Source organism: Eleutherodactylus coqui, chromosome 5 (assembly GCF_035609145.1).
Source record: "Eleutherodactylus coqui strain aEleCoq1 chromosome 5, aEleCoq1.hap1, whole genome shotgun sequence".
In the NCBI taxonomy this organism is placed as follows: domain Eukaryota; kingdom Metazoa; phylum Chordata; class Amphibia; order Anura; family Eleutherodactylidae; genus Eleutherodactylus; species Eleutherodactylus coqui.
The window spans coordinates 183,601,775-183,673,863 of NC_089841.1; the positions used below are offsets into that span (position 1 = coordinate 183,601,775).

Genomic DNA, 72,089 nt, shown 5'->3' on the forward strand with positions numbered 1-72,089 from the left:
ACCCTTTCCAATCCAACTTGTATCCTGGGTTTTCCTAGGGAACGTACTCTTTTTCTGCCATTATACAATGGCGCTATATGCTGGCTAAAGCAAGTACTGCATGAGGTGACACGTTGGATAGGCTCAGACAGCAGAGAGGCTGGAAATATACAGTAAGAGAACCCTGACGGATGTCTACCAACATCGGAGCTGTACACCCTTAAATCATAATGTCTTCAGATGTCAGACAGTGGATTGGAATGGGTTAAAGGGATGCAGTAGCAACACTTCCTAACGAAAAGACGCCTGGGTTGGCTGGTCTTCCAAAAGCGTTCAGGCATATGATATGGCTAGGATATGCTTTTGCCACATTTATTGACAGTGTTTAACGAATCATTGCATAAAAGGCATACTTCCACCACCAATGAGAGATGAGGGTTGTTTTAATTCTCCAAACAGGGAAAGGATTTGTCTCTTACCAATTCCTATTGTCCAATTAGAGATGAGCGAGTATACTCACTAAGGCACATTACTCGAGCAAGTAGTTTCACCTTCGGAGTTCCTGTAGACGCTCGCCACCAGCAGATGTCTTAAGACATTTGACGGGAATGAATACATATTTTCAAACGCCAACCCTTCCCACTTTAGGGCGGGCTGTTCACACCAAGTGAGTTATTTCCTGTTAGAGAACTTTAAAGATTAAAAACTCCTTTCTTGGACCACTGCCTTTATTTTAAACTAGCTGATATACCCGGCTTCGCCCGAGTTAATTTGGTACTGGTGTTTATCTGGTGTTCACACGGAAAATCTTATGAAGTCATGGTTACTTTACAGATGCCGAGGAAAAAAATATGTTCACCATTTTGCATGGTTCTTTGCGTTACCCAGGAAACCCCACGTGGAGGCAACCATGCGACATTTCCTTTATATAAAATGACATCGGGAAGTGAGAGAATTAGATTACTTACATCAAATTTGGACACTAATTCTTTTGCGCTTAGAATTGAATAATCGGGTTGGGACCCATTAACTTTTCCTACTTATGACATAATCAATGCTTGTGCCAAATTTCAAGTTTCTATGACATCGGAAAGGGAGAGAATTAGATTCCGTACGTAAAATTTGGACGCTAATTCTTTTGCGCTAGAATTGAATAATAGAGTTGGGACCTCTTTACTTTTCCTATTTCGGACATAATCTATGTGTGTGCCAAATTTCATGTTTCTACAACATTGGGAAGTTGGAGAATTAGTGGCGAGTCAGTCAGTCAGTGGTGAGTGAGTCAGTGAGGGCTTTCGTCTTTATATATATATAGATTTCACAAAATATTGGTGAAGGTATTTGTGAATAGATTATTTAGAAATTCCTCATTTAATACAGGAGAATCAGTATCATGCCAAAATAATCAACTGCTATTACATTTTTAAAAGGAGGTTACACCTGAATCTTCAGGCAGATCATAGAGTTTGTGGGATCTGGGCTGTTTTTTTAACCTGACGCTGCCAAAGCTTTTAACAGTGTTAAGTGAAATTATTTGTGGGCTGTTTATCATAGGATGGGTTAAACTGCTCTATTCAATGCCAAGAGTAACGGTAAGTGGTCTTATTTTGGGATAAATGGTGTTGGACAGGGAAACAAGACAGAGGTGCCCCTTGTGCCCTCCTCTTGGTCTTAGCATCCAAGCCTTGTCTGGTTTGATAGGGCAATCCCCCAATATAGTTGGGATGCAATATGGGAAGTTTGAGGAATGTATCTCATTATATGCAGATGACTTGCTGTTGTATACAGGGGATGCAAGTAGACCAATGAGTCCTGTTATGTCAATTTTTGATATCACAGGTCCTAAAACATTCAGAGCCTGACAGCAGCCCTGTGCTTACAAAAGCTGTGATGATGTCACAGTCATCTGTCTGAGGACGTGGTGATGGCAAAAAGCGATAGAAGAGTTTAAGCGGGGACTAGACATCTTTTTAGAGTGTTATGATATTACAGGATATAGATCGGGGGGTTGTTGTTCCAGGTCTTGGAGTCAGGTAGGAACTCAAATGTTGATGCAGGGATTATTCTGACTGCCATTTAGAGTTGGGAAGGAATTTTATTTCCTCCAAATCAGCTCAATTGGCTCGTTGTTTTTTTTTTTTGCTTCCTCTGGACCAACGGGGTGAAGTTGAAAGAGGCTGAAGTAGATGGACATGGTCTTCATTCAGCCTAACACACTATGTTACTACGTGATCAGTCACGTGTGTGATGTGCATGTAGCAGAGCTGTGTGTGTGTGACGCGCATGTAGCAGAGCCATGTGACGTGCTATTAGTAAGTGGCGTAAGAAAGACTGGTACTAGTATATACAATAGAGACATCAGCAAATGTTTATAACATGATAGTCTCCAATGCAGAGGCTCAGTTCTAATATACCTCGAGCAGTAAAATCTGTATGTAATCGTCAGATGCCAGCCCACTGATAGTGATTACAGTGCAGTTACCTACTACAGTGATGGTCACTCTCAATTTTCATCTCTATCTGTCCCAGACCGCCATTAGGCTTTTTTTCAACCACCATTCCTTTCTGCAGAATTCGAAACACACAGACATCTTTGGGTACGTGCTTTCCCTACACAGTCACACACTATTAACAATTTCCTCATTCTGCTGCCTTCTTTAACCCCCTAAGGACAAGGCCTATTTTGGTCATAAGGACGCAACAATTTTGGGGGGATTCTCATCTCTGCTTTGCAGGAGCAAAAACTTTTATTTTTCTATCGGCCTGGTTGTACGAGGGCTTGTTTTTTGCGTGTTAAACTGTAGCTTTTATTGGTATTTTTTGTGTGTACACATAATGTATTTTTTTATATTTACATAAATTACATGATATATTTTTTTCTGCGGATCAGTACAATTATGACGATACCAAACTTTATTTTTGGTTTTTGCGCTTTTGCACAATAAAAACTCCTTTTTGAAAACTATTATTTCGCCTCTGTTTTTTATAGGGAGACGTTTTTACCGTGCAGGATAAATAGCGCGTTCAATTTATTGTATAGGTCGTTACAGATATGATGATATCAAATATGTGGGATTTTTTTTTAATGGTTTAATCTTTTTTCTACAAATAAAATCATAACCGCGCCGATCGAACTTTTGCACAGTGCCTTATTTACAATAGCGATCATAGGCAATGACAAGCCAGGACAGCAGTATTTGGTGTTCAGTTGCCATGGCAATCCTCAACCCTCTGTGATTACATCTGTGAACCCTTTACATGCCGTGATCTAGCCAAGTGAGACGGCGGAGCTAGCAGGATCCACCCGCTAGCCCCACCCTCTCACTTGGCTAGAAAGGGATCACTATAACCCCTGTAGCCCCCCACCCACCTGTGGGAAAACACGCTGTATTCTATGTATATTATGCTTATGTATGTATAAATGTATAGAAATTTTAAAAATGATCTGCTTTAGAAAAAAAAAAACGGCAATGATTTGGCACTTCATTAAAACAGTTTATTATAATGAAATCTGAATGAAAACTTGGAATGCAATGGATCATATATTAAAACTTTAAATAGAGATTTGAAGAATACAGTTTAACACTTATGTAAAAACCATCCCCGCTGTCACTGTGTTCTCCTTTGTTTTCAAGCACTTGGAACAAAATGATATAGACTATTACAATGTACCAGTCAAACTATTTATTGCAGCCACTCCTTCATTTCACTGGTTGGTGTGATGGAGTAAAAGCATCTGTTGTGTGTGGGAGGACGCTTTGTCTCATCAGTCCAGCAGACTGGCAAGTCAGGTGCTCAATGTGGCTAAAACACAAGCCGCCTGTGGCTCATTATAAAATACTGGCTCCATGTTCAGTAACAAATAAAAGATCCGAAGATCACAGTAAAGTCAGATCAGCTACGCAAGTCCATGTTTACCAACAAATCTGAAAGGTTGTAGCGTACAAACAAGTGCAAATACATTCGCTCTAGACAGTCACAGTTTGGCAATAATTGGCAAGCAATATGCTTGGATATCGTGATTCCTTCAATATCAGGATCTCTCTATTGTGTCTTGATGAGAAGTTCAACCTCAAAGCCTGAAAACAAAGGAAGAAAATAAATGAATGCAAATTCCAGAACTTCTTTTTTTCTTCTTCTTAGCTACTTTGACCTTCAAATTTATATATTGTAGTGTGTAGAAACCTCATTCACTATCCGAATGCATAAAACAATAGTCAACCGGTTGGGTTGCTCTGGTTAAAAAACCCATCTTCAAATACCCAATGAATGCTGCCTGTCCACAGGCGTTGCGATATCCCAGCGGATTGCCGCCGCCCGGGAGCAGGAGTTAGCTGACGGATCTCCACGGTAAGCCTATCTGACAGATAGCCTCACCACAAAGAATCGCAGTAATTCGCAGCATGCTGCGATTAGCCGACCTCAAGCGGGGGAACCGCTATGATTCTCCGCTCGTGGACAGGGGGTTTGGGCTTTACATAGCAATGCTATGGAAAGCATTCACTTTGTTCCCCGCAGCCGGATTATCGCCGCGAGGAATGCAATGAAAATTCGCACGTGGACAGGAAACTCTTAGGCTGGATTCACACAAATTCAGTGTATTTGCAGAATTGGTGTTGCGTATTTGCACACACAAATGTGTTTAACCTCTTAATGACACAGCCTTTTTATTCCCCCCCACAACCATTTAAATTTTCTTTTCCTCCCCTTTTTAAAAAAATATAACCCCCTTATTTATCCAGCGATGTAGCTCTATGTTTTTTGCGAGACAAGTTGTATTTTTCAAATGGTACTATTTAATGTACCATGAAAAAAAAAAAATTTTAATTCTAAGGAGTAAAATGAGAAGGAAAAAAAAAACCCACGAACTTCTGCCATCTTTCGGTGTTTCTTGTTTCTACGACGCACGAACTGCGCCAATAATGACATGATGGGTCAGTAAGATTACTACGATACCAAACTTATAAAAAAATGTGGTACAGCAAAAAAAAAAAAAAAGAAAAAAAAATGTCAGTAGTATATACTTATACTTTTTTTCTTGTGCATGCAAGATTTGCTTGTGAGAATGTACCCATCACATCTGGCTATAGACCTGCCCTGTAGACCATGCGGATATTAGTAGCAGGTCATTTAGAGCAGTAATAGCGTGTATTGAGGCCCACCGTCAGTACTGGCATGGCACAGAGTGGACGCTCATCGTATGAGGCACATAAGGCTTACCCACAACGCTGCTGTCACCAGTGCGAGGAGTTATTCTGATGAATCTGGAAGAAAGCAAACATGTAAGACGTGCTGGAAATGTCCCCGAAAAGTCCTAAAGTTTGTAAGATCAGTCATAGCACCGCAGTGTCCGAAAAATGGGTTTACCAAAAAGGGACCTAAAAGACCAATAAAGTTTGACTCCTTTTGCTTCTGTTTATTTTGTTCATTTCTTCCTACACTTCCCCTTATTCATACACATTAACCCTTTTATGGACACGACAAGTGTTTTCCGAAAAGGAGTCAAGTCACAAGAAATTGTTTGATTGAAAACCTACGCTACAATCTGCGGACGGGACTTCTTGTGTTAGAAGAGTTGTTAGAGAATAGGAAAAAAATCACTTTGCTAAATATTGCTGTGCAGGACTGTACACTCCTGGGGGATGTAAGCAATGCGCCTGTCACTTTAATAAATGGTAATTTAATGTTGGTCAACCACACTTTACGCACGGGTTGGTGGAGTGGAGTTAGTGTAAGGCTGGCTGCACACGGTCGGATTTGGATTGCGGAATCCGCGATAGTCATCTGCATGCACGATATATGGCTTTCCACATCCATTAGCAAGAATAGAACATTCGCATGTCCGCTCACACACAAGCGGACAGCAATTGCGGTTTCTGCACAAGAAAGAAAAAAAAAAAAAAAAATCACAGTATGTTCTATTTTTGTGAGGACGTCTTCCATTGAAGTCAATGAAAGTAGTCTAACCGGCAGCCCTTCTGCAATTGACATTGCAGAAAGGTCGCAGATTCCGCGTCATCGCCTAGGATTTAAAGTAAAAAATCTGTACTGTACATGTCAGACGGCAAGCTGTCCAGACCAACCACGTACAGATTAAATACAGGTACACGCGGACGCATGCAGAATCCGACCCGTTCGTCTGCAGGCGGCCTAAGAGAATAAGAGTTAAAAGGGGTTGTCCCGCGGCAGCAAGTGGGGTTATACACTTCTGTATGGCCATATTAATGCACTTTGTAATGTACATCGTGCATTAAATATGAGCCATACAGAAGTTATTCACTTACCCCCTCTGTTGCTGGCGTCCTCGTCTCCATGGTGCCGTCTAATTTCTGTGTCTTCTGGCTGCTTTAGACGCGCTTGCGCTGTGCGATCTTCTGCCTGGTGAATGGGGCCGCTCCGGCGCGCTCGCGCCGGAGAGCTGGTCTGCACGTCGTCATCGTAGCTCCGCCTCCGTCACGTGGTGCCGGTCAGCCAATGAGGTGGCTGTATCGGCAGTGGAACGCAAGACAGGAGAAGAAAATCCACAGTGCACCATGGGAGAAGACCCGCGGTGCACCGTGGGAGAAGACCATTGGCGCCATCTTTAAAAGAAGCTGCAGAACGCTGATGCAGGTAAGCGAAATGTTATTTTTAAAAACTAATAAATGCTTTCTTTTTAACAGGGCATAATGCAGGGGTCTATCGAAAAAACATTTTTTCGATTTCGCCGCGGGACAACCCCTTTAAGTAGGAGAGAGGGAGTATCAGTGAGGAGGAGATTGAGGAGCAAGGAAGGAGGAAGTTTGCTAGACAGAGCTCCAGAGAAAGGAAAAGCTACTAACCAGTGTGGTGGAATGGACAGAAAGTGCGAGCACCCAAAAGTTCTAGAATTCAGACTAAGAAGTGTGTGAAGAGAAGAAATAGATAAGACTTCAGCAAGAATCTAAAGAAACCTTAAGACCTGAAAGGATAGAAGAGTCTCAGCCAAAGACTAAAGTAATTGTAATGTTCTCCAAGAAAGGAGACTCAGAACTCAAGAGAATAGCAGCAACTAAAGAGGGAAGAACAGGAGGGCAAAGCATAGAGGAAGAAATCCCATGCTTAATTACTGTCAAGGAGCCTGTTTGTTATCCAGATAGGAAGTCTGAGCTTCACGCCTGCACTTGTGCTAATTGTACCGCTACTACCTCTAAGTAATGTCAAGTCAATTGTGAACTGCACTTTAAAGAAACGTAACTTTGAATTGTACGGAAAATGCACAGTAATTCTCCAATTGCACTAAAGAAAGCTGAAGGTACTTTGTATTTTGAAGGAATAAACTGTTCAATGATTTCATTGGTAATTCTGCCTTCTGGAGTCCCTTCCCACCATTCACCATTGCCACTGAGGTACCACACTACACTTCAGAGGAAAGAGCGGTTTTGTTTTTCTCATTTTTCTATTATTTTGTCTGGCACAGGCCTTGGCTTGTATACAAACTGGCGTCACGAACTTGACAATTGCCTTTATCAGCTGTAGAAAGCCGCACCAGAAGCACGCTTTTCGCAGTGGAAAGGAGCAGCGGTGGCACTGTGACAAACGGCCACTTCACCGCTGCTCTCCCACAAAGTCTGGTTTGGCCTACCGCATCGCCTTTTAGGCATGTAAACAGAAGTGAAAAGGGTCATATTGTATCAGGAGGCGCAAAATCTTTAAAAATGGACTTCAATTCGTTTTGAAAAAACACTCCTCATATGTAATACATAATGACTTTAAAAGTTTTGACTAAAGATTAGAACTTTTGTATCTTCCTAAAAACACTGTTAATTTTTTTTTTTAAGACTGCAACCAGATGTCAGTTGTGATACAATATGCAAATCTGTTTTTTGTGGAATTTTTGGGGTTAGGGGTGTGTTTGTTTTAGTTTTTTTTTGCTCCTCTGAAAATGCAGCATGCTCTAGGTATGGCTTTATTATCTGGGCATTCATTTTTTATCTGGGAGTCTCGATTACAAAAAAAAAAAAAAAAAGAAAACGAAAGGAACCCCCCCCCCCCCAAAAAAAAAAACACAAAACAACCATAACAATACAATTTTTAAATAATTTTTTTTTAAAACACAAATGAAAAGCGCATGAAAATTACAAGTGACGGCAAAAAAAAGAAAGCGTCTGTGAAGGAAGCCTGAAGGCCAGAAGCCTAGCTTTGAAATTCTAGGATCAAAGCTTGCTGCAGTATTCAGGCACGGCACTCGCTTGAAGTTGTGGAGCAGGATAAAGAAAAAAAATTACTGTGAAGGAGAGGTGGGAGGGGAGGAAAATATATCACAGCCTGATATGATTATCGACCTCCCCACCCACCGCCCTTCCATCCAGCCTCCTTACTGGAATATTATTACTCTTATATCTACAAGAACTCGCAACACATACAGTATATAAAAGGGGTCTGACCTGAATAGATCCTTTCAGGCTGCTCGGTGTTTTGAAGTCACCCTTTAAGACCTGGAAGATATTATCAAACATTGGGGTAACTGATACGGCTACAAGTGTAACAAGAAGACATAATAAGGATTACTATAGTTTTACAATCCAGTATAGTATAGCATATAACTAGAGATGAGCGAGCATACTCGCTAAGGGCAATTGCTCGATCGAGCATTGCCCTTAGCGAGTATCTGCCCGGTCGGGAGCAAAGATTCGGCTGCCGGCGGCGGGGGTGGGGTGGGGTGGGGGAGATATCACTCTCTTACCCCTGCTCATGGTCGCAAATCACCTGTCACCCACGCCAGCAGCCGAACCTTCTCTGCCGAGCGGGGAGATACCCGCTAAGGACAATGCTCGATCGAGCAATTGTCCTTAGCGAGTATGCTCGCTCATCTCTACATATAACGTTACAAGGTGAGAAATGTATTCTATAGTAAGGCCGCATGCACACGGGCGGGTCGCATCCGCACATAGCTGTATTTTCTTCTTTTCTGTACTGCCGATGTTTCGCACGGCTCGCCATCAGACATGCGCAGTACAGTTTGTTTTTTTTTCTCTCAAACTCTGTTTTCCCGCGGAATCTGCGGCCTGTCCGCAGTCTCAATTACAGGCGGGCTGCGGGTCGGACGGCTTTCATTAACTTCAATGGAAGCTGTTCGTGTGGAATCCACAGGAAAATTGAGCATGCTGCGATTTTTCATCTGTGAGCAGAATCTCGCGCGCAATCAAAATCTTTTTTGCACTGTGTGCTATGGGCAGAATTTGCTGCGGTATCCGGAGGCAGTCGCCCGCTCCGAACGCTGCAGTTCAAATCCGCCCGTGTGCATGCACCCTTAAATGGTCACTTTGTTGGGATTTGTTAGCAGAAAGATATAAATTTTAGCTAAATAAAGTGCTGGCTACTAGGGGTCTTCCCTCTTTCCGATTTGCTGTCCACTGCCTGTTATGTGAAATCCACTCCTAGTAATAGAGATAGAGAGGGATAAAAAGAAGTGGAGGAAGGCGATGACTCGTGCTGCTCACAAAAGTCTAAAGAGGAAGAACAGAGAAGCAGAGACACTCACATAGGTGTACTGCTACAGCTAGTAGTGAGTGGTTTACACTGTTCTGTACTGCTGTATAGTGCTCTCCGTGATGCTGTTACTTATGAGAGTGTGCTATAGAGTGAGAAGAGGCTATCCTGCTCTTCTTTGTGTACAGTGTATGGGAGCCATGAAAGCAGCTAGCCTCCCCCCACCAGCTCAAGGGAAATTGAAAATTAGAAAGATAGCATGTATAGGGAAAAACTGTTAAAGGATACCATATCAAAAAGTCATATAAATGGCCAGAAATGGTGTTCTTCCTCATGTGCACACATAGCAGCTGAAAAGTCACCTAGAAATTCAGGATGCATTAACATTTAAATGCAACACTTTTCAATAGCAATGCTTTTATATTCCAAGTATCCAGTGGATTTTACAGACACCTCTTCATGTCATACATATACTCACTCTGTGGGTGTTGTTGACCACTAGTGCATCTGGATTACCATATTTTGGCGGATTTGCAGAGGGATCATACCCTAGTCGAGCAAGCATTGGAGCGACACGAGCCATGTCCTCTACTATATCTGTTGGAAGCTTGCCAACCCATTTAGTCAAGGCCTCAAGATTCACAGGTTTCATTACTTGGTCTGTTGACTTTTCAGTCCTGAAAAATAAGAGGAAATACGTGTTCAGACAGGCAGATAATCAAAAATCTGGACAAACTTTAAACAATAATTACAGTTTATGAAACACTTGGGCAATAAGGTGTGAAGCTTCCTTCAGAGAACACCGCAAATATGTCTGGTAGCCTGGTGGACTAGTAACAAACACCTGTAGGGCAAAAAAGATGCTCTGGGATGTTCAGTAAATCTGGGATATGGAGGAGGGATTATATCATCTGACAGGAATCACGATGGATATAATTACTGGCTTTGGAGTACAGCCCCATTTACATGCAACGATTATCGCTTAAAATTCGTTCAAACGATGGCTTTTGAGTGATAATTGTTGTGTATAAACGATTCCATCCTTCACTCTTTGGCTGAACGATGATTTTTACGTGAGCATAAAATCCATCGTTCAGCTGGAGAGAGATAGCAGCGACCGCATGTTGTGTTACCCAAGTGAGCAGGTGATTACATTGTATTCAGCTGGCAGCCCTTGGGAAGACAATGCGGCTGAGTGCAAAGTCGAGGCCACATGCTGAGATTTGCAAACAGCTGCTCGAGGCATATTTACATGCAAATGAAGCGGATAAAGCGCTAATGGGCATTAGTGCCCATTAGTACTTTGCGTAAAATGATCGCTAGAACTGTCAATCGTATGAAAGATTGTCTTTGCGTGTAAATGAGCTTTAAGGTCTTCTTCACCCCTCTGCCAGATAGCTCAGTTAAGGGATGTAAATTTACCATCAAAATGATATTAGGTCACACTGGGAATGTAAGTAAAGTATTCTAAAAAAAGTTTCTTATGGAAAAACTTTCCCCCCATAGTTGTCAAGTCACCCAGATTTCCCAGAAGACACCTGGGTTTAGGTCCCTTTCTCCTATTTCCTAGCCTACCACCCAGTCACTTAAAAAATAAATAAATGAATTATTATTTACGCTACATGTATTATACTACACTTGCCTCTTTCAGTCTTCCCAGCTGCTACAGTCACTGTTCCCGCTGGTCTCCGTCACTTGCGGTCACATAATATAATCATATGCCCACGGGCACATCATGTAATTGTCTGCCAGGATGACAGCAGAGACTGGCAGGATGGTGACAGAAGCAGCTTAGATGGTGGAGCAGAGTGGAGAGTATAGTAATTTTTGTATTTTACTGCAGTGGCGCCTGAAGGGGGGGGTGGGTGGGTGGGTGACGCCTCATTATTGGGGTGGGGGGCGCATGAGGAAGAGGGTAGATTTAAGTGTGGAGCCACAAAGAGGGCATGGGGCACTGTAGGTGGCAGCAGGATGGGCACAATGTGTAGGCATGAGCTGTAGTTGAAAGAAGTCTTCATTACAGTCCTGGCCTGGATAGAGAAGCAAACATTAGTGGGGGCACTGCGTGTAGTGTACCTTATTGTGGGGAGTGCAGTGTATACTATAATATACTACAACAGGAAGGGGGCACCGTACAGCATCTATGTACCCCAGAGATAAAATATAAACTGTGCCCCCAGAAATAAATATTTCTGAAGGCACAGTATGCAGCACTATTTTAGGTGAGTCAATGTGTGATGCTATTATTTTCATAGAAGCAAAAGACGTCTGGACCGCAAACCTCACAAAGAAGAATTAGCTGGAGAAGTCAAGAAGGTTTGGAGCAGATGGAGAAAAAAAGGAAGAAGTGCAGAGGATGTCACCTGAGAGTCCCTCTGTGTCATCGTGTATTCGGACACATCAGTACTGTGCTCATATATAAGGTCCGATGCATCTCAGCAGGTCATTACCATGTTAAGGTCACACTGGGTATAAACTAAGATGGCACGCAATGGGTTGCGAATAATGTTTGGTTCACTAAGTACACCAAAGCATTATTGGCAACCGAAGTATACAACAAAACTAGACCGCAAGGTCCTTCTCCCGTATTCCATCTCCTGCTCCAGGTTAGCCATGTCCTCAGAAGGCCAATCCCATCATCCCAGGTTGAGGTCTGTCTCCCCCTAGTGGTATCCTGATGGTTTAGTGGTGGTAAATATATGTGGTTTTTAGAAAGAACAGCCGGGTGAATAATGGTCATCGATTTCATGGTGCTGAGGAATGGAGACAATAAAGTTTTGCTTTGGGGCTCTGGGATTATTAATTTCACCCTCGTTCCTCTATTAGCCAAAAAGGCTAAAATATTATGCTTAACTAAAAAGGAGCCATGGAAGAATACAACAGTTACGAGGGATGTACTCCCCAATCCCCTATGACCGGGAGACTGCCATAGAATGCAGCCCGTTGGTCATCGCAGAGAGGGGAGGGCGGAACGTTCCTCACAAGTACTGATGTCCATAACCACGAGTCCCCTGCATTGTCTGATTTCCATTACCCAAACTGCATAATATCTGCAGATGACAGATCACAATAAGGCTTCTTATAGAGGCCGTGAAAATAAATCTGCCCCAAATCCACAGGACCTGAAACTGCACAGAACTTTCTTCCTCCTTCTGGAGCGTGTTCAGAACCCCATTCACGTGTACTGTGCTTCTAATTGTTTTCGTGCTTCCTGTCTGGAATCTGCCGTGTCTGACATTATTAGTCCAGGTCTGAACGTAATCCGTGACCGTCAGAGGAAAATGGTCCTTTATTGGAGTCAGAATTCGGCTTTTTCTAGACAAAGCTTGAAAACAGAAAGGTGTACCGACTCCGATGGGCAGTGATAAGAAACAAGGCCATTATTTTGGTTTTGACAGCCCTTCTGTGTGGGCATGACCAGTGATCCCCCAACCCTCCCACACACATTTTTTGTTTTTTCCTCCCCCCTTTTAAAAAAATAAAATAAAAAAATCATCATTTCTTTATTTATCCATTGGCGTCGCTGTCTGACAGCTTGTTTTTTGCGGGACGAGTTGTATTTTTCAATGGTGCTATTTAATGCACCATATAATGTTATAAAAAAACTTTAAAAAAAATTCTAAGTGAAATGGAAAAAAATATGAAACCTTTGCCGTCTTTGTGTGCGTCTTGTTTCTACGGCATAGAGGCTGCAACAAAAATGACATGAAAACTTGTCTATGGGTCAGTACGATTACTACAATGCCAAATTTATATACCGTATATACTGGCGTATAAGACGACTTTTGAACCCTGAAAAATCTGCTCTGAAGTCGGGGGTCGTCTTATACGCCAGTAATACAAAAAAAAGAAAGTGTCAAAAAAAAATAAAAAATCATTACTCACCTCCCCCGGCGTTCTGCGGCACTGCTGCAGGCTGTCGCTCCCTCCTGGTCCCTGGCAGAACATTGCTTTCTGGACGCAGGGCTTGAAATCCCCGCCTCCAGAAAGCTAATACTGTGATTAGCTAACACACGCCGTCAGCCAATCACAGCCATTCAATGACATCATTGAATGGCTGTGATTGGCTGAAGGCACGTGTGTTTTCTGGAGGCGGGGATTTCAAGCCCTGCGTCCAGAAAGCAATGCTCTGCCGGGGACCAGGAGGGAGCGACATCCTGCAGCAGCGCCGCAGAACGCCGGGGGAGGTGAGCAATGATTTTTATTCTTTGCTCCGCTGTATTCCCGGCGTATAAGGTGACAGTTGGGGGGTCGTCTTATACGCCCCGTCGCCTTATACGCCGGTATATACGGTAGTTTTTTTGTTGTACTACTTTTTTTTCCCCCCAAAGATATTTAAATTGTTCCAAAAAGTTAGAAGATGGCAGCAGAAAATAATAACTTTATAGATATAATGTATTTTTTTAGTAACTTACCTTTTCTTCCCAGCTCTTTACCCTAGCTGCCTGTATGAATCAGTCGCCTTCCTCAGTAGGCTGACAAAAGAATGAAGGAGCCAGGGACAGGGCAGCATAGGGAGTTTGGTTTCAACGCAGACTTTATATTTATTACCATATTCCGCTTTCATGGTGATAACATGTCCAACAGACATTGCTGTGTCATTTATCACTTAGCAGATGCCGGGGGCGAGGTCACCATCAGGATCGCACTGATCCTCTGCAGTTCTGAAGTAGGACCTTGGATTTACTACTTGCACTGAAGTCTGATTAAATTTAAATATATATATATATATATATATGCCCGTTTTCAAACTGACCACAAGAGGTCAGTACAACCTACATGAGCAACTGCATCCCGCTTTACAGCTTTGTTGTTAAAAGTGTATACTTAAGAAGAATCATGATAAAAATAAAAATACGCTCCCTCCCAACACTCCCATATGGCCCCCGTTTCCAATGGTAGTACTTACTTAGAAAGGGATACACCTCCTGGTTTTCCAATCATTTCCTCATGATGGAGCACAGCATCGTTCCATGGGATACCAAGAAACTCAATAATGGCGTGCATGGTTTGCTTAGGATGCAAAACTAGCTGTTCGTAATAAACCGGAAGGCACTTGTGCTCCCCGATCTCCAAGCACTGGGCGTACATGATCTCTATCGCCTTGTTCCATTTGGTCAGGCAGTCTCTATAGCTGTTTAAATCAAAGCCAGCTATGGTGATCTTCCGAGTGATCATAGAATGCACAGAGGCACGGCCATCCCGAATCATTAGTAGGAACTTGGAATTCGGGAACAGTTTGGAAAGATAAACGGATGACTTCAAAGTAAAGGGATCCTTGTTACACAGCAGTTTAGCGGGTTCTCCGTGTTTTGCTATAATTTCTAGTATAAAGGCCTGCACAGCGGCATCCATGACCCCATCGGTTACACCGGCCTCATCAAGACGCATCTTTTCACTGCCAGACTTCGACCACGCTTGGCGCATCGCTAATATCCGAGGAATGATTCGTGTCTCTTCTCCGCAGCGGACGTCGGGGTGAGCGTCCAGCATAGCTCTCATTAATGTGGTACCGCTTCTTGGCACTCCCCCAATAAATATAAGTGGCATGTCTTTACTGTATCTGTACTCTATATTGTTGGCATCCATCATTACAAGTTCTTCATTCTCTGGCTTCATGACACCATGACTTCTTCTACCATAACCTTCATCTAGAATCTGCTGGCACTCCAGCATTTGCTGACCAAGGTGCACGGCCAAGACCACCAGGACAATGAAGCCAAACACTAACAGCACCTTCTTCACCGTGAACCGCATTCTTACTGGTCAACATGCGGAAACAAGCACTGCAGCTGGTAAACTTTCAATGTGATAACGTTTCCATGAGGACCCTGGAGAAGAAAGTGAGAAAAAAAAAAAAAAGTAATGCAAAAACTTTACTAAACCAGATCAGATCCTGGTTATATTGCCATCATATAGTAGCAAACCGGTTCACAAGAACATACTGAATAGTTTTCTAGATGGAGATCAACCTCTATCTTGTTTACATTTGGTTAAGTACCATAAACTGGCACAAGATGGCAGTGCTCTGCTCCAACAACTGGCTAAAGAACGAGTCTTTGAGCTACCTGAACATTTCAGCATTACGCTCATTGACAAACTTCTTTATCCCCATTTCCACAAGACTGACCGTGTATACATACAAATAATGTGCAATAGGTCCTGGTATAGATGCGTGTTCATTAATGGGATTGTGTCATTAAAAGAAAAATTCCATACTTGCCTATTCCTCCCCAGACAGCCTTCTAACCAGAGCTTCACCCGCCCGATCTTCTCCCAGCTCCTCCAGTCCCCCGGATCGCCTCACCTCCAGCCGACCGGATCCTCTTCTTACTGTTTTGGAGTGTCCATTAAGCTGCAGCTCACTTCCTGCAGGGCAATGTATGCTATGAGTGACGTAGCATTCACTGCCTGAGGGTATGCCAAATATTTGGCAGCCTACTTTAGTGCGTATGCATGATATCTCAACGCAAGTGTTTCATATTGATCGCACATGCGCAGTTGTGACATGCAGGCTGCCAAAGATTTCTTTCTGTGATGTAACGTTCACTGCCTTGCAGGGAATGCCAAACCCTTGGCAGACTGCATGTCGTGACTTTGCATGTGCCATCAATATGAAACACTAGTGTCGAGATATCATGCATGCGCACTAAAGTAGGCTGCTAAATATTTGGCATACCCTCAGGCAGTGAACGCTACGTCACTCATAGAATACATTGCCCTGCAGGAAGTGAGCTGCAGCTAATGGACACTCCAAAACAGGAAGAAGAGGATCCGGCCGGCTGGAGGTAAGGTGACCCAGGGGACTAGAGGTGCCAGGAGAAGATCGGGTGGGTGAAGATCTGGTTAGAAGGCTGGGGGGGGAGGGAGAGAGGAAAAAAAAAGCTTGGGACCCGGCGTCCCACATACAAAAATGCTCGAGTCTCCCATTGTAGCCAATGGGGTTCGTTACTCGAGTAGAGCTCTCCAATTTTACGAAAAGCTCGACTCGAATAACGCGGACCCGAGCATTTGGGTGCTCGCTCATCTCTATTTATGATGTGAAATGTGAGAAGGGCACGCCAAGGCTAAAGTACCAACTGTGTAGGTGGCATGTGTAAGTGTTTTACAATTGGTCCTGACAGAAGCATTAGACTGCATGACAAGCGTTGCGGCTTAACATTTGAAAGGTAAATATCACTGTATTTAAAACTCAACGCTTGCAGTACTAAACTAAAGAAGACTGTAAAGTGTATTCTGCGCCTGCCGTTATAGTGCTGATGCTGTTAAATTGAAGCTTCAAAAATGCTGAAAGTGCTGAAATCATAGTGCTGCATCTAAGGACATACATTTATTATATTCATAGCACTTTCACATTTTAAGCCCATTGGCTTCTTACACAAAATATTTTGTAACATTTCAAGAGAGGTCATAAGACTAAGAAGTTGGCCCCGACCAATGGGTCCTTCGTGATGCCAAGAATGTGCAAGCGTGACTAATCTCCATTACATTGAGTGAGTGGGTGGGGGGATACAGAAACAGCAGATTGTGCTCCTACCATGTAGCCCTCATCGAGACGACTAATGGTAATATGTCATAAGTGTGTTGTTTAGGGGCTCACATGAGGCAACTGCTACTAAAGAAGTAGCATCTAATGACTGGTTGGCAGTATAGATCCACTGACATCACATTCTACAATCTGAAAGCCCCCCGCGGGAGTTAATTATTAATGGGACGGCAATAGCGTATCCATTTATGATATCAAATATTTATATGGGATGGTATTGGAGATGAACCCACCTATCCATGGTGCAATCATCTTACGGTCATATCTTCTTGCTGTTTAAAATGCCACATTCTGAAAAAGAGAAGAAGACGGGGACATCCAATTAGAACTCGGATATCAAAGAGATGAACGGGACCCTCTAAATACTACATCCAATCTGGGCTGCATTACAATATTGATTTCTCATCATGATGGTAAATACAGACGTGCCGTCTCTACAGCCAAATTCTTAATTTTTCAATCCCTATTACAGACCGTGAATCTAGATTACAACCAGATGACCGATTACAATGGGATCTGCAGCTTTTATTATCTGGCTCTTTAATAGGAGCCATCAAAAAGTGTATTTATTGTTACAGAAAAAAAAAAAATCCAGCCCCTCCCTAAACAGCTGTAGATATAGCGCCGCCAGAAATGTGTCTACACTTCCTTCCTCCCTGCAGTAAATGGATTTTTCGTCTTCCTAGTGGGACTTCTGAGCAGTGCAGTCTGCTGCGCTCCCTCAACATGGATCATGTTCTTCTACTGAATGAGAATCTGCAGCTGCATCCCCCTCCTCCTCCCTGTCCCAACACTAAGGCTGAGTTCTCACAAGGCCGAATCCCGTCAGAAAGCTCACGGTTTGGCCGCAGTGAAAAACTGCGGGATTTCTGCCGAGAATGCGCTACTTTAAAACCCGCGGCACTTCGCCACAGATTTTGAAACGGCTTGGCCATACGCTTTTTCGTTATGGCCGGCGCTCCCATAGAGGAGAGCCCAGCCGCAACGGAAAAAAAATAAATCTGACATGCTGCGGCAGGGGAATCCACGCCGCAGCACCGGCTTCTGATGAGTTTGCCATGACAGTTTGGCCATCCCGTGGGGACGAGATTTTTCACACATCCTGTCCACATGGCCGGCTAAACCCAGGGATTAGCGGCCGCAGGCGGACTTGCCGCAGCGAAATTCCGGACGGAATGTCTGCGGCAAATCTGCCCTGTGCGCACCCAGCCTAAGGGTTTCACACTGGATGGAGTTTTTTTTGAAGAGTGAGGAAGTAGTTGAACATTGACAAAAGAACCTGCAGTCAACGTAAGGGAAGAATGCTGACAGTTTCCCTTAACAAGAAATATTAGAATGTTTCATGCACTAAAAGGAAAAAAAAATCTTAAAGGAGATGTCCCGAGGCAGCAAGTGGGTCTATACACTTCTGTATGGCCATAATAATGCACTTTGTAATGTACATTGTGCATTAATTATGAGCCATACAGAAGTTATAAAAAGTTTTATACTTACCTGCTCCGTTGCTGGCGTCCTCGTCTCCATGGTGCCGACTAATTTTCGCCCTCCGATGGCCAAATTAGCCGCGCTTGCGCAGTCCGGGTCTTCAGCAGTCTTCTATGGAGCCGCTCGTGCCAGAGAGCGGCTCCGTGTAGCTCCGCCCCGTCACGTGCCGATTCCAGCCAATCAGGAGGCTGGAATCGGCAGTGGACCGCACAGAAGAGCTGCGGTCCACGAAGACAGAGGATCCCGGCGGCCATCTTCAGCAGGTGAGTATGAAGACGCCGGACCGCCGGGATTCAGGTAAGCGCTGTGCTGTTTGTTTTTTTAACCCCTGCATCGGGGTTGTCTCGCGCCGAACGGGGGGGGGGGGGGGTTAAAAAAAAAAAAACCCGTTTCGGCGCGGGACATCTCCTTTAAGGATATGTACATTTTCATGTTTTTCCGTTCATAAAAAACTTTCTATATTTTGTACAATGTATAATAAAAATGTCTAAAATTCCTAATAAAAAGGAAGCCTTCCAAAAAGTTGACAATTATATACACAGTACTCTGCAAAAGTTGGCAAAGGTGTGGGAAAAAATGCTGCCAAGTAAGGCCCCCTGTCCACGGGCGATGCGAAGTCCTGCGACAGATCTCCGTCGCGGGAGCCGCTGCCCGGGAGCAGGAGCCGCCGCCGATTCTCCGCCGGTCAGCCCATCTGATAGATAGGCTGGCCACGGAGAATCGGGGCAATTTGGCGCATGCTGCGAATTGCCCGCCGCGGAGAATCGCAATGATTCTCCACTCGTAGACAGGTGCCAGCGCTTTCCATAGCAATGCTATGGAAAGAGTCGGCCTGCGTAATTCGCCGGCGGTTTACCGCTGGCGAAATCACTGCCGTGGACAGGGGGCCTCAGAATACTTTCAAAACTAGAAAAGTGGTAACAGTTTATTTTTGTCAAGAAAAAGTGAAGAAACAAGAGAAATCTGAATCAAATCAATATATTTGGTGTAACCTTTACCTTCAAAACAGCATTGGTTCTTCTAGGTACACTTGTAGAAAGTCAGGGATTTGTAGGCATGTAGTCAAGTGTATGATTACCGAATTATACCAAACTGATGACAAGAATGAGTATTTTCAGATGTAGGTTGAAATACAGTCATTAACAGAAACAGCTGTGTAGGAGGCTGAAAACTCTGCTACAAAGGTGAGATTGTGGAAGACAGTTTCATGTCACATGATGGAGTTTCAAGACATGCTGTTCAAGCTCTTTTTGAAGAAGTACAAAGAAATGGGTAACATTAAGCACTGTAGACACAGTGGTCGGCCAAGAAAACTGTGCAACAGATGAAAGGCATCAGGCTTACTTCCCTTTGAAATGGTAAGATGTCCAGTAGTGCTAACAGCTCAGAAAGGCAAAACCCATTGGGACCTAGGCACACCCCTCTACTGTTCTGAGAAGTCTTCCCAGAAGTGATCTTCATGGAAACATTTTGGCCACAAAGCTACACCTTCAATGTAGAAACAAGACCAAGCGATTCAACTATGTTCGTTCTCCCAGATGTTTGGAACAACCTCCATGCCGTGTTCCTTCAAAAACTGTGTGCAAGTGTATCTAGAAGAATTGATGCTGTTTTAAGACAAAGGCTGGTCACACCAAATACTGATTTAGATTTAGATTTCCTTTTGTTCATTCATTTTGTTAACAGACAAAAATGAACTATTAACACATCTATTTTTGAGAGCGTTCTTACTTTGCAGCATTTTCCCACACCTGCCTAAAACTTTTGCACAGTACTGTACCATCAGTATTGTCACATCAGAACTGGATGGACGGTAAAAGCAAAGCAAGTCTTCACTTCTCCTCCTAAAGTTGGAATACTCTCACATGATAGCAATATAGTCTGTGTTGCTAAGTGATGACTACATAAAGTAGTAAAAATGTCACACTAGTCCGTGTGTCAACTAGAAGTAAGAAGTAGGGGGGTCCCGTGTGACGCAGAGTGTTACAAAGCAGCAGGATGCAGTCCTAAGCTCTCGCTCACGGCCTTAAGGTTGTGAATTCAATCCCTGCCTGGTTCAGGTAGCCGGCTGAAGGTTGACTCAGCCTTCCATCCTTCCGAGGCCGGTAAAATGAGTGCCCAGCTTGGTGTAATAAATAAAAAAATAAATTACTTAAAAGTGCTACGGAATAAGTTGGTGCTATACAAATAACAAGTAAGACAATTTGTCTAACACCCAATATTGGGTGTTGCCAATTAACGAACTGTTAAAGTGATGTAAAATGAATCACTTCGCACAACTACAAACTTTCCCGAAGTTCTTTGTGCCATTATTTAAGACTGCAGGTGGTTCTGACAGGCAGGAAATCTAATCAGCCCTAACCACCGCCACTCCATGGACATTTCCAGAGGCGTCTCACTTCTATACTACAGGGATGTCTGTCCTATGAATTACAAGCACTAATAGATGCCAATGGACATAAACCACAGAAGAACTGACATCTCTCCAAAACCTGAATGTGACTGAAACCCAGGCATACTTTGTGTGACAGCTCCCCGAGGGACACATGGCGGCAGAGGAACACGACTTCTCAGATCTCAACTTTGCTCATTAAGGCAAAGCATAAAAAAAAAAGAAAGAAAAAAGGAATATATATCAAATGTAACACAATCACTTTCTCTATTCTTTACAGTTGAATATAAGTAGCGCAGGCCCTTTGACCTTTCTTGCTCCACGGTTTATCTAGGGGTGCTGGGTGCCTTTTGTCCCCGGATTGCTGTATCTGGTGTCTCGTTTGGGGTCCTGCTGCTCTCCACCCATCATTGGATTTGCCCACTACTCTTGGCATTTAGAGCAATCACAAAAGACGGGCAAGAATTTTGTATAATGACTTTTACCAAAGCGCTCTCCTTTATGTGTGCTGCCCTCAGAGAAGGTCACAACAAATGGGGACGGTGTCTCTTTAAACTGTTTGCAGCATGCTACAGAGCGAAGCCTTACAGAATACTTTGTGGACAGCAGTTACATCATGAGAATCATCCCCCAGGCCAAAATTCCCACCTGCAAATCACATGGAGCGTTGGCCATAATGTAGCACGGCATCGGCAGTTCTCGGATAGTTTGTACAGATATTGCTTCCAGCTGTTCCAGGACTGACTAAATATAGTTCCTTCTTTATGCCATTGTTACGCAGGGAGCAGTGAAAGTTTATAGAAGTGTATGACAGCGCCGTTACTTCAGCATACAGGCCACCATTGTCAGCTAAATGTTATTGCCGTGTTTCCCCGAAAATAAGACAGTGTCTTATATTAATTTTTGTTCAAAAAGGTTTAATTTTTTTACATGTATAGCTGCCTGGACACTATTTAAATTGACTTTTTTTAAAATTAACTGTTAGTAGGGCTTAATTTTAGAGTAGGGCTTATATTTCAAGCATCCTCAAAAAGGCTGAAAAATCATTTTGCATCCTCAAAAATTCTGGAAAATTGTGCTATGTCTTATTGTCAGGGTGTGTCTTATTTTCAGGGAAACAGGGTAGAACAATGTTCTGACAAGCACCACAATACTTGTGTGCTTATATAACCCGTACAGCGGCGGTATACGGAGTGCAGGACTACTTATCCTTAAGCAATATTACGCCCCACTAACTACAAACGGTTCCTACTATTCGTCTATGTAAATAGTCCTATAGCTGAGCTTTCGCAACATTCCTTGTACTTTCCAAGAACAGGTTTTATCGCAGTAATAAGGGCTCGTGTACACGGTTATGATGGGAATGATGCGTGTACAGCAGTTAAATGGCTGCAGCAGCGTCGTGGGTATGAAGTCACTGCTGCAGCCAGGCATGGAGGACTGGGGTGTTGGGTCCGAGTACTGTGCAAAAGTTTTAGGCATGTGTTAAAATTGCTGCAAAATAAGGCCGGTTTCATATCTGCGCTGCAACCTCCGGTCGGATGTTCCTCCGCAGATCCGGCTCACAATACCAGCAGAAAGAGTGCTGTATGCATGCCGCACTTGTTCTTCTGTCCAAGACCCCACTATAGTCAATGGGGTCCATTCGACACAGTTTGGATCTGTCCCAAGACGAAGCCGTTTGGCTACAGGGATTCCCCTAGGGTCCATTTGGCACTGTTCAGTTCTGCCCTAAGACAAAGCTGTTCGGCTGCGGGGATTCCTTTTTCCTGCTCCCTGAACGGAAAGCAGAACCCCGAGCACAGTTTGACAGCCGCGACGGCGGTTCCCTGCATCCCCAAAGTGATTCAAGGCCGTTTTCACATGAAACGCCTCGCATCCTCGGGATGGATGGCGAAGGCGATATGTGGGCGGGATTCACGGCCCCATATATCACTCGCTCGGGTGAAGTTAGCCAAAGGCTATGTTCACATGGCAGAATCTACTTAGTATTTTTCCGTGCCGCTTCCATCTTATGATGAATTTGTGCCTGTGGTTACCGCAAATCTGTTTGCGGATCCCAAGTGGAAGTCCGCACGTAGACTTCAAATCCTAATGCATTGATGCAGAATCCATGTGGATTGCATTGCATATCCACCATGTGAACACGGCCTGATCTCACCTACACATGTGCTAACTTACAATAACAAATGTGCCGATTGGAAGGGGAGTGGGTGGGGGGGGGGGGGGGGGGGGGGGAGTACAACGGAAATGGTTCTAATTAACAGACGTGCTTTGGCCATTGGAATAGATTTTTTTCATCTGAAATCAAGGCATTGCTGATGTAAAGAATATTGCCAGAACTGAGCTAACCTACATGGGAAAGAAAAAAGTGTGCCTGTGATTTAAAAGGGTGTTGCAGCCAACGACGGGGTATAACCGTGGAACATGCCGTACATGCATTATTCATGAGGATTATTCCCAGAGATGGGCAGTATTTCTGCATAACCCTTTCCATTATAGTCCATAGAGAGCGACTTAAATGTCTTTCTCTGGAACGCCCTATAAAGGGATATTCCAGTAATGGGTCATTTTTTTCAGTTTCACCCATGCACTGGGGGTCCGAGCAGCGATCCTGAGAACGGGGGACCTGTGTCGTCATCCCTCCCCCAGACGCCCCTATTTCACAAATCCTTCTTCCGTTTCTGTAGTGTAGTGAGGAATGGTGCAGACAGATGCCAAGAGCTGTGCTCGGCTACTTTCATCAGTCCATTGAAATTAATATGATGCGCAATGTTGCATTTATTGCAACGTTTCTGCTGCAGGGGCGCTCCGATTCCGCTTGAAAATCCCTGTTTGAGGTTTGGTAATGAAGTTTGTCTGTGTGACCTCAAAAGCTGGAACCATTACAGATTACACGGGGGAAAATCCGCACATAAGAATGCAATTGCACATGCAAAATTCTGCAACAAAAACCCTGAAAATTGCGCACAGCTCCATAACGCCGGCCATCTGCAGAAATGCAACAAATTCCGCAGCAGATGTTCTGCAGCTTAAATGTTCAGTGTGAAGCTACCATTAAACAGATTGAGGCTGGTGGCATCATCGAGGCTGGTGGCATCATCGAGGCTGGTGGCATCATCGAGGCTGGTGGCATCATCGAGGCTGGTGGCATCATCGAGGCTGGTGGCATCATCGAGGCTGGTGGCATCATCGAGGCTGGTGGCATCATCGAGGCTGGTGGCATCATCGAGGCTGGTGGCATCATCGAGGCTGGTGGCATCACTCCATTCCCAAAGTCTTCCGCTTACACCTAACCATTGAGAAATTACGTGTGCAGGCAGGACTTCTTGGTGATCTCCTTGGTCCAATCAGATGCTCTACGGCAAGGATTACCAGCTGTAGCATCCAATCAGGAGACCCTTAGTTTTTTTTATTGCTATGGAGCATCTGATTGGACAGATGGTCCGATTATCTATACTTGTGACTTAAATAACAAAACACAATCTAAGGGCTCATTCACACGTGTGTTTTTCGTTCCGTGAATACGCAGCATATTCACAGACTGAAAACACCTATTCTGTGCATTACTTGCACATGGTGTGATGCTGCCACCGGTCCCATTGAAAACAATTGGGGTGCAATGCGATGGCACGCACAGGATTGGACATGCCGCGATTTGATTCTTGCATCGTGGTGCCATGCAGGAAGAAAAAAAATAAAAAAACGCTCATGTGTATGACCCCATTCAGAAGAATGGGGTTCATATTTACGCGTCTCGCGACACACACAAATCTTGCGTGATTTTCTCGCCCGTGTGAAGCCGTCCTTAGTGCACACCTCTGCTTCATTTTAGGACAGATCTTTTAACCCTTTCCAATCCACTGTCTGACGTCTAAAGACATTCTGATTGAAAGCTGTACAGCTTCCGATGTCAGAAGACGCCCGGCAGGGTATTCTTACTGTAGATTACTGTCCGTTCTGTTGTTGAGGGTCTCTCCAGCATGTCCCATACTGCAGGACTGGCTCTAGCCAGCAGAAGGCGCCATTGTATAATGGCAGAAAGAGAAAAACCCCTAGGCAACCCTGAATCCAAAATTGGATTGCAAAGGGTTAAAACAGAGTAATCAGCTACGGTCCCATCCATTGCATTGGACAGCAAAAGCAGTGGAAATTACACGTTCAGTTACGGTCTGCGATACATACCAGAATATGGCATGGCGCAATTTTTTCAACACACAGCAAGGGTCCGTGTTAACAGCGTCATTAGCTATAATGGAGCAGGCCATACAGATTCTGTGATCTGTGCTATAACCGTTTTTATTCAAAGTCCACATCCTTAAGTAGTTAAAAAAAAGCACAACAATTCATTGCAATATGTGAAGATTAATGAGCAGAGCAGCGAAGCCACAACTTCCTGCCGCCTGTCCTGCACAGCTGCACCGCACATGAGATGGGCTCCGCTGGTTGGAAACGAGATACAAACTAGCAGAAACCCCCACCACAAAGAACAAAGTATACTTACTAGTTCCACCAGCAGAAGTCCCATCTAGGAATGATAAACCGTACCATGTGGATTCAGCCAAAATGCTTCTGCAGGAATCTAATGATTCTCCAAGTATCTATGCGTGTGCAGGGCGAACATACGCCGTACGTGAAAGAAACCGAGAATTTATTTCCAGCCTCACAGCATTTTTTCCCTTGTTTAGCTTGGTTTGTAGCATTATTTCATTTAAAGTCAGCAGAGCTTTAGCAAACCGTCACACGATCCAAACATGTGGTTTTTGTCATGTTTTGCTCCACAGCAAGCAGGCAAGAAAAACACGTGTAAAACAAAATGTATATAAAAAAAACACCATTAGGCCTAATGCCCAATCTGCAGCGTTTCACCACAGCTATTGGGTTCTGCAGCATGAAATTACCCGCGGCATGTCCTATTTGCAGCGGCTATACACGCGGATGGCTTCAATTGTAGTCAATGGAAGCCGCCCGTCATGCTATACTTCCGCTGTAGCACAGCGGAAGGATAGCGTAAATACGCGCCCCACCCACCACTAGCCGCATCATGTGACACCGCCGGCGCGTCATATGCTGTAGAGCGCATGCGTGCCGGTTCGTCATGCAGGACTTCGCGCAGCGGATCTGGAGGCAATTAAGGGGTCTTTGAGGGGGTGCCATGACGGACTCCGCTGCGGTATTCCGGCCCGTCACGGCCGTGTGCGTAAGGCCTTAGAGCTTTTTAACTAACATTTTATTTTATTTTTGTCACAGATGGGAGAGGGGGAGACTCCGACCGATCCCGTCTCTATCACTGATTTGTCACAGAGCGACTGTTCCAAGCGCCTCGCTGCTATGATCACATATCACAGCCAAACCTCGATCAATCGACCGAGATTGCGAATGTGGAGTTGCCAGACTACAGGTGGATTTGTAACCAGCTTTCATGGGGTCCTGCTACATGCAGACCAAAAGCACAAATCACCCCTTGATCCATCCTAACGCACTCCAGTGCTCTACAATACTGTGCACATACATCTGCTGCCACCATCAGCTGTTCAGGGAAGCTAGACCCAGACTATGAATTATGAACATAATTTTTTGAGTTCATGGTTCATTTTAAAACGGACAAGGCTTGACTAATAAACTGCAGATTCTAAAAAAAAACCAAAACTAGCAGCACAGATATATATATACCACGTTTCCCCCAAAGTAAGCCCTACTCTGGTTTTCAGAAGAGGCTTAAAATATAAGGATTCTTCTGAAAATAAGCCCTGGCTAAAGTGTATGAAAAAAAAACCAACCTGGTTTGTGATGGTCCCCGATGCTGCGGCAAGCTGCCGTGTCCTTTGCGCTGAGATATATTCCTTTTTTTTCTGGTGATAGGCCTTTGAATACCAGCCTCCAGCAAAGCGAGCGCTGGGATTGGCTCGAGTGCCAGCCAATCAGAACCGGCGCGCGATCATTCACAGCCATTCAGTAAATGACATCACTAAATGGCTGTGATTGGTTCATCGAGCGCTGGCACTGATTGGCTGGCGCTCCACCCAATCACAGCATTCGCTTTGCTGGGGGCGGGGTATTCAAAGCCCCGTCACCAGAACGAAAGGGATATCAGCGCGAAGGACACTGCAGATTGCGGCATCGCCGCCGGAGACCAGCAGCGCAAGGGGTCAAAATCCCGCAGACCAGGTGAGTATAAGGCCACCCCACTCCCCCCACCCCCAAAAACAAGACACGGTGTGTCTCTTTTATGGCAAAAATTTATATGACAGTGTCTTATTTTCAGGGAACCAAGGAAATGTTTATATTATATACACATACATACAAGCCACGAGCGCACGCACACACGCATTTTGGATCATGATTCAGCGACATCAAGCACGATACATAAATTATAACCAGGTACACGGATACGCCATTCGGGGAAGACACTGAGCTCATAGCGCAAAATGTGAAGATGCGTTTCATTCAGCAGACCGGCTGATCCCAAAAATATAATTCATATCTGAATACAACCTTCGCACGACTAATAACCCTTATTAAAAAAAATCTTGCCATTAATCTGCATCGGAGTTGGACGATCTATGGGAAATAACAGAGGTGTTAAGCCGGCAGGGGAGTAATTAGCATCTACCTGTCACTGGCTAATTTTATTGCCATCATGATCAAAATACTTCCAGAGACCCAATGCATATCAGAGGCCTCTGAGATGTGAGGGAGGAAGAGGAGATTAAAACATTGAATTCATCTTTCCCAAAATATTGAGTGGCATGTTGCTATGGACAGTTGGGGGACACTATCAATAGCTCTATATCCCAATTTTTTTTTTTTACAAGTGTTTAAAAATACTGAATAAATAAATAAAAGTTATGGCACTTTTTCATTTGAAGTTTTTTACGTGTTTTTTGCGTCATGACTTTTATTTTTTAACATTTCAAACAGTATTTTCAGGAGTGTCTAAAGTCCAATAAGGAAGCCCATGGGAAAAAAAGGCATATTCAGGGCCTGCTGTGTTGGGCAGGGGGAATAGTTACATAGCCACCAACTAAAAACACCACAAACCAAAAGACAACATTAGTTTGCTGCCCTGTGATGTACATATAGGGTATGTTCACACCGTGCAGTCTAACGTGGGTTTTTCTGTATGGCTTTTGCATCTAAAACCGTGGCAGAAGTGGGTGATTATTCCGTCGTGGATGTGCATGTAGCCCTGTCAACGGGTAAAATCCAAGTGTGGAATTCATGACGCGATTCCGTATGAAGTTATGACACTAATTTCTTCGCGCAGATCCATGCGAAATCGCAACGAAATTCCACAAGAGAGGTTTAAAGCCCACTGACAGGGCTAAATCCATGGCAAACGATGTGGCAGAAATATACGTAGGGCTTAGCCACATGTTCCTGCTGCAGTCTTAGAGGTACAATTCATGTGCAAAAACCCACATTGGATTCCGCCATGTGAACATAACCTTACTTCATGGCCCAGGAGGGCTTTAACTCTCATAGCCATGTATTTCGGGCATATGGATGCACAGGCTTGCAAGATGAGCCCACTCCATTTGCAGCAGGAGCTAGCTATAATAGACGGCCGAGTTCCCACAACAGTGGCCGGGATTGCTTGCAGCCATTTAAGCCTTTTGGATACTACAGTCAGTGCAGACTGCGGCATGTAAGGAGTTTACAAAGGGAAGGACCAATTGATGCTATTGCAGCTGTAGGCCAAATAATCGCCTCTGGGTCTGCCATGTATGGTAGCCTAGTAAGCCATGCCAAAGGCAGGACTTAATAGCCTTTACTGTCAGTAAAGTAAATGACAATTATATTGAAGCGCTTTATCCAAGTAATCAAATAATCCTATATGTGATTGTTTGATTGTTCTCACTAAGAGAGACCGAGTAATCTTGTAGATAGGTATCCTATTTGGGCTTGATTTTTTTTTTCAATTTGTAGACGTTTCTCAAATTTTAACCTCGTTATTTTGTTTTCAATTTTTTATCAAAAGAAAACAAGTAAACAACTACATGTACACAAGTTATTTTACAGACGAGATTTGCATAATATAGAATCAGAATTGCCCCTTGGATTCCATTTTTGATCACCTTCCCGTTTAAAATTAGATTTTTATATACAATATAAAGAGGAAGTCGATGGCCTACTAACGTCGCATACCGAGCGAGGAGGAGGCGGCCGCCGGACTACCGAGCGAGGAGGAGGCAGCCGACGGACTACCGAGCGAGGAGGAGGCAGCCGACGGACTACCGAGCGAGGAGGAGGCAGCCGACGGACTACCGAGCGAGGAGGAGGCAGCCGACGGACTACCGAGCGAGGAGGAGGCAGCCGACGGACTACCGAGCGAGGAGGAGGCAGCCGACGGACTACCGAGCGAGGAGGAGGCAGCCGACGGACTACCGAGCGAGGAGGAGGCAGCCGACGGACTACCGAGCGAGGAGGCAGTCGACATAGTAGTGCTGTATAGTGTTCTTCATGGTGCTTTTAATTCTGAAGCTGAGCTGCTATTCTCTACCCACCATCTCAGGAACAAATGAAACATAGGGATACAACTTGCAGATGGAAAAAATGGTGAAAAATGCCGTATCTAAGTTCTAACAGCCAGTGCTATTCCTCATGTGCCCACATGACAGCTTATTGTTAATCGACAGGTACGAGGTAAGCAGGTAGTATAATGTAACATACATACCCATCAGAAGAACACACGTCTTGTACATGCTGATTGTATACAGATATGCGTTGGCCCGGCTGTACAGATCCTATATTAAAATGCAGAGGTATAACTTGAGATTTAGCAAACCTCGCTCTATATAACCATTATCCGAGTCATCTAGTGGTAAATGGGGTTTCCAGCTGGAACGTATTTGGTAAATGCAACAAAGTTGACTAAGATGACTAATAATGTAAGCACCATCTTCAAAGACATCAGGTTCATAACTATTCTTTAATGTATCTTAAAGGGCACTGTCATTGCTACTCGCTTGTATATAGCAATATAACAAGTTATAGAAGCAATGTTGTAATACAGCTTAAAGAAATTGCCTTTCTACACTTAGGAGCCACTTCTCTTCTCTCTGCCTCCTGCACTACTCCTTCTCACTCAAGATGGATTTTAGCAGTATTGCAGAGTGATCAGCTCACTGAGAGATAAGGTTACATGCGGTCCATAGACGGCTAGTGAAGAGGGGAGGGTGAAGAGGGGAGGGTGAAGAGGGGAGGGTGAAGAGGGGAGGGTGAAGAGGGGAGGGGGGAGGGTGAAGAGGGGAGGGAGGAGGGTGAAGAGGGGAGGGTGAAGAGGGGAGGGGGGAGGGTGAAGAGGGGAGGGTGAAGAGGGGAGGGGGGAGGGTGAAGAGGGGAGGGGGGTGAGAAGCTTCAAAGGGAGAGGTAGACACAGTTTTTGCTAGTGCTGGAAACAGACACTGCTCAGTACTGCTTTATAATGTCCCCCGTGCTGCTTCTCCTAAGCATGTGCTATAGAGAGATAGGGGAGCAGGATCTCCTTTGTGTGTGTAGTGTATGCTAATCATCATAGCAGCTAGCCTACACCCACCAGTTCAGGGAAAAGTGATAATTAGAGAGAGCCTGCAGAGGGGAAAACTGATGAGAAATTCCATATACAAGTCATATAATGACCAGAAATAGTGCTGCTCCTTGTGTGCATACTTATTCTGAAAAGTCACCAGAAACAGGTATGCTTTAAGAACTACAATTTTAACGAGGTAAAGGAGCCTATTCACACAGTTTCAAATCAAACACTTTACTGCGCCTCCACTGATTTCAATGTGGCTTCTCAGACAAGCGTTCTGAAACGCCGCGCTAAACCAACGCTGTCAGTTCTATTTTGGAGCATTGCAGCGCTTAACACACCGCATCACCCATTGCAATGATGGGGTACATTATAAACGTTGTCGACGCTTGTAAAAATGCCGCGTTCTTAAACGTGCCGTTTTACGGTGCTATCAAACGGCTGTGTAAGACCGGCCTTGGGCGAAATCATCAACCAGATTCTCATTGCATAGCGGGATTCTAAATGAGGACCAAGCTGTGTAAAATGCCCGCAGCAACTGAACGATGAATGATAATTTATTTGTCATTCAATTTCTGCAGGCATGAAAATCAAACGACGATCGGCTTGTGTAAACAGTCCGTCGTCCATCTATTAAGGCATGCCACTCCTGTGTGAAAGTACACCTGCGATGGCTGTTGGGCACGGGTGCCCCCAACAGTCGCCCCGAGTAGAAAGGCCCGTAGTGCTATTCAGCCTGATCTGAACAAGCAGTCTGTAGGCAACACCCACCGCTTCGGTCTAGAGCTCCATTCAACCCAACCTAGTTGCATTCTAAGAAGGGTTTCTTACAGGCTGTAGGGCCGACAGCCATTTTTAAAAAAATTGTAGCCATGTAATACTACATCCCCCCAGCAGTGACTGCTAAAACGCCACTTTTTACCCCAACAAAAGCGACCATTCGTCAGGGTGCAAAGAGTGTGATCTGAGCCGATCAATAGATCAACCATTGGTGACACTCTAGAGGTGGTCTTAGAAGAGAAAAGCCCTTTACAGCAAAAATGCCCAAGGTTATTGAAGTTTGACTACCAATAGAGTAAGAGGCTAATACTTGTGAATAGCAAAGTAATACAAAGTGTCTACCAATGTCTTCTAATGGAATAAATGGGACTTCTAATGATCAGCTTATATAACAGTCATAGTGATGTCACAATCCTATAAAACCACTTCCCCCATTTCCTTGTATTTCATCAAGCAGTAGGGGTGCTGGCTTATGACTGCAATGCTTTCCCTAGTAGGAATCATGTACTATTAAGTAATTTGCAATATAATGTACGTATTCCATTTCATCATAGACAAAAGGTTATACAGAGTTTGCATTGGTTAAAAAAAAAAAAAAAAAAGCCCTTTGGCAATTTTTCTGAACATATAATGCTCACTAGGTGGCAGTATTCTAGCGCTGTAATTTACACCCATACATTTTGATGTGCTTATTATGACTTCCAACCTCACCACCAATCCAAAGCTTGTGTTCATACAGACGAGTGCAGCATCGGCCAGAGAGACTCGCACCGATATCGCACTTGTAAACCTGCAATTCTTATGCGAGTGCGATGCGTTTTGCGATAAACTCGCATTGTTGAACTTGTGATTTTCATGCACATGAAAAACTAGCATTAAAATCATGCATTATTCCCTATGAGAGGAAAAAACGCATTGCACTTGCATGAAACACAACTTTTTTTCTGCTCCCATAGGGAAGAATGGGCAATTTTTCAACAGTCTCCCGTGTGGAGACTTCTGGTAATCCTCTAGATCACACCATCGTCTATCAAATCCCTAATGGCAGCTCTTTGACACCTCCCAAGCTCTGGCCTCTTTGACCCCTATATAGACGGCCATACATATTAAAGCTGATGAAAATTGACAATTTCAACCAAAGTAATGATTGGTCAGGTGAAGTTTAAAAACGTACGGGTATTTCAGCCAATTGATGTCATTGTCTGGAAAGAAATTGGTTGTGTCTGAAGTTTTCGTCTAATAGTTGGCCGAAAGAGCTTGCTTTAAAAGAATGTTCCCAGAAAGACTGTCTAACGCACAATGAACACACATGGCCAGTTTGAACCATGAGTATGGCCATGTATGCGATAAGATCATCCACCATGCAATTGTTTGCTGAACCATAAACCTATCTAATGTATGGCCACCTAAGGTCTCCTCCAATGTGTACATAGTGCAGCCGAAGCCATTAGCTCTGCTTTATCTAAGGGAGCGGTGATAGAATAGAGAAGTTCATACAATGATAAGCTGCAGAGTTCTGAAACTTTCCCAATTCATATTTGCCTGTCTGTACTATCTGTGTGCAGAATCTCCAGTGTATCCTATGAAATGCAGCTTCACACGGCTTTTCAATGCCTCACCCCTGTAAGAGCTGATAGAGAGACCCCTATTAGCCTCATGTGGTGCAGTGTAAGCTCTCGCCTATGACCTGAAGGTTGCAAGTTCGATCCCCGCATGATTCAGGTAGCCGGCTTAAGGTTGACTGAGCCTTCCATCCTTCCGAGGTCGGTAAAATGAGAACCTAGCTTGGTGGGGGGTAATAAGTAATAATTACCTGAAAGTGCTGCGTTGGCGCTATACAAATACCATGATTTGATTTTTGATTTATTAGATGCAGGAGGCAGAGCAGTGTGAAGCCACATCACATAGATATACTGATCTATCATGTGCTGCCCTTAGATCAGATACATATCAGAAGAGAAGGAGATAAGGCGGCAGATGACACAAGTGGCACCAAGGCATAGACAAGAGCCTTACACTAATATAACTGCACTATTAACAATAGCCTATGATGCACTATATAGGCAAAAATACTGCTGCAGGCTCTCTTTAATATTGAAATTAACTGGGTAGTTATTGTAAGCAGAGGGTCGCAAACGGTGGGGAAAACCCGGAAGTACTAAAGCCGATTGTCAGTATTTATATGTGATCACTCCGTAGTGAGATGAATTGGAAGTTTCAGCTTCCATTGATTTCAATAAAAATTGTTTTTTTAAACTATTTAAACCCAAAAGGCTTATGTTTGCCAATCTCATGGAAAAAAATAAAGAAAAGTTTGAAAAGTTTTTTCTTTTGGTTGTTTTTTTACACTGATTTTGTGAGCATCAGACAGCCTCTGCCCCCAATGTCTTCACGCCGTTGCCAGGTCTACATGCATAGACATATATATGCAGTTCACCCCAGTACCTTCATAGTTCTGAAGCTCTGTGTCACTTTTTCCAGCCTGGGTGGTTTCCAAGATGTTGAGATGAGTAGGTGGGGCCCGAGTTGCATCTAGTACGGCTCGTTCATTAACTTTTATTGCCATTTTACCGAGTAGAAAACGGTTGGAAAATAATGACTGTTTCTGTGCTCGTTGATGAATAAAGCACTGAACTTGGGAACAATGCTGTCAACGTCTCACCGCAAAGCCTAACATTCACATTGTATTCCATCCCACTCACAGTAGAGTCAATCATAGATACATCTCACATGTCCATGTACATGGGCAGATCCGTAGATACGAAAAAACATTTTTTTATGCCTGCATGATCATCATTCAGACTCCCACCATTCAGTGTTAAAGGGCCCTAAAACTCCCTTCACAAGTGCCCAACAGTCTTCCCAGCGATGATCACTCCTGTACCGACCCCGCGTACCTGCCCGGATTCTTCTTTAGGCTGCCTGTCCACGGGCGTTATTGCATTGCGTTCCCCACGGCGATCATCTGGCTCATCATAACGATTCTCCACTCACGGACGGCAAATTGCAGCATGCTGCGAATTGCCACAATTCTCCGCGGTGAGTCTATCTGTCACATAAACTCACCGTGGAGATCCATCTGCTGACTCCTGCTCCCGGGCGGAGATCAGCCGCGGGACACCGCAACGCCCATTGACAGACAGCCGTCGCACATGCACAGTGCAGATTATGCTGCACCATCGATAGGCGAGAACACCGATCCCGCGGCCTTTCTGCAATGACGTTTGTGGAAGGGCTGTGGGTCGGATGGCTTTCATTAACTTCGATGGAAGCCGTCCGCACTGAATCCGCCTAGAAATAGAGCATGCTGCAATTTTCCCCCTGCGAGTCGGAGAAGAAAAAAAAAAAGCGCAATTGATTTCCGCTCATGAGCAGGAAAATCCGTGTTTCCATAGCATGCCATAGAAGGCATTTCCTGCAGAATCTGGAGATGGACATCCACAGCAAATCCAGCCCATAGCATGTTATGGAAAAATGCGATTTTCCACTCGCAGACATGAAGTCGCAGCATGCTGCAATTTTGTGGCAACTTGACACATACGACTTCCATTGAAGTCAATGGAAGCCGTCCGTTCAGCACCCATTCCGCAATCATTATTGTAGAATGACGCGGATCCCGCAACCATTGCCAACCGATGTCGCAGCGTCATCTGTACTGCAGACGGCACACCCGCAGCACAGAAAGGAGGCGCCGGACACATACGCAGGGTCAGCAGCCAGGCACATGTGGGGTCTGACCCAGCCGTGTGCAGGCGGCATAAGTTTGAAGAAATTTGGGAAGATGATCTGATATATAATGAATAGTTTATATTGAGTGCTGGCTGCATTGGGGTATTGTAGAAAACTTGATGGGATTTGGAGGCGGCAGGGGAGATGGGTGAGAAGGGATGTACCCGGCCGGCGAGCCTGCTTGAACTGCATTGCGTATGTCCACAGTGGCTTCTTCTTTGGTTGTATTTCCCGCGCCGTCACTGGGCGATGACACGGGTACCCGCAGCCCAAATGCAATGTTAATTGCATATGAGCTGCAGGTTGGACACCTCCATTGACTTCAATGGATCCTGTCCACAGCAAAATAGAGCATGCTGCTATTTTTCTTCTGATCGCGGAATACGCAATTCATGTCTGAGTTTGAAGCAAAACTTGAAAGTTCATGCCTGCGTTTTGCCGCAGATTGTCCTCAATAGTAAGCCGTTTGTGTGAGACGCCACACGAACATCTAAATATTTTTTTGGGGGGGTGGAAGAGATGATTTGCCTAAATCTAGTGTTTGCATGGGGCAACGATGCCATGTTCTATGCATATTATGCTTACACATGCATAAGGGCTCATTCACACGGGCGCAGCGTTCTTCGATTGTCTGTGTCATGGCCACAGCGCCAAAATCGTGTGAACAGGCGCATAAATCTGCCGGTGGTCCACCTATTCAGACGACCCAGGTCCGACGCATATATGCCGAGCCCGGATTGCCGTGGGGCGGGGAAAGACTATTCAAGCTCTGCTAAACTGCGTCCCCCTTTCTGCCCCCTCTCGGCAAGGGAAGGGAGCGGGACAGTGCGGGAGCTAGTGTGCCAAGCTGGAACTTAGCAACCAGCTCCCACTCCATCCCACTGCAAATAGGCGGCAAGGAGAGGAGAGGAGGGAAGGGGGTGGGAATTTAGCAGTCACGCTGCTAAACTCCCTTCCTCATCCCTTCTCCGGCAGCTGTCATAGGCTGCCATAGTAGTCTATGGGAGCCGCCGTCGCATTCCAGCCAGAAGATAGTTCAGGAATTATCTTTCCTGCCTGGCGTATAAGCACCCAGCTAAAATGCGCTCCATATGCGCTATTTTGGCCAGCCGGGCGTTTTTACGCCACAGGAATACGCCCATCTGAACACATGCATTGTAAACCAATGCATCATATGGGCAGCGCATATCGGCCGGGCGTGAAAGTGAGGCTGATATACACTCGTGTGAATAAAGCCTAAGGCCGCCTGCAGACGAGCGGGTCGGATCCGGCAGCGAGAATTCTCGCCGCGGGACCCGACCTGAGAGCCTGCAGGGACGAGCGCGTACTCACCCGCGCCTGGTGGCCCCGGCTTTCGTGTGCCGGCTGCCGCGCAGCCGGCGCATGCGCAGACCGGAGCCGGCGGCCGGGTGAGTGACGTTTCTGTGCGAGGCTCTGTGAGCCCCGGACAAAAATAGGACATGCCGCGGTTTGTTTGCCGCACGAGATTTCGCGCGGCCAAGCCGCGGCCGTCTGAATAGGAGTGCGTATTGTAATGCACTCCTATGCAGACTTTCAGTGGCGGAAATCCCGCGGGAAATCCCGCCGCGGGATTTCCACCCGTGTGCAGGCGGCCTCAATGTGTAGAAATTAAAGCCCAATTGTATACAAAAATATAACTTCAATAAAAAGGATCTGATTAATTTACATTTTAAAAAAAAAGAGCCGATTAGTGATTTTTTCACACTGCGCAATTATCGTTTTAAAAGGGTTTTAAGGCAGGGCATGTCCTGTACGTTTATATATGTGTATATATGTATATGTGTGTATATGTGTATATGTGTATATATATATATATATATATAGTTTTCTTGAAGCTCTAGATTATATTTTACATAATTAGAAGAACTAATCTGTGTGCGATATTGAGCTGTGCTGTAAATCTGTGTAGCTACCCACAGGCGAGTCATCTGAAGGGGCAGGAAGTTCTACCCTGTTACATAACAGCCGTGTTAATCCTGGTTTACCGCACTTAGTAACATGGCAGCATTACACAAAGGAAGGCCAAGACTAACAGATAACACTGTGCCTAGTGCTTGCTGCAGTCCCGCTTCTTCCCTAGAGCAAGGAGGTTGGTGAAGCCACATGTACCGACGATCCGTGTTCTGCAGATGAAATCCTTCCAGAATATTGGCAGGCCACATCTGTACTTGTAGGGGAGCTCGGTTTTGTTAGTTACACCCATTGACAGAGTTTTTCATTATTACGCAAGCATGAGATGTTGTGCAACCTTCTATAACACATGGTGTTCCAGCTCTTCACGATGTTCAATACTTCTCTTTGCCGTCGGTGAATGGAAACATTCTTGCTTAGTTAGGCCACTCTCAAACTGGCCCTGTTTACCGTGGCATTTCAAACGCCGCGCCAATCGCAGTGCAACGCTCCCATTGATTTCATTGGGGCCTCAAAGTCCTGCGCTCGAATGTGGCATTTAACGCCGCGATTTTCGAGCACTGTCTGTTTCATTTGTGCGTTTTCGCATTTAAACACACCCCATTGGGGGGCATTAGAAAGTGCTTTTCGACACCGTGGCCTGCGTTAAAAAACGCTGATCAAAATCGCAGCGCAATTGCTGTGTTTTATCAATGCTGTGTGACCTTAACCCCTTAATGATGCAGCTCTTTCAACACCCCCATTTTCAACATTTTTCTTCTTCCCCCCCTTTTAAAGAAATAGTAACGCCTTTATTTATCCATCAACTTTGCTGCATGAGGGCTTGTTTTTTTGCGGGACGAGTTGTATTTTTTTAATGGTGAGCTTCAGTCAAAACTTTTTTTTTGCTGTACTACTTTTATTTTTTTTCAGACATTACATTTTTTTTTCTCCTTTCTTATTTTCTGCCGCCATCTTCTAAGCGCAATAACTTTATTTTTCCTTCAGCATAGTTGTGCGAGGGCTCATCTTTTGCGGGACATCCTGGAGTTTTCGTTGGTACCCTTTTGGAATACATACGACTTTTTGTTTGCTTTTTACTGCATTTTTTTTCTTGTAGACGGGGTGACCAAAAGTGGGGTTATTTAAACTTTTATTACTAATTGTACAAAAAAAAACGTTTAAATCTCGTGCGATTTTGCTGGCCGTGTGAAAGTGACCTAATTAACCATTTGAATTGGTGCGTCATTTTTTGCCGAGCGCAAAAAATCTGCCCGGCAGGCGTAAAAAAAACCCAAAAAACAGTACAATGCAGCAATGTGCGTAAAAAGAAAAAAGCATCATTATTTCCGCAAATGTGCAGCGCTCATGTGCGCACAAATACGCAGACGCTCGTGTGAAGGGGGCCTAAACTGGTAACGTCAGGAGGGCATTTTGACATTCCAAGGCGATTATTCCTAAATGGTTATGTACAGACTGCGCCCGCTGAAAAACGTACATTTTGGAAGAATGGCCCTTTCTAATAAAATCTGGAGGAAAACTACTTCCTCCCAGAGTGAGACATAATGAAACATCTACCCTCCGAGGAAAACGTGCACTGATCTAAATTAAAAGCTGCTTTTGGCTAGCAATGGCGCTTTTGAAGAATGTGCATGTGCCAAAAGAAGCAGATGTTGTATTACTGCGGTGAAGACAGAGGTTATCCATCAGCCATCCACGGTCCGCGCTCGCAGGTCAGAGACAACAAAGGAAATAGTCACAGAAATTAAAAAGACCAATTCTGACGGGATGGGAAAAATTGGGAAGCTGTCAATCATCCGAGTCAAAGAAGTCAGACCAGCGGGCGTCCAACAGCGGAAGCTCACCAGTAAGCCACGGCCAGAAGACCAGCTTAGTGTTAGGGGGTGTAAACTGGTTTGTTAAGTGGCGCGATCCCTACAAACCGTAGAAAACCGCACAAGATAAAGTTCCAATGAAAGAAGGACTGGCATTAGAACAGGGACCATCTAGTCAAGAGCGCAGGACTTTTAGGACCTCCCTAGGAATCGGGTAGCAAATACAAACTTTTTAATTGTTCTCTAGTGATGTGTGTGGATGTTCTTAGGCTGCTCTCATACTGGCGTCTGTAAAAACGCAGTGTATTAAATGCGGTGTTATAGCATTTTCAAATGCATTCAATGCCGCACTCGGACACTTGTCTGAGAAGCCCCATTGAAATCAATGGAGGCGTTTTACAGCATTAAGCGCGCGAAACGCTGTAAAAACCAGCCTGTGTTAGAGAGGCCTCAGGCTCCATTCACATTGCGCTTAACTTTCCATAAGTCATAGGGATCCGAGGATGACACTTTTCTATCCAACTTTCAAGACGGACAGGTCTCAACTCACCCCATGGGTCTGTTCAGACTGCCGGTCCTAATGACATGAAATACTGTTCGTGGCATACTTTCTACCAACATCTGATATACTTCTGCTGGAATTTCCCTCCATTCATCCTGCAAAAGTCTGGCAACTACTCTCTTAAAAGAAGATACAGTGTTCCGTCTACAATGGTGGAGCATCATCACTAGACAGTTGAGCTTGGAGTGACGAATCACACGATTCCATCTTGAAAAGAAATAACTTTCATGATGTTTGCAGGATGAATGGAGGGAAAGAGCAATTGAAGTGTATCAGACATTTGTAGAAAGTATGCCATGGAGACTGTTCAATGTCATTAGGGCTAAAGGAAGCCTCACAAAGCATTAAGCCAGTTTCAGAGGACCATATTTAAAATAAATCTGTAATATGGACCTGCATTACGAACGTGTTACAGGTTATATTACACCTGTAGGTCATCAATAGGTCATCAGTATTTGCCTCCGTATTTTTATTTTCTGTTAGGCAAATACTGAACCGCACTTTCCCAATAGAAAAGAACAGCAATACAGAGGCAGAAACATAGGTGATGCTGTGTTTTTTAAAAATGGCCGTCAAAAATACAGCCATGTGAATAGATGCACAGATTTCTATTAGCTCCATATTACAGTAAAAAGGGGTTTTCCAACTTTAATTTTCTTTTATATACCCAGTTTACCAAGAAATAAGACATACCCTGATTTTTCAGGATTTTCGGGGAGGCTTGAAATATAAACCCTACCCTAAAAATAAGACCTAGGTGCATTACATAAAAAGGAACACATTACCAGTAAAGCTGGGTCCAGGTCCCTACTGCTGCTCTCCAGAGCTCCGACGCACTTCTTAAGTCCTCAGCCGCCCACAGAAGATCACTTCCTGGTTACGGGAAGCGATGGCTCCGATTTGGTTCTTGAGTGCTGCTCAACCAATGGGATGGCTGTGATTGGATCATCAAGTGCTGCATTGATTGTGATTAGTTCTCTACTCAGCCAGCCATCGTGTTGTGGAGGCAGGATTTATGAATTGGCCAATCGATGGCGGCTCAGCGCATCGGAGCTCCAGAGAGCAGCAGAAGGGACCTGGACTGAGCCTTCTAGGTACGTATAATAAGACCTACCCCAAAAATAAAACCTAGCACCTCTTTGGCACGCGGCAACAAATATAAGACAGGGTCTTATTTTCAGGGAAACACGGTAGTTTGCGTCCCCCTGTGCCCCAAACTTTATAAAAGTAATAGTCACTATGGCGCCAGAGCACGGCATTCGCCATCAGGTCTTCTGGTCTAGTGACCTCCTGTAAACTGTGGAAACGGTCTAGGAGGAAGAAAAAAGTAGCTGCTACTTAAAAAAAAAATAAAAAAAAAAATAGTCAAATCAGTAACCCCAGCATGTAGTGATTACAAAAAAAATTGCTAGTGATTCGCTTGAGGGGAGTGATTTTGAAGAGCTTTCCAAGGCACTCAGAGCATTCCTATTTTTGTAGTGAGATAACAAGCCTAGGTGTAGCTCTGGCCCAGGGCCAGGATCACACTTTACTAAGTATTTTGGACTAAGACTGCAGGGTCCAGATCTTCCGGTAATTGAAAAAACAAAGTGAAAGCAATTAACAGTTCCTAGCAGAGAAAAGGGGGATTCTGGTGCCGAAAATAGCTCTAAGGAGGTTGGAGAATGTTACAAAAAAAGTTCTACAGTTTTCAATAGGAACGTTCATAGTTTACTCTAAAATACACTCTGTCCGCGACATGTGATGTACGCAGGGGCGCCGATAACTGCACCGTACCAACGCCTGCCCCCGCAAGCCCATCATACGCTCAGGACAGACTAGAAGTAAAGAATAAAAGCTTCCTATTGAATAACTACCAGAGATCTTGAAAAATGGACAGCAGTTATTAGAAAGTATATTAGAAAATGACATCCTTTTCTACTATACGAAGAATGCCAATGAAATTTAACCCCTTAGTGACCGCCGATACACCTTTTGACGGCCTGTATTCGCAGTCTATGTATGAAGAGATCGTGTGGCGATCACCCTTCATACAACGCGGGCGCCAGCTATTTCTTACAGCTGACACCCGGTGCAACAACTCCGATCAGCCACGCGGCTGATCAGAGCTGTTGTTAACCCTTTAAATACCACTGTCAATTCTGACAGCGGCATTTAAATCCCCTGAACGATGTCCGGGGGGTCCCGTGCGGGCCCCCTTGTGATAAGATCGCTGGGAGCCATGCGGGTGTCATGGCAGCCAAAGGCCGTCTGAAAGGCCCCAGGGTTGTCATGGCAGAATGCCTATCAAGCACTACCCATGGGGTGGCTTGAAAGAATGCCTGTTCAATTGCAGTATGATGTAACGCTATGGCATTATATCATACTGCAGGAGCGATCAAAACAGTGCAAGTTGTGGTCCCCTCTGGGGACTAAGAAAAAAAGTAAAAATAAGATCAATAAAGTTTTACTAATTATTTTTTTAAAAAAGTTATGAAAATTTAAAAAATATATATATTTGGTATTGATGCGTCTATAAAAGTCCGACCTATCAAAGTATCACAATATTTGGCCCGCATGGTGAACATCATCAGAAAAAAATAAGGAACGTCAGAAACGCGCTTTTTTGGTCACCCTGTCCCCAAGATAAAATGCAATAAAAAGCAATCAAAAAGTCGCATGTATCCCAAAATGGTACCAACTAGAGATGAGCGAACGTACTCGGTAAGGGCGATTTCGCAATCGAGCACCGCGATTTTCGAGTACTTCACTACTTGGGTGAAAAGTACTCGGGTGCGCTGTGGGGCGGGGCGTGGTGGAGCGGGGGGGGGGGGGGGTAGCAGCGGGGAACAGGGGGGAGCCCTCTCTCCCTCCCTCTCCCCCCCCCCTCCCCGCTGCAACCCCCCGCTCACCCACAGCGCACCCGAGTACTTTTCACCTGAGTAGTGAAGTACTCGAAAATCGCGGTGCTCGATTGCGAAATCGCACTTACCGAGTACGTTCGCTCATCTCTAGTACCAACGCAAACTACAGGATGTCCCACAAAAAAAGAAGCCCTTGCACAACTATGTGGATGGAAAAAATAAAGAAAGTATTGTGCGTAGAAGAAATTAAAGGGGTTGTCCCGCGCCGAAACGGGTTTTTTTTTTTCAACCCCCCCCCCCCCGTTCGGCGCGAGACAACCCCGATGCAGGGACGTAAAAAAAAAAAAACCGCTCAGCGCTTACCTTAATCCCCGCGCTCCGGTGACTTCTATACTTACCGGTGTAGATGGCCGCCGGGATCCTCTTCCTCCGTGGACCGCAGCTCTTCTGTGCGGTCCATTGCCGATTCCAGCCTCCTGATTGGCAGGAATCGGCACGTGACGGGGCGGAGCTACACGGAGCCCCATTGAAGAAAGCAGAAGACCCGGACTGCGCAAGCGCGTCTAATTTGGCCATTCGACCATTTTAGACGGCGAAAATTAGGCGGGCTCCATGGAGACGAGGACGCCAGCAGCGGAGCAGGTAAGTAAAAAACTTTTTATAACTTCTGTATGGCTCATAATTAATGCACAATGTACATTACAAAGTGCATTATTATGGCCATACAGAAGTGTATAGACCCACTTGCTGCCGCGGGACAACGCATATCTTTGAGAAAAAAAAAAAAATACAAGCAGTACAGCAAAGAAAAAAAAAAACATATAAGTTTGGTATCGTAGTAATCGTACTGACCCATAGAATAAAGTCATCATGGCATTTTTGTTACAGTTTGTGCGCCGTAGAAGCAAGACGCAACGAAAGATGGCGGAATTTCGGGGGGGGGGTTTTCCATTTCTCGCCACTTAGAAATATTTTAAAGTTTTTCAGGACATTATATAGTACATTACTCGGCCCGCAAAAAACAAGTTGTCAGACAGCGACGTCAATGGATACATTAAGGAGTTACGATTTTTTAAAGGTGGGAATAGCCATGTTCAAACATGTCTGATTTGTAGCAGATTTTTGGTAGACATTGCTAAGAACCTATTCACACAGTATGTTCAGTATAACAGATTTAGGTGCTGGAATTTGCACCATTTTAGCATTCAATTGAATGCCATGGAAATCCGCACCAATGGGAAAATGTCGATTTTTGATGCAGTTTTCGCACAGGCCAACATGCGCAGATTTACCCCATTGAATCCAGATGCAAATCCACAGCAGAACGCAGATACTAGGTCTGAGATTCCTGCCACATAGAAATATCCATATGATCTGCCACACTGATAGACCTATCAATGAGGCTGTAGTACTTAAAGGGTACTCCCACATCCGATTTTACGGCGATTATAGTGGTATTTTGAACGCCGCAGTATAACGCTTCCATTGATTTCAGTGGGGCCTCGCAAACACGCGCTCGATTGCAGCGCTGGACAGCGCTTTCCAGTGCCGCCTGCGCTATTTTTCCATGTTCAGTGCACCTCATCACAATGATGGTGTGCGCTGTCGGCCGCAGGCTGCGTCTTGCCGAGTGCCTGTGTGACAGCGGCCTTATTCTTCCTTCAGTAGGTGTGCCCACAGGAGAGGGGATAAGCCCGCCTGATATAAAGGGTGGAAAAATTACTGGCAAGCAAAATCCAACCAAGTTTGATTTTTGGCAACTGTTGTGCGGCAGGTGCATTAAATGGCGACAGCCCACCATGGCCAATGATTGGACACAGCACCGCAGTGCGACAATGTGATCTTCGTATCAGATGACATTATTCCCATTCTTGTTCACACGGACAAGAATCTCACTTGAGTTTTGCGCGTTGCAAGACGAATATCAACTTCATTCTTTTAAATGGACTTATTCACATGAGCAATTTTTTCCCTCAGGGTGGTGCTAAAAATTGGAACGCCTCACCCATTGTTTTCAATGAGACCTTGGTCCTATTAACATTAATGGGAAATACGTGGGATCCTCTGACACGGGTTAAATACGCACATGAGGATCGCCATTGCACAGAAAACGCCTCGCATTGGCGTGACAAAACGCACATTGGCAAGCGCGATATTAGCCAAGATTTCTCAGGCCGATATCACGCTCGCCCGTGTGTAGGTAGCCTACTCCCTACTTCCGTCTGGATGTGAAATGTTTCAGCTGTGGATCTGTAGCAGATTTAAACGGCACGTAATGGCGCTCCTCTTGCCTGCCAATACCGAGCGCTCACCGCCGGCACAGAGAGCGCAGCGCACACCGTCACTTTGTACTGAGCACCACCGGTGGCGGCAGAAGTGGGCTGCCCGTCATTGGGGAAAACATGTCTGCCCTCGGTAGTGGTTGCCGGGTGACGGTGTGTGCTGCTCTCTCGGTGTCGGCAGTAATGGCAGGTGAGAGGAGCGCCATTATGTGAGGAGGAAATCAGCTCCAAACAAGCAGCCGAATCGGAGTCAAAATTCGTTTTGTGATGCCAAGTGCTGCGGCCTTAGGTGCAGATCTTCCACTGTGGAAAATGCGCAGCATTTCCATGACGTCAGCTTAAAACATGGCAGACGGCAAGTGAGACATTTTTTTGCACTAAACGATTATCGCTCCAATTTGTTGGTTTGAACCAATTTTGAGCGATAACCGTGACGTGTAAATGGGCCTGCGGCTTATTCTGTAGATAGTTTTTCGCAGCTTGTCTATACGGCTTGTAATCTAATGCTGCAGATTTTCCACAGCCAATCCCTTTATGGAAAACGCAAAGCGCATCCGCTTCGTGTGGACATCCCCTTATGGTGGAGTCTAGATAACTCCTATCTAATGTGAATGGCCGGCGAGGACAGCGGACGCGTGAGGTAAAAATCTACCAGAATATGCGCAGTAAATCCCCAGCATTATAAGCGAGTGAGAGGTACAAATTTTGCTGCCGATTTCGCCACTTTACATTAAAAACGGGTGAAATTAGCAGTAAAAAAAAATAAAAAATCCAGTAACAACATCTGCCATGATTTCTAAATCTGCAGCACAGATCAGTCGCCATATGGAAACGCATGTAACAACCGGTGCGGCGAATCGCTGCGGGTTTTCTGTAGACAAATATGCATGGAAAACCTGCTGTCGAAAAATATATATGTAGAAGCCGTAGGCTGGTCTCACACGACCGGGTTTGAATCGCGGGCTCTATCTGCCCGGGTGACACGTGGCGGATCGCAGGCAACTAACTGCATTGCCTTATGCAGTTCCAATCACATGGTGTCAAAATTGCCTAATCCGCAAGCGAAAAATAAAACATGTGGATATGCGCGACTGAGCCCATTGCTCTCTATGGCTGTGTATATACCCGCAGCCCATACGTTATTACATTGCATAGGGGCTGTGGGTATCCACATTGTCGTGAAACGACGGCATGGGAAATATAAACAAAAAGAAAATGTACTAGGCATGGCTGCCTGCGCGAGGAGGCGTCACACACAGTACAATTTCACGGCCGTACGAGTATTGTATAGAACGGTTTTGTGAATGAAAAACCTAATCGTGGCTGTGATAAAACTGTGCCACAAGTGAAAACATGAGCGTGGCCATCGGTCTCTCTCAGACGGACGTATACGTCCTGCGGATTATGCACGTACATTACGCAGCACACCGCAAATACGCAAGCGCCTGCATATGTTAAATCCAAATAGTGTATATTGTCACGTATTACATGTGTAATATGCACTAAAATAGAACATGCTGCGGTTTTCCCCCCCACACACGGAAGAACGCAGGTGCGAGTGGCTCAATAGAAATCAGCGGGCTTTTAGTAGCGCGTATTACGGCCTCTTTCACACAGGCGACAGAGATATCGGCGCTACAAAACTACTGCGATACCGCAGCTTTGTACACGTGATTTTGTAACGTCAGTGATGCTTTTTTCTTGTGAAAAAAATCTCACATCGCGTCGCTGCTACCCGCGATGTCATCGCGCAATTTTATCACGTGAAAGTTAATAAGACTTTTTAATGTTAAAATCGCATTGCACAAAAATCGCAAGTGCGTGCCAGGTGATGTGATAAACAAGGAGGCTCCATAGGGAAACATGGGTTACAAAATAAAACGCAAATCGCGGTTGTATAGAGCATGCTGCCATTTTGTATTCTCACAATGTAGCAGCCTACAAAACACGGCTAATGTGAAGGAACTAAGGATGAGTGAGTATACTCGCTAAGGCACTACTCGCTCGAGTAATGTGCCTTAGCCGAGTACCTCCCCGCTCGTCCCTAAAGATTCGGGGGCCGACGCGGGGAGGAACGGAGGGGAGATCTCCCTCTCCCTCTCTCCCGCCCGCTCTGACCTGCTCCCCGCCGCGACTCACCTGTCAGCTGCAGCGGCTCCCGAATCTTCAGGGACGAGCAGGGAGATACTCGTTTAAGGCACATTACTCGAGCGAGTAGTGCCTTAGCGAATATACTCGCTCATCTCTAGAAGAAACCCATAGGAAAGCATGGGCTTCACATACATGCCATTTGTAGCACTGTCACATGGCGAGAAAAATCGCGCAATTTTGTAGCTCGTGTGAAAGCGGCCTTAAGCGTATAAAAAAAATATATACACACAAGATGCGGACGACATACAGCCACACGAGTGAGCCCTTATAGACATTACACGTCCCACCTTAGAGAAGAGTTGTGGTACCGGACCCACCAATGGCCACTAACTAGGTGAACGCTTACGCATTGGAGTTGCTGCAGAAAAAAAAATCCACAGCAAATGTCCAAAGATCTGCGGGGAAACAATGGCTGAGAATACTTCTACTTGACGGGAGAAGACGTCTCAAGGACATAGATCCGGGAAACACTGGAGGGGCACGAGAAGTAAAGAAGTTACGGACAGCTTCAACTTTCTGCAGTGAGAATGCCAACATGTTTCACTGGTGTTTTACAAAGTCGTGGGATACAAGGAAGCAACTACTTCCTTCCACGTCTCTGAAGTAACTCCCGGACCCAGCGTGTGGCAACAGTCCTCGGATAACTGAGGATCCAACTATGGTAGAAGCTGCTGCCATGTACATCCAATCACAGTATGACCGAGTGCGGCCGGCCCGCAGGTAACAGCAGCCCAAACCATGCCCACGTGGAGATTGGCACAGTTTTCTAACGGATGGCGCTTAAAGCACTTTCATGGTTGATGGCTGCGATGTTCCATAACCACACAGGGTACTAGTAATGAACCTGCTTTTTACTGGACTCAATTCATAAATTGCGCCGATCACCATGTCGGCGAGGTATCGGACACACTGCGTGCACACTTTGCTCGACTCAGCCTTGGGTCGGATTCACACAAACATATTTTTGCAGGCACGAAAAACTTGCATTTGCCATATGCAGCGAACAGAACCCTTTGATTTCAAGGTGTTCAAATGCATATTTTGCACATGCATTTTGTTCGCGCGCAAAAAAAAATAAAAAAAAACACAGCACGCTCTATTGTCCTGAGTCTTTGTACAGGGAAAGGGTACTAATTACACTAATTGCCCACTTCAATGATTGGGAGTATAATTGCGCATTTTTTTGCAATTGCAAAAAGTCCAGTAAAACATGAACACGTGTCGGCAAACACGCGACACCCACTGCATAAATACGTGGCACGAAAGCACTTCTGCCCATGTGCCACCGGCCTAAAAGGAACCCCGTCACCAACTAGAAGAACCACAAGCCAAGTTATGGAGCTCATTGTTTAGGAGACGTGGAATCCGGGGAGCCCCTTTTCATGCTCACCCGATCCCTGATCCTGGGGTGCCCCCTGGCAAAGTCAGTGAACACATAGCCCTTTGACTCTTTCCGGAAGGCTGGGTATTCGCACTCCCCATAGAGATGAATGGGAGTGCAGGCATGTGCGCGCTGGGGAATACCGTAGGAACGGAGTACCGGGTGAGCATGAGACAGCCCCCGGACTCCACATCACCTAAACTAGAAGCACCATTACTTAGTTCATAGTGCTTATAGTTGATGACGGGTTCCCTTTAATATCTGTATTCACCCCTTATCCACAATTACAGATCCTAACCTCAAACACAGATGTGGTGAAGCAGCCATATAGGGATTGTGGCACGAATACATAGAAACAGGTTTCCCATAAGCCCCCTGAATAGTCACATATAGGCCCACCACTGCCCCATTCATCTTAATGAGACCACCAGAGATAACTCGGCCACCGCTGGCAGTCCCATTGAGATGACTGCACACATACATAACCATTCATGCATACGGGGATCTTCCGGACCTCCATTCTCATGATTGGTGGAGGGTTCGGCGGTTGGACCTCCATCAATCAGATACTTATTCCCTATATGGAATAACGTCTATTTTTTTTTTGGGGGGGGGGGGGGGGGGGGGGGGGGGGCGCTATAAACAGCCGAGTGCTTCAGCCCAGCGCTCTTTCCGTGGCCCCCATTGAAGTGAATGGCAGTTATGGATACAGTGTGCTGAGAGGCCGTCATCCGCTGCCGGGAGGAGACCAAAAAGCAGCAACAAAATGTGCAGAATGCTGGGGCGAGCGCTGCAGCCCCTCCTGCTGGCGAACAGTGGAAGTTTCCGCACGAGGACCCCCACTGATCAAAACTTTTGAGAAGTCTCCCCGTTATGTCAAAAGTGCAGCATGTCCTATTCACAGACCAAATTTGGCCATACAATGTGCGCTGCCCGCGCGTATCAGGTAGCACACGGCCAGCTGACGCACGTACCCAGGTGTGGTCACTGCTGGTTAGCGGGCAACGGGCACCACGGACCTTATAGGTCAGAAGTTTTTGGGAAGCCCAGCTGCACTTTAACAGAGGTGCCAGGACTTGAGATATGGAACTTGCCACCTAAATCCGGATGAACGCTCAGAGTGCTCACGCGGCCGCGGGACGGATGGGGCAGGAAGGAGTTGTGCCATCGCTGCCACGTCGGAGAAGATAGTGATTTTTAAGTACAAACGGATTATAAAGTTATTCCACCATCTCCAGTAACGCGGCCAATAAATAAAACTGCACGAGCCTTGAGGACGGGGTGGAGCGCTCATTACTCAGCTTTCCTGGTATCCTGAACGGCTAAACTGCGGTCATTTATAAGTCACGGTGTTGCGTTTTATACCCCCGCAGCGTCGGTTTGGGCGCTCAGAAGTCTCCGTGACCCCCGTGCGAGCGCCCATGTAGGTCCCCGCTCAGCGTTCCCAGATGAATATAATACACGGCTTTCCAGAAGCGTTTAGAGGGGCGTCCGTTAACATATGGGAGATCGCTGGGTCCGACCGCGCCATTCACTAGCCATGGACCGACAACATAGAGGAGCGCTGTAGTCGGCAATCTCATAGACTTGTAGTGAAGGTCCGCCACTTCATAGGAAACGGGGACACGGGACCCCCATTGTGGCCATCGGTGAGGATCGCAGCGGATGACCCCCACCATACCGAATTACCAGCAGCCCCTCTAGTCTCTGGGGAGGGCTCCACAAGTTCAGATGAGCCGCACTTCTGAGAGCAGCGGGCGACCAGTAGCCCCCCTGGCACCGCCAGCCCTGCCACCAACTTCCCACTCGGTATACTCCGCACAATGCATGGTGATCAGACAGGGCGCCCCCTCCCACACACTGCAGAGCCCCGCAGCCTGCGCCCACCCCCCGGCACTCACCTCTCCCGCCGTCCCCTGCACGGAGCTGGCACACACGGGGGAATCTCTCCTTAGTACCAGTTGTGCCCTCGCCAGCCCGGGGCGCGCACCCACGCATCCAAGCCCTCCTCCACTGCCAGACACACACAAGGCCCGCCCACACAAGGACGCGCGGACAGACCCCGCCCCTCCGGCCTGTCCGTGGCCCCGCCTCCGGCTGCAGGTTCCGTGGTCTCTGGTTGTCAGTCTATGGTGCGGCCGTCTGCGTGCCGTCAGGTCGGCGATATCCCCCGTTATACGGCGGGCACTGGGGGCGATGTATGTGATAACACGGCGGTGGCTGCAGTGATGACAGAAGGCCCATATGGCGTGTAACGGGAGGGGAGCAGTCATGTGCCGGCCTCCTGAGGAGAGGAGTACGGAGGGATGGAAGACAGCGCCAGGCTGCTACATCATCCATCAACATACAACAATCCACCGTCTATATATTGGGAGACCCTTGGCCCCAAAATACAGTCCCCATAAGACATAAACAGCATGGTACTACTGCCATATAATATATAACACTACTACCATATAACATATAACACTACTGCCATATAACATAACACTACTACCATATAACATATAACACTACTACCATATAACATATAACACTACTGCCATATAACATAACACTACTACCATATAACATATAACACTACTGCCATATAACATATAACACTACTGCCATATAACATAACACTACTACCATATAACATATAACACTACTGCCATATAACATATAACACTACTACCATATAACATATAACACTACTGCCATATAACATAACACTACTACCATATAACATATAACACTACTGCCATATAACATAACACTACTACCATATAACATAACACTACTACCATATAACATATAACACTACTGCCATATAACATATAACACTACTGCCATATAACATAACACTACTACCATACAACAGTGCTATAAAGTGCTTCATACTAGATTATAGTGCCCAGTAATACTACAGCTATACCTCATATAATATCCAGTAATACTACAGCTATACCTCATATAATATTCAGCAATACCACAGCTATACACCATATAATATCCAGTAATACTACAGCTATACCCCATATAATATTCAGCAATACCACAGCTATACACCATATAATACCCAGTAATACTACAGCTATACCCCATATAATATCCAATAATACTACAATTATACCTCATATAATATCCAGTAATGCTACAGCTATACCTCATATAATATCTAGTAATGCTACAGCTATACCTCATATAATATCTAGTAATGCTACAGCTATACCTCATATAATATCCAGTAATACTACAGCTATACACCATATAATATTCAGTAATACTACAGCTATACACCATATAATATCCAGTAATACTACAGTTATACACCATAATATAACCATATAATATCCAGTAATACTACAGCTACACACCATATAATATCCAGTAATACTACAGCTATACACCATATTATATCCAGTAATACTACAACTAAACACCACATAATATCCAGCAATACTACAGCTATACACCATTTAATATCCAGTTATACTACAGCAATACACCATATGATAGCCAGTAATACTACAGCTATACACCATGTAATATCCATTTATACTAAAGCTATACCCCATAAATATCCAGTAATACTACAGTTATACACCATGTAATATCCATTTATACTACAGCTATACCCCATAAATATCCAGTAATACTACAGCTATACACCATGTAATATCCATTTATACTACAGTTATACACCATATAATATCCAGTAATACTACAGTTATACACCATAATATAACCATATAATATCCAGTAATACTACAGCTACACACCATATAATATTCAGTAATACTACAGCTACACACCATGTAATATCCAGTAATAATACAGTTGTACACCACATAATATCCAGTAATACTACAGCTATACCCCATAAAATATCCAGTAATACTACAGCTATACACCATATAATATCCAGTAATACTACAGCTATACCCCATATAATATCCAGTAATACTACAGCTATACCCCATATAATATCCAGTAATACTACAGCTACACACCATGTAATATCCAGTAATAATACAGTTGTACACCACATAATATCCAGTAATACTACAGCTATACACTATGTAATATCCAGTAATACTACAGCTATACCCCATAAAATATCCAGTAATACTACAGCTATACACCCTGTAATATCCAGTAATACTACTCCTATACGCCATATAATATCCAGTAATACTACAGCTATACACCATAATATCACCATATAATATCCAGTAATACTACAGCTGTACACCATATAATATCCAGTAATACTACAGCTATATACCATAGAATATCCAGTAATAATAAGTGTATACAGCTTTATTCTGTCAGCGGCATTTAAATCCCCCGAATGATGTTTGCAGGTCCCATACGTTCCCCCAGGATGAGATTGCAGGGAGCCGTGCGGGTGTCATGGCAACTGGTGGCCTTCTGAAAGGTGCCAGGGCTGTCGTGGCAGATTGCCTATCAAGCCATGCCTGTGGGGTGGCTTGATAGCAGTATGATGTAATGCCATAGCATTACATCATACTGCAGGAGCCATCAAAGCATTGCAAGTTGTTGTCCCCTCATGGGACTAAAAAAAAAGTAAAAATAAGATCAATAAAGTTTGACTAATTATTAAAAAAAAAGTTAAAGTTAAAAATAAAACCTTTTTTCCATATTAATAATAAAATAATCTGAATAATAATAAATACATATTTGGTATCGCTGTGTCCATAAAAGTCTACATTATTTGCCCCGCACGATGTACGTCGCCAGAAAAAAAATAACGCCTTAAATGTGCTTTTTTGGTCACCTTGTCTCCAAGAAAAAATGCAATAAAAAGCAACCAAAAAGTTTTATGTATTCCAAAATGGTACCAACGCGAACTACAGGATATCCCGCAAAAAATGTGCCCTCGCACCGCTATGTCGATGGAAAAATAAAAAAGCTATAGCGGCAGAGAATAATAAAAAAAAAAAGGACAAGTAGTTAGTAAATTTGGTATCGTAGTAATCGTACTGACCCATAGAATAAAGTTATTGTGTCATTTTTGTTGCAGTTTGTGCGCCGTAGAAACAAGATGCCCCGAAAGATGGCAGAATTTTATCATTTTTCCATTTTTCTCCACTTCGAATTTTTTCAAAGTTTTTCGGTACATTAAATGGCACCATTGAAAAATACAACTCGTCCTGCAAAAAACAAGCCCTCATACAGCGACATCGATGGACAAATAAAGGAGTTCCGATTTTTAAAAAGGGTGGTGAAAAAAACTAAAATGGAAAAACGGAAAAAAGCTTGGTCACTAAGGGGTTAATAGGCGAGCTCTGTCTGTTTGCTGGTGACACGAAAGTGTGCAATAGGGTTGGTATTGCTGGCGGTGTTAGTAAGGGCCCTTTTACATGGGCCGATAATCGTTCAGATTTCCACGATCCAGCGCGAATCTGAATGATCATTCATTCAGTGTAAATGCATGCGCAAACTGATCAACAAACGGTTAATAATTCACTTATTGTTCATCATTCAGTTTCTGCATGCATAAACACTGAACAACGACCAGTCCGTGTATGAATGACTGCCTGATTACTGTCAATGAAGTCGGGGTATTCAAGCCCCGTATCCAGAAAGCAATGCTCTGTGTCAGCATGGAGAAGGGAGCGACAGCCTGCAGCAGCGCCGCAGATCATCGGGGAACGCCGGCAGGAGGTGAGTATTGATTTTTTTTTTACTTGTAGTTAGTTTCCCCATTTAAATGCATTGGAACGCATTAATGGAGTTTCAATGCATTTCAGTGGGGAAAAGTGCTTTGAAATACAAGTTTTTCGGCTTGAGAGCTCCGTCTCGGAACGGATTAAACTCGTATGCCAAGGCACCGCTGTATTCCAAATGCTACCTTAGCACAGTACTATGCTATTTGCCTTCGTTTAGGGTTTTCTTACATTAAGGGCTCATGTCCACGGGCAAAATATGATTTAAGATCCGCAGCGGATCTCCCGCATGCGGATCCGCACCCCATAGGGATGCATTGACCACCCGCGGGTAGATAAATACCCGCGGATCGTCAATAAAAGGGATTTAAAAAAAAATGGAGCATGGAAAAATCCGGACCATGCTCCATTTTCGTGCGGGTCTCCCGCGGGGACGGCTCCCGCGGGCTTCTATTGAAGCCTATGGAAGCCGTCCGGATCCGCGGGAGACCTAAAATAGGAATTTAAAGTATTTACCATCCGGCGCGGGCGGGGAAGGTCAGCTGTTCCTCACGGCCGCATCTTCCTTGCTTCGGCTCGGCGGATGTGCCCGGCGCATGCGCGCGGCACGTCGGCGACGTGCCGGCGACGTGCCGCCGGCGTCAGGAATTCATCCGCCGGCCGAAAATGAAGATCCGGCCGTGAGGAACAGCTGATCTTCTCCGCCCGCGCCGGATAGGTAAATGCTTTTAAATTCTTCTTTTCGGCGCTCATGTCCGCGGGGCAGGAGGGACCCGCTGCAGATTCTACATGGAGAATCTGCAGCGGATCTGATTTTCCCCGTGGACATGAGGCCTTAGGGCTATTTCAGACGACCGTATATCGGCTCGGTTTTCACGCCGAGCCGATATACGGTGTCCTTGTCTGCAGGGGGAGGAGGATGGAAGAACCAGGAGCAGGAACTGAGCTTCCACCCCTCTCCGCCCCTCTCCACTATTTGCAATAGGAGGGGGTGAGATGGGGGCGGAGCTAAGTACTGCTGCTTAGCTCCGCCCCATCCCACCCCTCCCATTGCAAATAGTGGCAAGGGGCGGAGAGGGGGCGGGAGCTCAGTTCCTGCTCCTGGTTCTTCCATCCTGCCCCCGCCTGCAGACAAGGACACCGTATATCGGCTCGGCGTGAAAACCGAGTTGATATACGGTCATCTAAATAAGCCCTCAATGTCTTTATGCTACTGATGAGTCCAGGCTCAGGCCTCAAGCTACTACTTCTCCTTCCCTACTGCTGATGGGTTTTAACAGAAGACTTATTTGCCCTCATCACGTGGTGATGCTGAGGAACTTTCTATCTTCAGCTATATACTACATTCTTTTTGCGCCTATTGTGTCAAGGTATCTTATAGCATATAGGTTTTGACTTACTCTTTATTCTTGCCTTGATGTTTCTGTTCTTGGAGTGTAGATGGTTTTTATTTCACATAATCCTCCAAGTTTCCATAATCTTGATGTCTTCTCATAGGTTGCGACAATAGGTCAACATTTCCTCTCTGCTTCTTTTGTTATCTACAGTTGCAATCAAAATGATTCAAACCCCATTGCAAATTAGGTTTATTTGTAGAGATGAGCGAGCATACTCGTCCGAGCTTGATACTCGTTTGAGTATTAGGGTGTTCGAGATGCTCGTTACTCGTGACGAGTACCACGCGATGTTCGGGTTACTTTCACTTTCTTTCCTGAGAAATTTGCACGCTTTTCTGGCCAATAGAAAGACAGGAAAGGCATTACAACTTCCCCCTGCGACGTTCAAGCCCTATACCACCCCCCTGCAGTGAGTGGCTGGCAAGATCAGGTGTCACCCGAGTATATAAATCGGCCCCTCCCGTGGCTCGGCACAGATGCATTCTGACATTAGTTCAGGGAAAGTGGTATCTTGGTGGAGCTGCTATAGGGAGAGTGTTAGGAGTATTTTAGGTTTCAAGAACCCTAAAGGTCCTTCTTAAGGCCATAGAAATCGCAGATCGCACCTATGTGCGATTTGCGATTTCTGTTCTCTTCTCTATATGCGCTCAATGGGGCCGGCGGCAGCAGCGCCGACCCCATTGAGAACATATAGAAGACAAATCATTCTTCTCTGCCACAGCTGTAACAGCTATGGCAGAGAAGAACGATGTTTGCCCATTGAATTCAATGGAGCCAGCAATACAGCAGGTTCCACTGAAAGCAATGGGCTGCCGGCGATCGCGGGATGAATTGTCGGGAAGGGCTTAAATATATAAGCCCTTCCCTGCAATTCATCCAGAAATGTGTTACAATAAAAATATATACCGGCGTATAAGGCGATGGGGCGTATAAGACGACCCCCCAACTGTCACCTTATACGCCGGCAATACAGTGGAGCAAAGAATAAAAGTCATTACTCACTTCTCCTGGCGTTCTGCGGTGCTGCTGCAGGCTGTTGCTCCCTCCTGGTCCCCAGCAGAGCATTGCTTTCTCTACGAAGGGCTTTAAATGCCCGCCTCCAGAAACACACGTGCCTTCAGCCAATCACAGCCAATGACAATGATGTCATTGAATGGCTGTGATTGGCTGAAGGCACGTGTGTTTTCTGGAGGCAGGGATTTCAAGCCCTGCGTCCAGAAAGCAATGCTCTGCCGGGGACCAGAAGGGAGCGACAGCCTGCAGCAGCACCGCAGAACGTCAGAAGAAGTGAGTAATGATTTTTATTCTTTGCTCCACTGTATTCCCGGCGTATAAGGTGACAGTTGGGGGGTCGTCTTATACGCCCCGTCGCCTTATACGCCGGTATATATTTTTATTGTAACACATTTCTGGATGAATTGCAAGGAATGGCTTATATATTTAAGCCCTTCCTGACAATTCATCCCGCGATCGCCGGCAGCCCATTGCTTTCAGTGGAACCTGCTGTATTGCTGGCTCCATTGAATTCAATGGGCAAACATCGTTCTTCTCTGCCACAGCTGTTACAGCTATGGCAGAGGAGAACGATCTTTATGCTGACAGTGCGGGGGGGGGGGGGAAGCCCACTCTTGCCGCTATTGTGGCTTAATAGTGGGACCTGGGAACTTGAGATGCAGCCCAACATGTAGCCCCTCACCTGCCCTATCCGTTGCTGTGTCGTTCCCATCACTTTGTTGAATTGCCCAGATTTTCACAAACGAAAACCTTAGCGAGCATCGGCGAAATACAAAAATGCTCCGGTCGCCCATTGACTTCAATGGGGTTCATTACTCGAAACGAATCCTCGAGCATTGCGAAAAGTTCGTCCCGAGTAACGAGCACCCGAGCATTTTGGTGCTCGCTCATCTCTATTTATTTGCCAAATTTACAAGTTTTCAGCTATTTGCAAAAATTAAAAAGAACAATTTAAATAGCTCAACACATCTGATATATCAAGTAGTTTCTCCAAGCTCAACACAAAATGCCACTTTTAACAGCTACTGCAGTCTCAGAATTATTCACCCCCCCCCCCCCCCCCCCGAATAGAATCCCTCATAAAAGCACACATTTGCTAATCAGGTGTGGCCTCAAGGACACCTGATGCAACTAATCAAGAGCTTCATTACTTGTATATGACGTTCTGGAGATAAAGTACATCTAGTACCTGGAATGACTAGGGCTTTGTTGACTATGATGTTTGAACTACGGCTAAGTCAAGAGAGTGGTCCAAAACATCAAGAGAAGAGATCATTACCTTGCACAAACAAGGAAAAGAATACAAAAAGATAGCAAAGGCACTGAGTATTCCTAGAGATACAGTTAAAAGCATCATTTCTTAGTTAAAAGTTAAAGGAACACTGACTAGATTACCTGGAGATGGCAGAAAGAGGAATCTATCATCATATGCCACCAGATTCCTGAGGAAGCAGGTGGTCAAAAAACCCCAAATAACTGCAGAAGACCTGCAGCAAGATTTAGTGGTAGCTGACCCTGAGGTTTGCATTTGCACAGTAAGCTGCATACTACATGCTGAAGGGTTTCATGTCCAAATTCCAAGACATATCCCTCTACTGACCCAAAAGCACAAAAAACACACGCAGTGGTCAATACACAATGCTCCAAACCATATAAAGAAACCACAGAGGATTTGTGAGTTTGTTCTGTAGAACAATGAAATAAAACTGGAACTTTTGATGACATTATTACCCATATAGGGGCAGAAAGGGAGCATTATTACCCATATAGGGGCAGAAAGGATGGCATTATTACCCATATAGGGGCAGAAAGGATGGCATTATTACCCATATAGGGGCAGAAAGGATGGCATTATTACCCATATAGGGGCAGAAAGGGAGCATTATTACCCATGGGGGGCAGAAATGGAGCATTATTACCCATATAGGGGCAGAAAGGATGGCATTATTACCCATATAGGGGCAGAAAGGGAGCATTATTACCCATGGGGGCAGAAATGGAGCATTATTACCCATATAGGGGCAGAAAGGATGGCATTATTAGCCATAGAGGACAGAAAGGGTTGCATTATTATTGTTGTGGACAAAAAAGAGGGATTATCACTGAAAAGGGGCACCTTTACTGTGTGGAGGGCACTAAAAGCAGCATTTACTGTGTGGGGCCTAATTACTATCTGGGACACTATGGATTCTGTAGAAATGTTAAAAATGTAGGGAGAGTGATAGAACAGCAGGGAGCCCAAGATGTCTGTGTGTCAAATTCTGCAGAAAAAAGCTGTGACTGGGAAGGGGGGGGGGGGGGGGTAATAATTTTAGCAGAAAAGGGAAACATAGTGACACTTATCAGAGATTATGCACCTGTGATCAGTTGAGGTAACTGCACTATAATCACTATCACTGTGTAGAACTGGTATCTGAATATTATTTAGAAATATACTAGTACTGTGAAGGGATCACTGAGAGGCACTATTACTGGGAAGGGGTACAAAGGGCGTTCCCTACAAAATCTGCGGCACAAAATACGTGCCGCTATGTTTTTGCCTCTTACAACAGTTGAAAGGCATGACCCTGCTGTAGCTTTTTATGCCTAAAGAAAAAAAAAACATGCCTTTAACTGGCCCTGCTGGTCAGCCTCTCCTGCTTTGAGGATGTTGCTTGTTCCCTAATACCTGGCCATCATGTCTAGGAGAGGGGCCACTCATGACACCTTTTCAGTGGGTCTACAAATGTGTTAAAACGCCCCCAAATACCGATACCAGAGAGTGAGTATACGTCTCTGTATGTAATGGGAAGTGTATGCAGGGATGTACAGCTCTGTCCCATCCATCTCCAGTATCACCTATAACACTACAACATCACGTCTTGGGCTATCAGTGTGCCGGAGGCGAGCGGCCCGGAGCGGCCCTGAAGCCCTCATGATTTTGTCATTGCATGTGAAAATAAGAAGCTGAAAATAGAAAAAGGAACCAGCTGTTTCCTCAAAAACGCTGTCAACAAAATGTTTTCATGCGCAAGTTTTAAAAACTTACCTTAGGGGCCTCTACCCACTAGCGTTTTTTAACGCTGCGATATCGCTGCGTTTCTTTTACTGCACATGTCAATGGGACTTTCCAATGTTAAAATCGTATCACACAAAAATCACAAGTTTGCGCTTCTGCTATGTTTGTGCGATGCGATTTTAACATTAGAAAGTCCCATTGACATGTGCAGTAAAAAAACGCAGCGATATCGCAGCGTTAAAAAACGCTCAGTGGGTAAAAGCCCTGAGGGTGGTCTCACATGAGCAGGTTTGAATTGCCGATTCCGCCTTCTGCATATGCGATACATGGTAATACGCGGGCACAGAAATGTATACGCGTTCGGTTACACATGCAGGTAGGAATGGCAGATCCTGCAAGCGGGAGAAAAATCGCAGCATGCTCTATTTTACCACTGATTCCGCGCATATGGGCTCCATTTATCCGCAGTGCATACGCCATGGTAATTGCGTATGTACGCAGATTCAATCACAAGGAGAGAGAGAGAGGTAGAAAGATGGACTCTCTGAAAAGCTCTCACCACGACAGCACAAGAGAATGACGCCTGAGTGATGTTGGGCTGCTTTCTGTTGTCATTCCATGCTTGCGATCTTTCTTCTACACGGACGATATACATGATCATGTGCAATTAGTTTCCGTGATCCTTCGCAGGTCTTTCACTGCGGATATCCGTATGTGGAATCCAACGCACTCCGATGTCTGGAAATTGTAGATCAATAACAAACTCCAGATTTTACTCTCTTAACCCTTTCCAATCCGCTGTCTGACATCTGAAGACATTATGATTTAAGGCTGTACAGCTCCGCTGTTAGAAGACGACTGTCGGGTTTCTCTTACTGTATATTGCCAGCCTCTCTGCTGTTGGAGCCTATCCAATGTGTCACCTCATGCAGTACTGGCTTTAGCCAGCATATAGCGCCATTGTATAACGGCAGAAAAAGAGTAAGCCCCCTAGGAAAACCAGGATACAAATTGGATTGGAAGGGGTTAATGTACTCTCTTAAAATATTTGGGGATCATCTTGTGTACATACAGTATACTATCTGTCTCATATCAGAATCATGGCATCTCAAAAATATTCATCCAGTGATAGAAAAAAGCGCAGAGGAGATCAACTGCAGCAAAAGCTATCATGCATATAATCGAGATATTAGGGCAGACTCTCCAGAATCTCTCTCTCTCTATATATATATATATGTGTGTGTGTGTGTGTGCGTGTGTGTGTGTTTATATATATATATATATATATATATATATATACTCGAGTATAAGCCTAGTTTTTCAGCACATTTTTTAAAAAACCCCTCGGCTTATACTCAAGTGAGGTAAAAAAAACAACAACAAAAAACCCGCAATACTCCCCTCCCAGCCGGCGTCTGTGTCCCCAGCGCGATGGTTTCCCCGGCGGTGCGGCAAGCTGCTTGAGAATTCTCCCCGCTATCATCTCCCTGCTCATCTTTGAATTCTCCCGCCATTAGCACTGTGTAGGTAAACGCTGTGACTGGATCGAGCGCCAGCGCTCGATCATTCACAGTCATTCAGTAGATGACATCACTGGATGGCTGTGATTGGTTTATCGAACGCCGGCTGTGATTGGCTGGCGCTCGATCCAATCACAGCGCTTACTTACACAGCGCTAATGGCGGGAGAATTCAAAGCCGAGCAGGGAGATGATAGCGGGGAGAATTCTCAAGCAGCTTGCGTACTGCCAGAGAGACCATCGTGGCGGGGACACAGACGCTGCCTGGGAGGTAAGTATTGCATTTTTTCTTTACCTAGTATATACTTGAGTATAGCTCGGCTTATACTCGAGTCAATAAGCTTTACCAGTTTTTTGTGGTAAAACTTATTGACTCGGCTTATACTCGGGTCAGCTAATACTCAGGTATATACGATAAGGCTTACTATCCAGATTGCTGCAGAACCACCGATTACATCAATTCACACTGATATAATAAACGTTTGCATCACTATTTCTAAGAAGCTAGATAGCATGCAGATGCAACAGCAAGGTTTCCTGTCAGGTATTACTTGTAAGTGCAAAAGTATTCAGAAGTTGCTTTTATGTGTGTAGAGGGCGTTTTCTAGAATTGTTTGTTTCCTCTTTGTCACAGTCTTTTAAATGTAACAGAAATCATTGGCCTTAGAATGGAAGTTCCTCTATAAACAGCTGAGATATTTGAATACAGCCCACGTTACAAACAGCTGCCATTTATGGCACATTTATGGTAGGGTACATCAAGTACTTCTTGGACATACCATAAATATATGCAGAGGCGTAACTTTAAGCTCCTGAGCCCCAATGCAAAACCTGTAACAGGGCCCCACTTTATTCATAGTACTGGGCTCCCTAAAAAGAGAGGCCTTATGGGCCCCCTAAGGCTCCTGGGCCCGGGTGCAACCGCATCCCCTAAAGTTACGCCAGTGAATATATGGCATGGTGTGGGAAGAGGTTAAATGCGCCTTTGCTTAAAATACAAGATAGTTGGCTTATGAGTAGGAGATAACTTTTCACTAAAAGTGGACCAAACCCTAAGGCCTCATGTCCACGGGGAAAATCAGGCCCGCTACGGATTCTCCATGGAGAATCCGTAGCGGGTCCCTCCTGCCCCGCGGAAAAGAAGAATTAATAAGAATTAACTTACCCGCAGCGGACCGGGCAGGTCTTCTCTTCACGGCCGGATCTTCTTTCTTCCGCCGGCGGATGTACTCAGCACGCCGGGAGCGTGCCGCGCGCATGCGTCGGGCACATCCGCTGAGCCGAAGCAAGAAGATCCTGCCGTGAAGAAGAGAAGACCTGCCCGGTCCGCTGCGGGTAAGTTATTCTTATTTTAGGTCTCCCGCTGATCTGGATGGCTTCCATAGGCTTCAATAGAAGCCCGCGGGAGCCGTCCCCGCGGGAGACCCGCACGAAAATGGAGCATGTCACGTTTTTTTTATGCTCCATTTTTTAAAAATTCACTTTTATTGACCATCTGCGGGTATTTATCTACCCGCGGGTGGTCAATGCATCCCTATGGGATGCGGATCTGCATGCGGGTGATCCGCTGCGGATTTAAAATCCTATTTTGCCCGTGGACATGAGGCCTAAATCGCTCTGAATGCTATACTTAGGGCATGAATTCAATGAATGGCAGAGCTCTGCCTCTGATTGGCTGAGCGCTGTGACTAATCAGAGGCAGTGCTCAGCAGCTGTCATTCAACAACGGCTGAGCGCTGCCCCTGGAGGCAATCCCCTGCCCCCAGAAGACAGATGAAGACTGACGGGGACGGAGAAAAGAGCCGGACAGCTCTTTTTTTTTTACTCTTTCCTTCAGCTGGGGATGATTTTCAGGGTAGGACTAATATTTGAAGCCCCTCCCCCCCAGTATTCTAAGTTGCTCCATGTAAATGTAGCTAAACGAGTGCCGATTGACCGAAAAATATTGGCACTTGGTAATGGTAGAAAATCTGCCAGTGTAAATGGGTGCTTAAAAGAGATTGTTTTTACTGCGGGAGATGCTTTCATGCCATTGCTTTCAATGGGGTGGCAGCAGCGCTGGCCCCATTGAAAGTAATGGGTTGGCATCGTGGACCACTGCCACAACTGTGACAGGGGATTCCTTCATGAAGGAATCCCCTGCCATAGCTGTCACAGCTGTGTCAAGGGAGTGCGATGAACTCCTTATGTTTTCCTTGGGGCCGGCACTGCTACCGCCGGCCCCATTGAATACGATGGGCGATAGCGCAGATTTTTCTTAGTGCTGCGAGCCTTGAATGAAGACATCACAAATGAGAATGAAACCATTGAAATCATTGGTTTCATAATCCTGCATTTTCACTCACTCTCGCATCGCTAGAAAACCTATCGCAAGTGGGTAAGAGCCCTTATACAAGGATGCTGATATTATAAGGGCTCGCATCACATTTTTCATCAATGCCGAATGTATACACTTAGATATAAAAAAGATATTCAAAGATTTTTTTCGTGGTAACCATAGACATAAATGGATCAAACATAGTCCAAAATACCTCCTTTACATCTATGCTACTTTGTCTTCCAAAAATACCCAGTATACAACAACTAGATGATGTATACTTTGCGTTCACATACATTAAACCTTTCATGATCAAGGTTCATTGATGCTTCTGCGTTCAGATCCCATTCTGCAGTTCTGCTATTCCCACATTCCAAAAATCCTTAATTTTTTTATTTTTCCAGTGACACAGCTATATGAGGGGTTTTTTTGCGAGATGACTTGTATTTTCAAGTAGTACCATTTAACTTATCATATAATGTATTACAAATTTAAAAAGTGGGACAAAATATGAAAAATGCAGTTGTTTTTTTTTAGTGGTGTGGGGGGGGGGGTATTTCATAGCATTTAGGGCTTATTCAAAAAGGCGTATATCGGTCAGGTTTTCACGCCCGGCTGATATAGGCTGTCCCTCTCTGCAAGGGGAGGAGGCGGGCCTGACCGGGAGCAGTGCACTGAGCTCCCGCCCCCTCTCTGTCCCCAGCCACTGCTTGCAATGTGAGGGGGCGGGATGGGGCGGAACTTATAACGCAATACTATGATATTACATTATGATGTATTTTAACAGGCTTCCTATTTAAAAATGTGCCACAAGCACATCTTAATAAACAAAGGATCATGGCAGCCCTGGGGGCTTTCAGAAGGTCTCAGGCTGCCATAAAACGTGAACAACACCCCCGCAATCGCAAAGGGTTAACCGCCATATTATCTCTGATCACAGCAGTTATAGGCAGGTGTTAGCTATAAAACACTATCAATCAATGGGAGCACTGCGCTTGTTTTACACCTCCTGCGCCTCTTATGGTCAGGACTGGACATCGGAAGTGTAATAGAAGTGCAGCGCTTCCATTGATTTCGCTTCCTCCCTCCCCTGACCACAGCGGGCCAAACGAGCTGCTGATGGACGGGGATCCCCAGAGGTGGATCTTCATCTATCAACTATGGATGAGCTATCTAGAGGCTAGGTCATCAGTTGTAAAAGCCCCTAATACCTCTTTAAACATATACTGTATTCTCTTACTTCCTTTTTTGTAAAAGAAAAGAAAAAAGTTTTAACCCTTTCCTACGACCATCACACTACTTCTTGTGTTTTAACAAACTTTAAGACAAAGTCACTTACAAGATGTACATTTAAAAAAAGGATTCAAATATAAGCCCATGTGTTTATGAAAATAAAGCAAAGGAGGAAGACAATAGTGGCACATTGTTCTCTACAAGAGATGAGCGAGCATACTCGCTAAGGACAATTACTCAATCGAGCATTGCCCTTACCCGCTCGGAAGAAAAGGTTCGGCTCCCGGGGCGGGTGAGAGGTGAGTTGCGGCAGTGAGCAGGGGGGAACGGGGGTGGGGGGGGGGGGGGAGAGAGAGAGAGATCTCCCCTCCGTTCCTCCCCGCTCTTACCCGCCGCTCCCCGCTGGCAGCTGAACCTTTTCTTCCGAGCGGGCAGGTACTCGCTAAGGACAATGCTCGATCGAGTAATTGTCCTTAGCGAGTATGCTCACTCATCTCTATTCTCTATGTTTTTAGCTTATTGCATAGTACTTTATGGTTTAAAAAAAATAAATAAAAAAGAAAGAACACAGTAGAGGCTCAAAACATGCAGCATATACTAATGTAGAGTGTGAATGTAAAACTCTGCAGAACACCCCTCCCATTCTCAGCTGTAATGCATTTAATATCTGGCGGGGAAGGTGTTTGTGTACATAAAATAGCAGACAAATGGCACACAAATGCCCTATATAAACTCTGTATTTGGGTAGGAATGCTGTTTAGGACTGCTTGCATTTGTGCTTGAGCTTGTCAGAACATGGACTCTGTAGGCTCCTTCAGCAAGTCGTATTTGTATTTGATAGATATCAGACAGACAGTCTTGCTGACAAAGTGCATATAAAAATAAAATGTGTCGAGTTGCAGAATTTGATCTCCGCATAAAAAGAGACATTATAAAGAAATGCGGTGCGCTATTGTCCATGCTGTTTTTAACTACAGTAAAGGCAAAAACACACGGACGCATGTGCTAATACGTTCGCCGCTATGGAGCATATTAGAGCATGAACCAGATGTTTTTTTTAGACTATTCAAACTCAGTGCTATTGCGCGAGAGTTTTGAGAAAAAAAAGCAGGAGGATAGGTCCTGCCCTATCTTTCTCACATGTAGTATTAACTATGTGCTAGAATCACGATATTAGAAACTAAACCATTGAAATCAACAGTTTGGCTTTGTCCCGTTATGCGGCCGTGACTTTCATGGCCGCATAACGGAACTAAAGCACGCCTAGCTGTTTAAGCCCTAGGGTCCTTTTAGACGAGCTGATTTTCGTTTGAATGAAAGAACGAGCGAATGACGTCACCGCTAACTCATTTGCAACCCTGCGGCCTTTTCAGGCAAGCAAATGCATCGTTGGCTTGTTCAGTCCATGGATAAGTGAATGAAGGGACTGATTGATTGGTGTTTAAATGGAAATATAAGCGAACACACCAATAATGATTTTTGTGCATAGATTCTTGTTTGTCGTGCAGTCGTTGGCTTATGTTTAGACCGAATGATCATTCACTTTCGCTCTTTTGAATGTTACAGCTAGCACCTTAGTTTAGTTTAGTTTTGTCTTCCTATTACACAACAGTCCAATCAAGATAGTTGTGTTACTCTAACACAAAAATTTAAGCCTCTTTGGAGCAACTGAAAAATACAGTATATTATTTTGAATATCCTAATTTTATGTCCGTAGGTGCCAAATAAGTCACATGACCGATACCTGTGGGACCCAATGGAGCCCACTGACTTATAACATGGTCTATCGGGTTTTGCTGAGGAGTCCGTCAATAGTGTTGCATGCCTCCAACGCAGATGTGAACAGAACTTCAGCTACTGCTTAAAGGGGTTGTCCCGCGGCAGCAAGTGGGTCTATACACTTCTGTATGGCCATAATAATGCACTTTGTAATATACATTGTGCATTAATTATGAGCCATACAGAAGTTATAAAAAGTTTTTTACTTACCTGCTCCGTTGCTAGCGTCCTCGTTCCCATGGAGCCGACTAATTTTCGCCCTCCGATGGCCAAATTAGCCGCGCTTGCGCAGTCCGGGTCTTCTGCAGTCTTCTATGGAGCCGCTCGTGCAGAATGCAGGCTCCGTGTAGCTCCGCCCCGTCACGTGCCGATTCCAGCCAATCAGGAGGCTGGAATCGGCAATGGACCGCACAGAAGAGCTGCGGTCCACGGAGACAGAGGATCCCGGTGGCCATCTTCAGCGGTAAGTATTGAAGTCACCGGAGCGCGGGGATTAAGGTAAGCGCTCCGGTAAGCTTTCTTTACCTCCCTGCATCGGGGTTGTCTCGCGCCGACCGGGGGGGGGGGTTGAAAAAAAAAAAAACCCGTTTCGGCGCGGGACAACCCCTTTAATTCACAATAGGACATTAAGTCCCACCACCAGACAAAGGGTACTGGTGTATCTTGACGCCACCGGAAGCTAGGGGTGTGACAGGTATCACCAGGAGTGAATGTCCCTGTCACAACCTTCACTTACGATTGGCTGGGAGGATATAGTAGTCATGGGCATCAGCAGAAGCGCAGACAGCAGCAGTGATCCGGCGGCCCTGCACGGGATGGGCAGACAGCGGGTGATTGAAGCGCACACAGTGGCTGACTGAATTGGGCATCTCCATTGAGCTGCGTCGCTCCTCCGCTGAATAGACTCACCACCTCGCGCCGCTGAGCTGCGCTGAGACTCAGTCCTTCCATTGTGGAACTGTTTAGGTCCTCCAATGATACGATTGAGCACCCCCTGCACTGAGCACCAGTGACATTTTCTACTATTGCAGGATGCGGTCAGGTCCTGCGTCTACCTGGCAATTGCCGACGTCCTCCGCTTATCCGTTGATGAGACTCAGCATCTCCAGGTTCTCTGCATCGCTGACACTTTCTCCGCCTATAGCACCACCTGCTGCGCTGAAGCATCTCTCCTCCTCGGGACACTGACAATGGTATGGTCTAAAGGGCACATCACAGCTGACAACACAGCAGCGGGGACAGCCAACTACAGCGTGCTATCTACGGGGTGCGGCCGGCACACTACAGCACAGACAGCCATAGCAGCTGAAATGCCGCTGTCTGCGCTTCTGCCGATGCCCGTAACTACTGTATCTTCACAGCCAACCCTAAGCTAGGCGCGTTCACTCTAGGTGACACCTGTCACACCCCTAGCTTCCGGTGGCATCAAGATACACCAGTACCCTGACAAAGCCCCAATATTAGTTTTCTAGCTGCTGAAAAAGGAAGAAATCACAGCGAAATTACCAAGTTTTCTCTGCAAGATTTCTGCAAGACAATTTGCTTTAAGAACATGCAGAACATCCTGCAGACTAACAAACAGTTGGGACAAGTGTATCTTCTATTTATTTTTACCATTCTTTTCTAGATCTAGAGTTCCTTTAAAAGAATTTCTCCTGTTATGGTTGCCAGTTGCCTTTAAAATGCCCTGCAGTGTATATGCCAGGAAACTACAATCCATATCTGCAAAAAGAACAAAGCATTGTGTGCAATCAGAAAATGTCTCAAATACTGGAACAGAAGAATGAGAATAAAATGGCTACTGGATCTGTGAAAAACACAAACATCTGCTTAAGCACTCATGCACATAATGTCTTCATAAAAGTGAACAACTGTTCTTCATACTAACACGTGGGCCCAACCGCCTCGACCAAGTAAGCTTTATTGGATGGGTTCTTAGTTTTATAGAACCCTTTCTTGGGGCCCAAAGGCCTCCAAATAAATAGTAAAGTTGGTTACCTGGCTACATACTGTCATTGGGACAGATGGGTGAATGGAGTGCACAAGTGTAGACAGCCACTCCTACCGAAATGCACATGTAACAAAAAACAAATGTAATTATTTTAGTCATGGCTTATGTGCACCTTCACATTTAAGTTATGTTACGTCCGTGCAGGCCATGGGAATAACGAACTACACGGATGCAACCCAAACAAGGACTGGAGAAAGGAAAGGGGAGTAAGTAACATGCACACATAGAACAACAACAGGCAACAGATGCCAAAATACTTACAAATGTACCACCAAACCCAGGCAGGTGGAAATAGCTAATAAGTTAGTATATGCAAGGTATTGGTTAATATTTTGGCCAAAATACCCAAGCTCACAAGCCCACGTCAAGTATCCTCATTGTCTTTTGAGTCTATATTCTAACAAGACAGCTAAAACCCAAAGGAAACCCTGCCTACAATTGGGCGATTGTCCCAATAGGGACGGCCCTAGGCTGGAACCTAGGGGCTTCGCTTGCCCTAGATAGTAAGAGAAAGGAACACAAGACAAGGGAAAAACACACTGATCAGGACAGTTTACACCTAATGTCTATTCACCTACAACTGACACCGAACATTTCACTGTTCATACCAACAAACAGACAAGGGAACCCACCCAAAGCTTCATGCATGCAGCTACACTAAAGCAGAACATGCATGACCCCAAGCGCTAGAGTTCTAAGAGGGAATGAGAAAATGAATAAATGACCAACATCTTCTAGTAATAGGGGCTGGTATTTATGTGCAAAAGACTGTAGTGATTGGCTGGCCAGAGCAGTACACACCCAGCCGGGTTTAATCATCCCAGGTGAAATATAAAGCGATGGCAGCATACACGGTGATTTCAAGATGGTTTTTCCTTTTATTTCCTTCACGGAGGCGTGCCATGGCAGTAATTACTTACAACATGTGCAGGAGGAGGAGAGATCACGGCAAGACAGGTTGTGATTGGATATGTGATTAAATGTTTTGGTATATATATATGTGCAGTGTATGGGGGGGGAGTGCATACTTGAAAAAGACGCAAGTCGAAACGTTGTATTACCATCTGTGAAGGAAATAAAAGGAAAAACCATCTTGAAATCACCGTGTATGCTGCCATCGCTTTATATTTCACCTTGGAACTTTTGGATCTGATCGGGTCAGGATCTGTAAGGTGGCTCTTGCATTTGTGTGTCCGTCCCTTGCGGGTGTTTAAAAGTGTGCTGCTGACATCCATCTACATACTGGGTTTAATCATCCCACATCTGTGGAAGTGTGGTCCTGGAAACCTATAGAACTACAGGTCCCAGGAGCACAACATGACAATTTATTTGTCAGAAGTGCTGACATTGTTGTTTTTGTTGCATGGGCATTTATAGGAGTGGCTGCCTACACTTGTCGTGCACTCCATTCACCCATATACCTTAGGTGGTTCAGTGACAGTATATGGCCAGGTATTCAGCTTTTCAATTCATTAGGAAACTTTTTAGCCCAAAGAAGGATTTCTATAGAGCTATGATCCAATCCAATAAGGATTGCCTGGACGTGGCAGACGGGCCCACATGCTTTGATACAAATATGCGCTAAAAACCTTGCATTTGTTATGCGGTTCGTATAAACAACAGTATATCTGCAATTTTATGCAGATATTAACCCTTTCCAATCCAATTTGTATTCTGGTTTTCCTAGGGGGCTTAATCTTTTTTTTGCAGTTATACAACGGTTCTATCTGCTGGCTAAAGCCAGTACTGCATGAGGTGGCACGTTGGATAGGCTCCGACAGCAGAGAGGCTGGCAATATACAGTAAGAGAACCCCGACGGATGTCTTCCAACCTCGGAGCTGTACAACCTTAAATCATAATGTCTTCAGAGGTCAGAAAGTGGATTGGAAAGGGTTAAATGTGCGTGAATGCTCAAGTACGTGTTGGTTACTGTAATTTTTGCAGCCATGGCTTACATTTAATTTATTTGTTAGAAGTGCTGACTTTGTTTTTTTTTTTAGTTGGCTCTATCAATATGACAGATCCTGGTGGCGCCTGACAGAACCCACCGACTATAATGGGTTCCATCTTGTTCCGTCCAGGGGTTTTGCCATTTTATCAAAAAAATAACGTAGCATGCTGCACAGTTTTTTCCAGCATGTTTGATGGAGGCCCTAGTTGAAAAGAGCAATTGGAAGTGTGAACAGAGCTGAAGTTAGGCCGTTTTTTAATTACCGGTATTTTTTCCCTACTGAGGAAGGAACTAAAATGAACATATTTTAATAATACTATTGTTTCATGCACTTTGCAAACATAGGCTTTTTTTCCCTATGATGATGTTACTTCTGGCCATCAGACTCACAGTTGTAACTTGCCTTATATGTAGAGAGATAGCCTGTGTTTTTTCGTACTCGTTTCAGGGTTTATGCTCTTTGAAGTTGATGTCCCTGCTTTGTATGCAAAATAAGGATCAAATTCTTTGCTTACATAAAAATATTTTTGCAGAACTGATGGGCTTACTTCACTTACTTCCCAAGTTGTCACGTGTCATCCCTCATTCTAAAGATATGTTCCACTTTATGCTAGGAAGATAGGAATACCATAGCAGTGTATTTAAGAGGTAAGACAACTATGTATTTCAGATCTCTAGGAGCTGCAGAAATGACTTAAAGGGGTTGTCTCGCGAAAGCAAGTGGGGTTATACACTTCTGTATGGCCATATTAATGCACTTTGTAATATACATCATGCATTAAATATGAGCCATACAGAAGTTATTCACTAATCCTTCCCTGCGCTGGCGTCCCCGTCTCCATGGCTCCGTCTAACTTCAGCGTCTAATCGCCCGATTAGACGCGCTTGCGCAGAAGGGTCTTCTGCCTTCGGCTCGGTTCGGCAGCAGCGGTGTTCTGGCTCCGCCCCCTTGTACGCGTCATCGCGTAGCTCCGCCCCGTCACGTGTGCCGATTCCAGCCAATCAGGAGGCTGGAATCGGCACACGTCATGGGGCGGAGCTACGCGATGACGCGTACAAGGGGGCGGAGCCAGAATGCTGCTGCTGCCGAGCCGAAAGCAGAAGACCCTTCTGTGCAAGCACGTCTAATCGGGCGATTAGACACTGAAGTTAGACGGAGCCATGGAGACGGAGACGCCAGCGCAGGGAAGGTAAGGGAATAACTTCTGTATGGCTCATATTTAATGCACGATGTATATTACAAAGTGCATTAATATGGCCATACAGAAGTGCTGAACCCCACTTGCTTTCGCGAGACAACCCCTTTAACAAAAACAGATCCTTCTCCCTGTACATAGTAATAATGGCATCTGCACATGGGCACTTACTGTCAGATTCACATCAGATTTTTCCAATGTGGATGTGACAGTTTAATCCATAGCAGAGCTCCAAGGCTGAGCTTCAGAGTATTGGCATGGATTTTCAGGCAAATCTACATGCGGATTTAGTTCCAGTCAAGGGGCAAATCTATGTGTGGCTGCTTGATGTGGTTTCCACGCTAGTAATGGACAAATTAATTATTTTTTTCTGCAACATGGATTTCAAAATCCTCACACGGAAAAATCTGTGTAGTTTGAACTACAGTGCAGATTTTCATAGCATTCTATAGAATGCTAAAATGGTGCGGATTTTGCCTAGGATTTGGCATAGATGAGCATTACCATCACAACTTTTATGGCATGTCTACAGGATATGCAATAAACGTCTGACAGATATGGTTCCTACCTCTGGGACTCACAACTATCTTGAGTTATGCCGCCATTGATCCCAGGCTGGCTGTATACATTAGCCGAGCAAGGGGGTCATGAATTACAGAAGTAAGTGAGTGTGCTACACCACAGTGTTTCCTTAGAAGTGAATAGGAGTTAAAGGAAATGGTGTGATTGTTTCCAGCAAGAAAAACTAAGTCATCTTGTAGATATGATATCTTTTAATGTCTAACAAAAATACATGATGTTATTGCGAGCTTTCAAACCTCTCAGGAGTATTCCTCAACTGGAATGCTTCCTCAGGAAACAGTGTAGCACAGTAAGCTAAACTGTTTCCATAGCTCTTGAATTACAGAAACAGAGCAGCTTTCTGTGCTACACTGTTTTCCTAACTGCAAAGACAACTCACAAAAAAAGAAGCCAGATACAAGATATATACTTCATGGAAGGCTCAATCGCCATGTACCCTAATAGCATGCAGCAATCTAGATTGCAGAATAGTGGAGCAAAAGTGTTCATGTGCAGACTAATGAGCAGCCACTCAACTCAACCCAAGGTGAGGGAGGGCTGATTGCCGACAAACCTAATCTGCACAATATGAACTGA

General features: G+C 45.0%; 1 protein-coding gene across 1 annotated transcript; it reads right to left on the reverse strand.

The window, feature by feature from the left end:
• Positions 1-3,453: 3,453 nt before the first annotated feature.
• TPST2 (tyrosylprotein sulfotransferase 2) lies at positions 3,454-49,872 on the reverse strand. The gene is made up of 7 exons (XM_066603918.1): positions 49,742-49,872; positions 17,209-17,266; positions 14,339-15,260; positions 9,908-10,106; positions 8,385-8,435; positions 5,200-5,243; positions 3,454-4,058 (listed from the first exon to the last, which is right to left on the reverse strand). The coding sequence occupies exons 3-6, from the start codon at positions 15,184-15,186 to the stop codon at positions 5,214-5,216; spliced, it is 1,128 nt and encodes a 375-aa protein (XP_066460015.1). The 5' UTR covers positions 15,187-15,260; positions 17,209-17,266; positions 49,742-49,872; the 3' UTR covers positions 3,454-4,058; positions 5,200-5,213.
• Positions 49,873-72,089: the final 22,217 nt, after the last annotated feature.

Excerpts from the sequence above, each read along its gene's own strand:
- TPST2 (XM_066603918.1), bottom strand. The coding sequence starts at position 15,186 with ATGCGGTTCACGGTGAAGAAGGTGCTGTTAGTGTTTGGCTTCATTGTC. Across the intron at positions 10,107-14,338 it reads GGAGGTGTATCCCTTTCTAA|GACTGAAAAGTCAACAGACC; the intron begins GTAAGTACTACC and ends CTTATTTTTCAG. Across the intron at positions 5,244-8,384 it reads GCCTGAAAGGATCTATTCAG|ATTCATCAGAATAACTCCTC; the intron begins GTCAGACCCCTT and ends GCTTTCTTCCAG.